Genomic DNA, 70,696 nt, shown 5'->3' on the forward strand with positions numbered 1-70,696 from the left:
AGTATTTTGATTCAGATGTCATGAATAGGAACATGGAGCAAAGATTTAGAGCTGCTTTATTAAAATATAGTTCGTCCACAAAATAGTGTTATATTTTATGCACCACTTGTCTGGTGCCTGTAGGGGCATGAAGAGGATATTGGATCTCCTAATTTTTAGTAAATGTTTCTAAAGTGAAAGTAGAAAACTTCTTCTATTTCAGCACAGGTTTGGAATTTGTGCTATGGTACTCAGCTCCTGCTTCTCATCAGATCACAACATATTCATCACATTTCATAAACCACATCTCCATTAAATCCTGCTACAGGCATTTTATCTTGATCATATCTACCTGAGGTGAGTAATTACTTGAATTACAGAAGTAATCCATGTCACTAATCCCTTTGCAATCAAACTCAAAGCCCAGCAGCAACACTGATAGCTGCTTTCCATTTACTGCCAAAACTCGCTGAAACTAAAGGATCCACAGAACCCAGTATAAACAGTACTGTCCACATAAATCCCCAAGGAACAGTAACAAGACTGCCTTCTCTCTTATATGTGGCTAGCTCTAATCTGCAGACCCTGTGGGTCTGAGTCAAACAGGAGCAAATCTGAAAGTCCTATCAGTTTCCACACATCCTGGATCGATTTTCTTATAAACCCTTAACCCCAAGGCATGATTGTTATCTAATGAGGCATAATGATTCTAAACCCCAGTATGGGGATGAGGTAACTATCATTTATTGACACATACAGAATTTATAGCTTGTTACTCATGGGGCAAAAGAGTTCATTAACCTTCATGAACCAGAGAGAAAAGAAGAGAAAGAAAGAATGAAAAAAGGAAAAAGGAGAAAATTTAGGCACACAGGAAAAAAAAAAACTCATTCACTCTGGATTAAGCAGAAAAAGAAGCTCCAATAACCTTTATTTCCTGTCCTCACTATATAAACTGTCTCTAAAAAATTACCTCATATAGCTATAAGGCAGAACCATTACAGCAGACTAATTCTTTATATGATTTGCTAAATACTTTTACATGGCAATAAGTTCATAAAGTTTAAGTTAATAATTCATGTCATAAATGGCTTAAGAAATAACAGCAGAATTGTTTACACGTCTTTACACTAAGACTAGTATCTCACTAACATTCATTATCTGTTACTAGCCCCTCCATAAGTTCATTATAAGTTTAAAGCAATAATTTTTATGTCACAAGTTAGCATGTTTTTGAGAGACAACTTGTTTGCCTTGTGTCTTATTAGTTTTGAAGTTTTGTATAGATAAACAAGTCAATGTTTTATTTTTTGTCCTTGTACCTATAGTAAATTCCCAGTTTATGACCTTTAGTTAGCAGATAATGGTCTCATATTTAACCTAGAAAGAAAGTTTTCCTTGATTATAAATTTGTTCCAAGCCTGTTTTCTTTTTCTAGTGTGATTAGGCTGTGATACATGAAGGTTTTCAGAGGTCTTATTTGCAGCTTTTGTACTATAGAGGACTTGAAATTATGTGTATTAGGAATTTATAGAATTAGGAATTCTATAAAATCATTACTAGGAATTATGAGATCATCAATTTGTCTATACAGCATTACTACATGAGAGTACATCTTCATGTAGATCTCAGAAAATCTACACAATAGGGTGGGCTAATACTCAAGAATCATTAGGCAATGTAATAGTGATAAGAAAAGGCATATCAACAGCAAGAAGCAATCCTGAAATGAAGTCTCTTGGGATCTTGCCTTGTAGAGCTCACCCATCACAGGCGGTGCAAAATGGTGGACTAGTTCCAGAAAATTCACTTGCATGTCTTTAGCCTTTCCTAGATGGCTCTGACAGTACCAATTACCAAAAGGAAACTGATATATAGCAGCAATATGTTACCTAGAAAGTAACTTTGGGAACAGGCTCTTCCTTTTTACTTAAAAAGAGTAGCTCTTCTTACTTACTTTCTAAACAATAAGACTCTCATTTTGGCGTTTCCACATACAAATATAATGTATCTTAGTCCTAACTGCCTCTCATGCTACCCTTTTTGCTTCATTGTTTGTTTGTTTGTTTTTTTTTAAACTTGACACCATCAAACATATGAGCTATTTTATTTGCCTTTCTGAGCTGGAATTTTCATGGGTGTTTTGTTTTATTTGTTTTGTTTTACTTGTTTTTATCTCCAGAGACAGGGTTTCTCCGTGTAGCCTTGGCTGTCCTGGATCTCATTTTGTAGATCAGGCAGACCTCAAACTCAGAGATCTGCTTGTGTTTGCTTCCACAATGAAGTGCAAGTGCTGAGATTAAAGAATGAATCACCACCACCTGGCTTGGAATTTTTATGTTTAACCAGATGATTTTCACTTAGTTTCATCCATTTTGGTGTAAATAAGATGATTTTGTGCTTCTGTATGTCTAAATAAAACTCTATCCTCTCTCTCTCTCTCTCTCTCTCTCTCTCTCTCTCTCTCTCTCACACACACACACACACACACACACACACTATTATTATCTACTCATTCACTGACTGGCATCTTGGCTGATTCATGTGAAAAGTGACTTTAAAAACACTGGAACTGTGAGTGAAATAAGATGTAAAGCTCTGCGCTCCCTCCCCAGCACCACGTCTACCTGCACACCACCATGGTTCCTACCGTGATGATAATGGACTGAAACTCTGAAACTGTAAGCCAGCCTCAGTGAAATGTTTTCCTTTATACGAGTTGCTGTGGTCATTGTGTCTCTTCACAGCAATAAAACCCTAAGACAAGACCCCGCACAATTTGCCAAGAATTGTTTTCTCTAACATATCCAATCTATCTAAAATAGTAAAATGTTATTCTTCGATAGTCTTCCATTAAAAAAAATTATTTCATCTTATGCATGTGATTTTGCATTTGTGTCTATGTATCATTTGTCTGATGTATAGATGATTTTATTGTACTGACTTTGATTCTTTTGTATAAATACCCAAGAGGTGTCATCCTAACACAGGGTTTGTCCTTTTACCTTTATAAACTGCTATTTTCCTAAGGGCCACATCTGTCTCCTCTCTACCTAGAGGCAGCCCTTTTGTTCCTTCTCCCTCTCCCTTGTTCCCTTTCTCTTCCCCTTCATCCTTTATTTCCTGTCTTCGTCTCTTATTTTCTGCCATTTGTCTCTCGGAGGCAAATACATGTCCTTTGTGCTATGTTACAGGATATTTTGTGCTATGTTTGTAGGTAGGGTATGGCTCAGCCTTTAGAATATATCTTTAATCCCTCTGGCTGGAATACAGACACACCCTTAGAACTCACCTTTAATACCAAACAACAAAGGTGAAATTAGTTTTTAGAAGGACGCACCCATGTTTGAAAGTGATGTCTAATTGAGTGGCAGAAAAAGTGACGAATCAGAGAAATGCTTGACAGAATAGGATATGCCCAACTCTCAGGAGGAGAGAGAGGAAAAGGAAGCTACTTAAGGGAGAGACAGACAGCACAGGAGGAAGAGAGTACAGTACAGCAGAGTTGGGAGAACAGGACAGAAGAGTAGAGAAGGAGAGTAGAGCAGCACAGAGCAGGAGGAGGCAAGAGAAAACAACGTAGACACAGGTGAAGACAGAATGAGATGAAGAATAAGAAGGAGCCGGAAGTTTAGAAAAGATTGCTGGTTAGTTTGAGGCCAAGCAGAGCAATTCAGAGGCCGAGAGAAATGCCAGACTGAGTCAGTCAGCTGGGAGAGGAGTTTGAGCCAAACAGCTGAGTTGAACCTGCCAGTCTACGTTCAGGAAAAAAACAAAACAAAGTAAACAAACAAACAAACAAACAAAAAACCCAAAACAAAACAAAACAAGAAAGGGTGAGCCTATTCAGAAATAAGTCTCAGAGGCTGAAGACATGCTTGGCCTAGTTTAGATTGTATGGAGGCCAGAAGCTTCCAGGACTAGGTTAGCAGACAGAGGCACTAAGCCTCCCAGACAATTACAACAGGAGAAATATGTTACTTTTGCAGGGCTGAGAACTTGGTCTTGGGGTTTCCTGAAAGATCCTTTTACAAAGGACATGTAGAGTTAGCCCTTTTCTTCCACCCTCCAAGGACTGAACTAAGGTTACTGTGGGAAAACTCTGCCAATTAAGGTTGAAGTCCGTCATGACCCAAAGGCCTCTGAGTTTGGTGCAAAATGGGAGACTCCCCCGTTAGCAGGTTTTCTCCTTTTCTACCTTGTCAGGGGATCCTAAGCCCCCACACTTGCCTGTACCTGAGGAAAGTCACAGAGCATAAAAACTTGGAGTTCTCCATGCTAATGAGGTAGATAGGCCCTATGTGTTTAGCCACTGAGCTTCCTTTCCTGGGCACTTCTTCCTGCTAAAGGTATTTAAACCCTGGTCCACTTTGAATAAGACGTATGCATCTTTTAAAGCAGTTTGAACAAGCAAGGATTGTTGGGTGGATGGAGGTGGGGACTTTGCCATAAAGAGCAGTGCCTAAATCTCCAGGCCTTCTCAGCCCCTCTCTACTCTCAGCACTCACTAGGAACCAAACTGGTTCCACTCTCAGCAGGACACCGGCAGTGCACTGATACACAGGAGACTGGGAAACACAGCAAGTTGACCCAGGCTTCAGAGCTTCCCACCCAGGAAAACATGGACTGAGAACCCCCATCATGGACTGTGTTCTGCCTTCCCTGACTGCTGTGCTATAGGTGCTTCAGGCCCCCAGCGGTGAGGCAGGCAGCCCAGTAGGTTGTCCAGTTTACAGGGCAAGCATCTATATTCACTGAGCCAGCTTGCTAGCCCCATTTCGTGATTTCCTATATTTCAAGTTAGTAAGAGTATGCAGCTAAGGAAACGGGCATGCAATAGGGGGAAAAAGCCGAGGGACAGATACATTTGGGAACAATAGATGTGTCTCAGAAAAACAAACAGGACGAATGACACTGGACACAGAGAAGAGGAAGCTGAAAGAGAATCAAGATTTCCCTAGGACTTAAAGCATATCGCCTTTGAGAGTCGATCTTTCAGAAAGATTCCAGAAAGTTACTGCTTCGGTATGAACAAAGTTAGACAAGGCCTACTGTGTGCTCCTTATTACTGAATCCTCTTTTATTTATTTAATTTTAATACACATTAATGAGTATTAAACATTTGTGTCATGAACCATGGGGAGTCTGCTCTTTGTGTCTGATGGGCTCTGCCACAGGTCATGAGAATATTTTTTAGTCAGTCCACTGGTGATGCTGTTAGGAAATATAATGGGGCAAGGAGGTACCTGTAAGGCCCATGTCAAGGTTTGCACCCAAGTAATCATGCCGTGCAACAGATCTGGGTAAAGGAAGGTTATTTAGGGGGAGGGGGAGGAATGAGGACCTGGAGAAGGGGTAGAGGTAGCAAGTGAGCCTGAGGGCAGAGAAGGGGGAAGGGTCACACTGAGGGACAGAAAAGGGGAGAGAGATCACAAGGAACAGAGAGGGGGATGTGGGAACACACACAGAGAGAAAGTTGGGGTGGCAGGTGGGTTCTTTTATATGCAGTCAAGCCTGACTGCTGTAAGCTGTAAGCTATAAACTGTAAACTGTCAGCTCTAAGCTGTAAGTTCTGAGCAATAGCTAGGTCCCTGGGAGGAGTGCAGGTGAATTGCCTGTAACAACCAGATGCAACTTTGACTTCTTTTGGACAGGGTCATATGTATTTGGGGTTTACCTTAAACTCGCTGAGTAATAGAGAACGACCTTAAACTTTCTGATTCTCCGTTTCCATCTCCTGGGTGCTTGAAATAGTGGGATAGGCATCAGAGCGAGGGCTTTGTGCAAGCTTGGGAAGGAAGCACGGTAGCATAGAGCTGCCAATTATCCTGGTCAGTTTTGAAAAGGGGTTGGTCCTAAATCTCACTCCATATCATGAACTTCAGAAGAAATCCCTCTTCTGAGGTCAACAGGAAAACACCTGTTGCACACCTATTCCGAAAATCAGGTATGCCTTCTGTAATGGCAATGCATTGAAAGTTAGCATGTGTTGTTTGAGCTCCCTGAGAAGCTGTCTCTGGAAGCAGTGTTGCCACCTCCCTCATTTAAGATCCAAAGAGTTTTGTCTCAACGTATCCTCCAAGGTTCCTTGTCTACCGTTGGGATGCACCCCATCCCCTAATTCTGACAGGGAAAGAAAGCAATACAAACAAAAACAAAAGCAAAGCAAAACAAACCTCAGAAACACACACACACACACACACACACACACACACACACACACACACAAAACAAAACAAAAACCCAAGAGAGAAAAAAAAATCATGCCTTTGAGAACAGCTAAGAGATTGCCTTAATAGAGAGGTGCCTGTAGTGGGAAAGAGAAACAGGAAGTTCAGCTGTGGGAACTGACTTTCCCATACTGTCCTGCTGTGTGAACTCTGGTCCCATAGAACTTTGTTTACTCCATTGGGCAGAATGCTTTCACCTGCTAAAGAATGCCCAGAGCAAGATGTCCACACCCGAAGCTGTGCAGCATGGAGGGCTCTAGGACAGTATGCAAATAGACCCCATTCAGCCGAGATCGTCTGTCTCTTGTGCAAGTCTAGTGATAGTGAGAAATGCTCGGAATATTTTGTTGTTGTTTCTCTCCTTCTTTGAACTCTGAGCTATCCAGAATAAAGATTCACTGAATGCGCACAAAAGCACTGTGGAACAGCAGAGCCTAGAGTCCCCTGGTTCTGTTGAGTCTTGAATTTGACCTCACTTCCTCAGCATCCATTACTGGTAGATTTCCATATTCTCATTTGGTTTCTGCCAGCTGTTGTAAATGTTGGGACCTCGGTAAAATATTAAGGCCTAAGTAACAGTTACCTGGTTAGCCTGACATTATAAGGAACTTTCTCATACGTTTCTGCTGTTACTAGGAAACTTTCTAATGCCAAGATTGATTACATATTCTATTATGTTCTATTATGTTGCCCTTGGCAACCAATCATGATAGAAGTCTGTAGAACTGTTTTGTAGTTACCCACAGTAAGCTTGGACCTGAACCAATCACCCAACAGTACTCCCTGCACCTATGCATGAGATTTTATGGCATTTGCATTTACAAGCTGTCCCTGGGATGGACACCAAAATAAGAGAGACACCAGCACCAGTATAAGAAACTATTTGGAATAAGACCTCCATTTTGAGTAGTGGTCGAGTAAAGTTTAAGTTTCCAAGACCTACCTGGGAACTGACATCCTATAGAAAGAGACATATACTTGGATAACTGACATCCTGGTTGGCAAGTTAAGACAAGAATGTTAGACAAGTCCCATCCTGGTAGACAAGTTAGGACATGATAAATGTTAAACAAGGCAAGTCCCTTGCCACAATTGAATAACCCACCCAATGGGAGCAGGATAAGTGTACAACAAAGACATGTTCCTAAGGAAATAAAATCTCCCTATCCCTGAATCCTGATTGGTAAAATAACTTGGCACAGATGTTTGTAGATTTTGGGCTTAAAAACCCTTAGGATATTAACTTGGGCTCATGGTTTAGTTCCTGAATCTGGACCATGGCTCTGGTTGACCAGGCCTGAAGTATATGCTCAATAAACCATCCCTGTCTGTCTGAGTCAGTGTTCAGTGTTTGTGTGGTCTGTGAGGTGATTTCTGGACCCCAACAGTAAGTACCCATTTTGATAACACTCTCTCTGTCTTCTGCTGTTAGTTCTAGTTGGAACCCTCACCCTAGGGGGTCAGTCACTCTCCTCTGCTCACGTATATTAGGAACCCTAGCTGACTGCCTCAACTGTCCCAAGTGCTTTTTTGCTGGATGATTGTAAGCCCCCAGGTTAAGAATGTTACCTTTCTGTTGCTAGAAGCCTCACCTGAGTGGACCCTGTACTCTTCTCAGGACTCTCTATATTGAAAACTCAGGCTGTTTGCTTTAGGGGTGCTCTCTCAGTCAACTTCTAGATATTTGAGTGCACAGTTTAATCATGTTTACTGTCTGTCGGTCTCTCACCATTATTTCTTCTACTTTGACTTGTTATATATGTAATAAACTCGCTCTTTCAAAAACCAAAAGTGTAGCTATGTTGATCATTCCTGGATCATACAGAACATCTCCATGGCTCACAGGCATGGAACGAAAAGCAAACAACCCATGATGCAGGCTAGAGAAGTCACTTACAATGGCATCTCAGCATGTTGAAATTGCCCGTTGAGGCTGTCAATCACTTTCATGTTCTCTGGAGTGAAGTCAAGGTCTGGAAAGACAGACAGAGTTGATATATATGACAGACAGACAGACAAACCGCTGAAATTGCTTCTACCTGGGGATATAAGGAGGAGGGCAGCAAGGGTGGCTTTAAGGGCAGCATTTCTGTCACCACTTCTAGGTGGTTGGGTCTAAGAACTTTTGGCTGAGTATTGCTACCCCTCTTTTCCTGCCCTGACTGACCCATGTCACAAAAGAAAGACTCATCCATCCCACATCTTTCTAAATAAGGTAGGAAAAAAAACTCTCAAATTTATTCTCAAATTTAGATTTGATAAAATCTAGATAATTTAGATAAATTTGAGATAAATTTAGATAAATTTGAGAATAAATTTGATTAAATAGTAGATTTAGATTCATCAAAATCTATTGAACTTTTCTTCCTTCTCCTCACTGGAGCTTGATTCAGCTTTGACTAGAAACCAGTCTTAGTGCATAGACTAACTCTTCTCTGAGAACTGATTGATTTGAAGAAAAATCATCCCTGACAAATGGCCTGTTGTAGTTTCACCAAAAAGGTATTACCTGGGGTAGTATATCCAGGATACTTTACCCGGGATAATTTTTGTTGGTTTTCCTCTGTTTCACCTTTAACAGTTAAGTTTGAGTATTTTAGGAATGATACCTCCTCTTTCCTACGTTAACTTCTTTCTTCTACTTTAATTTATCTGAGTAACTATGTAATATGTGTCTCTTCTCCAACACTCAGCAACATTAGTGTGAATATGTGTAACTCATTACAAACATGATCTAATCTTTCTCTTACTGAATTTCCATGATAACCAAGTATCTTAGTCAAACACTTCCTAGTATCCACTGTAAAAGTGAAGATGGTAAAGGTGGAAATTCCCTGGTGACTGGCACTGTGGCCACTTCTGTCTCATGATGCTGCTGTGCTGGGTCCTTAGCAGCTACTGTCCCTCCCCACACAGCCTCTTTTGGCAGCCTGTAACCTGCTGAACATCTGGTATGCAGACTGACTTGTGAAGCACACTGTGTAGATCCCATTGGCAGTACTTGAGGTCATGTCAGCCATAAAACCAGTGTAAGAACTTCATTGTAGGGATCTATCCAGGGTCCCAAAAACATGCAGTCATCAATCCCACCCAGCGATGGGACATTCAGTGACAGGTTACCTTGCACTAGGGCTGACCTCTTAACACTGTCAAGAGGGAACTAAGTTTTTACACACTCACATTATATTCAGACCATAGCAGTATATGAATAAACTCTCTTGGATGTGAGCCTTAGTAAACTCCATAACTTAGAAATAAATCCCATGAGACCTCCAAGCTACTTCATGTACACATGAGGGGAGTGTGTGTGTGTGTGTGTGGGGGGGTGTTTTACATAGTCTCTTGAAAATTAATGTTTTATTTAAAATACAAAGAGGCCTGTACCATCAGCCCTGGATGGCCAAATGAGTGTTAGTGACTGTTATGGATGCTTTAAAACATAAGAATTTCTCAGAGATCATGGGGCCTCAGGAAGTTCCACAAATCTGCTGTCATGAGTAGTGTGAGTCTGCAGTAAATATTAGCTCACACTGCACAGATAGCCCAGGCAGAGCAAACATGATTGTTTACATTGGACCCAGATTAAATGGCGTGCAATGCAGACAATTGGAGATATCGTCAGCAAACCCCGCTGTGACTGGGAGTGGCTTGAACACAGCTCCAGATAGCAGGGCACCTAAAGCCGCCCAACTTTCCTGTTTGAAAATCATGGAAAACTACTTACTTCCCTCGAGACAGGGGGTTCCCTGAAGAGGTCGGGCAACAGATTCCCGAGAATCACACAAAAACATTTATGGGTGAGGTGCTCTCTCAGAGTTGAGCTCAACTTTCACCTGGACAGAAACCTCTCTGTTATTCCTGGAACTGAGAGTTTCTTTCTTTTCTTTTTTTTTTTAGTTTAGGATCTGACCTTTATTGAGCTTATCCACCAGAGTGGAAATAATGTCTGTACAAAACCAAACGTTTGTTACTATAACTTCTGCATCACAATTAAAATCCAAACAGTTTTTTAAAAACAGTCAACTCAATCAAAACCCACTACTTCAGATTCAATAGCTTCTTTGAAGCCACAGTAACACTTTTTAATATGGTTAAACTCGAATGCAGAAATTTGGTTGGTTGGAAGGCTAATTAAGCCTCAACATCAAATAAATTACAAAAGGCAAAATTGTGTTTTTTCACAGAGATACAGTCCACTGGAATCACCAACACTGGATACCTGTTAAGAGTATTTAGAGTCCTGAGATAATAAGGAATCCAGGCATCCTTAGACAGTCTTCTGTTGTCCTTTATTCCCGATCAGCGATTTGTGGATGTGTGGGATGACACCACCACCAGCAATCGTAGCCTTGATCAGAGAGTCCAACTCTTCATCTCCGCGGATAGCAAGTTGCAAGTGACAAGGGGTAATACGCTTTACCTTCAAGTCTTTTGATGCATTTCCTGACAACTCAAGTACCTCTGCGGTGAGGTACTCCAGGATGGCTGCGCTGTACACAGCTGCGACCGCGCCCACACGTCCGTGGCTTGTTGTCCTAGATTTCAGGTGTCCATGAATACGGCCCACAGGGAACTGCAAGCCCGCTCCCTAGGAGCGGGAAACCGCCTTTGTCTTGGCCTTTCCGGAGTCCTTTCCAGCCTTACCGCCAGCCATCTCAGACTGTGCTGAAGCTCGGACAAGCGAGGAAGAGACGAGGCCAGGGGGACGCTCAGCGAGATCCCGGCGCCCACTCCTCCGGCATACCGCGGTTCAAACTGCCGAGAGTTTCTTACTACAATGGGTGGTCACTGCTGTGGAAGCCCCGAGCTCTTGAAAAGTTTTTCTATCTGATTTGTTTATTTGTTGTTTGTTTTAGATGGTGTTGTTTCGATTTGTTTTGTTTTTTGAGACATGATTTTTCTGTGTAGTCCTGGCTGTCCCAGAACTTGTTCTGTAGAACAGGCTGGCCTCGAACTCACAGAGGTCCACCTGCCTCTTCCTCCCCAGTGCTGGCCTTAAAGGCACTAGCTACCACCACCAGCACTAAATACCATTTATAAATAAATAAATAAATAAGCAAACAAATGCTAAATAGAAGAGGGTAAACTTCAAAGCTAGAATCTGGTTGTTCCATGAAGGGTTCAGGATCCAGATTTTGAGGCATAATTCCAAGGTTTTCTGGAATACATACCAAAGGGTATGAGAATATGGGCTGGGCGTGAATGTCATATCAGTACTTCCAGATGCCCACGACACTGGGAGCAGGATTCCGGGAAGATGAGCAGCACTGGACAGAAGCACTCAGACCACCCCAAGGAACCAGAGCTTAGGTATAAGACCTTGGCTTTTAAAGGTGAGGACGACAGCTTTCAACCAGAAAGGAAGAGCACTGTGCCCTGTGCATTGTTTCTGAAGGTGCTTGGGTCCATTTGTGGTGTCTCACCATGTGCAGGATAAAGATTTCCATGTAGATACTGAGAGAAGGACAGAGGAACAGAAGTCAGTCTCAGTCAATAAGATGTGTGTGTGTGTGTGTGTGTGTGTGTGTACCAAACTAAACTATCCATCTGTCTGTCTGTCTATCTATCTACCTACCTATCTTCTATCATCTATCTATCTATCTATCTATCTATCTATCTATCTATCTATCTATCTATCTATCTATCATCTATCTATCTATCTATCATCTATCTATCAATCTATCATCCATCCATCTATCTACCTATCATCTATCTATCTATCATCTATCTATCTATCATCTACCTATCTATCATCTATCTATCATCCATCTATCTACCTATCATCTATCTATCTATCAATCTATCATCTATCTATCTATCTATCTATCTATCTATCTATCTATCTATCTATCTATCATCTACCTATCTATCTATCATCTATCTATCTATCAATCATCCATCCATCTATCTATCTACCTATCATCTATCTATCTATCATCTATCTATCTATCATCTATCTATCCATCATCTATCTATCTATCATCTATCTATCTACCTATGCATGCACATGAGAAGAAAGGAAGAGTAAAGAAGTAGCTGTGAGAAATCTTTTCTTTTCTTTTTCTTTTTTTCTTTTTCTTTTTTTTTTTTTTTTTTGGAGCTGGGGACTGAACCCAGGGCCTTGCGCTTACTCAAACAAGCGCTCTACCACTGAGCTAAATCCAACCCTGCTGTGAGAAATCTTAAGAAAGGTAAAAGTTGGGCTTGAAGTTGAATGGAGGAACTATTTGGAGAACATGGGATCTTGTCCCTCAGGAACTCGAAGTTTCATACATCAGATGTGTATCTATAAGATACTGAGAGATTGGGGTGGGAGGTGATACTGAACTGAGCAGAAGGCAAATGCTGGCTTCTCCATAAGAGATCTGCCCCCTGCCAATAATCGCTAGGCCTCTTATAAAACACCATGTTCAATAGTTATTTTTAAGTAAAATTTATATTTGTTTAATAAAATTAAATTGTTTTCTCTGCACACAGACACCGAATTTACAGTAATTTAATCAGTATTCATGATTCTGAACACTCTTCGACAATTGCCTTTCTTCTAGTGAGCACTAGGTGGCGATCTTCAATACACTACAGGCTTCCTCAATGGACGAAGACAAGGCAGACGTTTAAAAAACTTTACATTTAAGGAATTTTCCACCACTTAATTAACCTGTGTGTCACAAAAGGATTTTAGATTTTCATCTTTAGGATGGGAGGAAGGAAGTAGAGAAGGAAGGAAGGAGGGGGAAAAGGAGGAGGGGGAAAGGGAGGAAGGGATGGTGTCATCAATGCAGCTCAATGTGTAAAAACCCTTCATAAGCCTGGTAACCTGAGTTCAAATCCCAGAACCCAGGTAAAGGCAGCTTCCACATACCTACTGTGGCATGACCCACCTTCCACATATCCGTATTATAAACACTACACACACACACACACACACACACACACACACACACACACAAAGAGAGAGAGGCAGAGACAGAGGCAGAGAGAGACAGAGAGACAGAGTGAATCAAAAGAAAGAAAAATGAAAGAGCCATAAACCATAGTAAAGCCTGACACAAAATGTGCCATGTGAGAGGAAAATTAGCTTGTTAAAATAAATTTCGGGGAGAGATACCTTACCGCCTGGTCAGGTGGGCACTCCTGAGGCTGCAGAGCAGAAGAGACCACCAACACTGCCCACCCCTGCCCACATCCCTGGCCCAAGAGGAAACTGTATAAGGCCTCTGGGCTCCCGTGGGAGAGGGCCCAGGTGAGGCAGGAGCCTCCTGAGACACCGCCGGAACCTGAAGGAAACAGACCGGATAAACAGTTCTCTGCACCCAAATCCCGTGGGAAGGAGAGCTAAACCTTCAGAGAGGCAGACACGCCTGCGAAACCAGAAGAGACTGTTCTCTACACACATTGCTGATTCCAGAGGAAAACACGGAGGCCATCTGGAACCCTGGTGCCGGAGGCCCCGGAAGAGGCGCGCAGATCTTCCTGGTCGCTGCCACCTTGGAGAGCCCGTGGGCAGAACCCATGCAAGCCGAACTTGAGCCTCAGGACCAAAGGTAAGACTAACTTATCTGCTGCAAGTGACTTGCCGGGTGGAATCGGGACAACAGAGGCAGAATCCCTCTAGGACCAGGCACGTCCTGTGTTTATCGTAAGTGCCACACACGGGATTCGAGGTATGGGCGTGACTTCTGTTCACAGGTGCGCGTGGGAGAGATACCTTACTGCCTGGTCAGGTGGGAACTCCTGAGGCTGCAGAGCAGAAGAGACCACCAACACTGCCCACCCCTGCCCACATCCCTGGCCCAAGAGGAAACTGTATAAGGCCTCTGGGCTCCCGTGGGAGAGGGCCCAGGTGAGGCAGGAGCCCTGCCTGAGACACCGCCGGAACCTGAAGGAAACAGACCGGATAAACAGTTCTCTGCACCCAAATCCCGTGGGAGGGAGAGCTAAACCTTCAGAGAGGCAGACACGCCTGCGAAACCAGAAGAGACTGCTCTCTACACACATTGCTGATCCCAGAGGAAAACACCGGAGGCCATCTGGAACCCTGGTGCACGGAGGCTCCCGGAAGAGGCAGCACAGATCTTCCCGGTTGCTGCCACCTCAGAGAGCCCGTGGGCAGCACCCCGCGAGCGAACTTGAGCCTCGGGACCACAGGTAAGACCAACTTTTCTGCTGCAAGTGACCTGCCTGGTGAACTCAAGACACAGGCCCACAGGAACAGCTGAAGACCTGTAGAGGGACAAAACTACACACACAAAAGCAGAACACTCTGTCCCCATAACTGGCTGAAAGAAAACAGTAAAACAGGTCTACAGCACTCCTGACACACAGGCTTATAGGACAGTCTAGCCACTGTCAGAATTAGCAGAACAAAGTAACACTAGAGATAATCTGATGGCGAGAGGCAAGCGCAGGAACACAAGCAACAGAAACCAAGACTACATGGCATCATCGGAGCCCAATTCTCCCACCAAAACAAACATGGAATATCCAAACACACCAGAAAAGCAAGATCTAGTTTCAAAATCAGATTTGATCATGATGCTGGAGGACTTCAAGAAAGACGTGAAGAACTCCCTTAGAGAACAAATAGAAGCCTACAGAGAGGAATCGCAAAAATCCCTGAAAGAATACCAGGAAAACACAAACAAACAGTTGAAGGAATTAAAAATGGAAATAGAAGCAATCAAGAAAGAACACATGGAAATAACCCTGGATATAGAAAACCAAAAAGAAGAGACAAGGAGCTGTAGATACAAGCTTCACCAACAGAATACAAGAGATGGAAGAGAGAATCTCAGGAGCAGAAGATTCCATAGAAATCATTGACTCAACTGTCAAAGATAATGTAAAGCGGAAAAAGCTACTGGTCCAAAACATACAGGAAATCCAGGACTCAATGAGAAGATCAAACCTAAGGATAATAGGTATAGAAGAGAGTGAAGACTCCCAGCTCAAAGGACCAGTAAATATCTTCAACAAAATCATAGAAGAAAACTTCCCTAACCTAAAAAAGAGATACCCATAGGCATACAAGAAGCCTACAGAACTCCAAATAGATTGGACCAGAAAAAAACACCTCCGTCACATAATAGTCAAAACACTAAACGCTCAAAACAAAGAAAGAATATTAAAAGCAGTAAGGGAAAAAGGTCAAGTAACATATAAAGGCAGACCTATCAGAATCACACCAGACTTCTCGCCAGAAACTATGAAGGCCAGAAAGATCCTGGACTGATGTCATACAGACCCTAAGAGAACACAAATGCCAGCCCAGGCTACTGTATCCTGCAAAACTCTCAATTAACATAGATGGAGAAACCAAGATATTCCATGACAAAACCAAATTTACACAATATCTTTCTACAAATCCAGCACTACAAAAAGGATAATAAATGGTAAAAGCCCAACATAAGGAGGCAAGCTATACCCAAGAAGAGGCAAAAAACTAAACGTCTTGGCAACAAAACAAAAAGAAGAAAAGCACACAAACACAACCTCACATCCAAATATGAATATAACAGGAAGCAATAATCACTATTCCTTAATATCTCTCAACATCAATGGCCTCAACTCCCCAATAAAAAGACATAGATTAACAAACTGGATACGCAACGAGGACCCTGCATTCTGCTGCCTACAGGAAACACACCTCAGAGACAAAGACAGACACTACCTCAGAGTGAAAGGCTGGGAAACAACTTTCCAAGCAAATAGTCTGAAGAAGCAAGCTGGAGTAGCCATTCTAATATCAAATAAAATCAATTTCCAACTAAAAGTCATCAAAAAAGATAAGGAAGGACACTTTTATATTCATCAAAGGAAAAATCCACCAAGATGAACTCTCAATCCTAAATATCTATGCCCCCAAATACAAGGGCACCTACATACGTAAAAAGAAACCTTACTAAAGCTCAAAACACACATTGCACCTCACACAATAATAGTAGGAGATTTCAACACCCCACTCTCATCAATGGACAGATCATGGAAACAGAAATTAAACAGAGGCGTGAGACAGACTAAGAGAAGTCATGAGCCAAATGGACTTAACGGATATTTATAGAAGCGTTCTACCCTAAAGCAAAAGGATATACCTTCTTCTCAGCTCCTCATGGTACTTTCTCCAAAATTGACCATATAATTGGTCAAAAAACAGGCCTCAACAGATACAGAAAGATAGAAATAATCCCATGCATGCTATCGGACCACCACGGCCTAAAGCTGGTCTTCAATAACAATAAGGGAAGAATGCCCACATATACGTGGAAACTGAACAATGCTCTACTCAATGATAACCTGGTCAAGGAAGAAATAAAGAAAAGAAATTAAAAACTTTTTAGAATTTAATGAAAATGAAGGTACAACATACCCAAACTTATGGGACACAATGAAAGCTGTGCTAAGAGGAAAACTCATAGCGCTGAGTGCCTGCAGAAAGAAACAGGAAAGAGCATATGTCAGCAGCTTGACAGCACACCTAAAAGCTCTAGAACAAAAAGAAGCAAATACACCCAGGAGGAGTAGAAGGCAGGAAATAATCAAACTCAGAGCTGAAATCAACCAAGTAGAAACAAAAAGGACCATAGAAAGAATCAACAGAACCAAAAGTTGGTTCTTTGAGAAAATCAACAAGATAGATAAACCCCTAGCCAGACTAACGAGAGGACACAGAGAGTGTGTCCAAAATAACAAAATCAGAAAGGAAAAGGGAGACATAACTACAGATTCAGAGGAAATTCAAAAAATCATCAGATCTTACTATAAAAGCCTATATTCAACAAAACTTGAAAATCTGCAGGAAATGGACAATTTCCTACACAGATACCAGGTACCGAAGTTAAATCAAGAACAGATAAACCAGTTAAACAACCCCATAACTCCTAAGGAAATAGAAGCAGTCATTAAAGGTCTCCCAACCAAAAAGAGCCCAGGTCCAGACGGGTTTAGTGCAGAATTCTATCAGACCTTCATAGAAGACCTCATACCAATATTATCCAAACTATTCCACAAAATTGAAACAGATGGAGCACTACCGAATTCCTTCTATGAAGCCACAATTACTCTTATACCTAAACCACACAAAGACCCAACAAAGAAAGAGAACTTCAGACCAATTTCCCTTATGAACATTGGCCTTAAAAATACTCAACAAAATTCTGGCAAACCGAATCCAAGAGCACATCAAAACAATCATCCACCATGATCAAGTAGGCTTCATCCCAGGCATGCAGGGATGGTTTAATATCTGAGAAAACCATCAACGTGATCCATTATATAAACAAACTGAAAGAACAAAACCACATGATCATTTCATTAGATGCTGAAAGCATTTGACAAAATTCAACACCCCTTCATGATAAAAGTCCTGGAAAGAATAGGAATACAACGCCCATACCTAAACATAGTAAAAGCCATATACAGCAAACCAGTTGCTAACATTAAACTAAATGGAGAGAAACTTGAAGCAATCCCACTAAAATCAGGGACTAGACAAGGCTGCCCACTCTCTCCCTACTTATTCAATATAGTTCTTGAAGTTCTAGCCAGAGCAATCAGACAACAAAAGGAGATCAAGGGGATACAGATCGGAAAAAGAAGAAGTCAAAATATCACTATTTGCAGATGATATGATAGTATATTTAAGTGATCCCAAAAAGTTCCACCAGAGAACTACTAAAGCTGATAAACAACTTCAGCAAAGTGGCTGGGTATAAAATTAACTCAAATAAATCAGTAGCCTTCCTCTACACAAAAGAAACAAGCCGAGAAAGAAATTAGGGAAATGACACCCTTCATAATAGACCCAAATAATATAAAATACCTCGGTGTGACTTTAACCAAGCAAGTAAAAAAGATCTGTACAATAAGAACTTCAAGACACTGAAGAAAGAAATTGAAGAAGACCTCAGAAGGTGGAAAGATCTCCCATGCTCATGGATTGGCAGGATTAATATAGTAAAAATGGCCATTTTACCAAAAGCGATCTACAGATTCAATGCAATCCCCATCAAAATACCAATCCAATTCTTCAAAGAGTTAGACAGAACAATTTGCAAATTCATCTGGAATAACAAAAAACCCAGGATAGCTAAAACTATCCTCAACAATAAAAAGGACTTCAGGGGAATCACTATCCCTGAACTCAAGCAGTATTACAGAGCAATAGTGATAAAAACTGCATGGTATTGGTACAGAGACAGACAGATAGACCAATGGAACAGAATTGAAGACCCAGAAATGAATCCACACCTATGGTCCTTGATTTTTGACAAAGGCCAAATCCATCCAATGGAAAAAAAGATAGCATTTTCAGCAAATGGTGCTGGTTCAACTGGAGGTCAACATGTGAAAGAATGCAGATCGATCCATGCTTATCACCCTGTACAAAGCTTAAGTCCAAGTGGATCAAGGACCTCCACATCAAACCAGACACACTCAAACTAATAGAAGAAAAACTAGGGAAGCATCTGGAACACATGGGCACTGGAAAAATTTCCTGAACAAAACACCAATGGCTTATGCTCTAAGATCAAGAATCGACAAATGGGATCTCATAAAACTGCAAAGCTTCTGTAAGGCAAAGGACACTGTGGTTAGGACAAAAGCGGCAACCAACAGATTGGGAAAAAGATCTTTACCAATCCTACAACAGATAGAGGGCTTATATCCAAAATATACAAAGAACTGAAGAAGTTAGACAGCAAGGAGACAAATAACCCTATTAAAAAATGGGGTTCAGAGCTAAACAGAGAATTCACAGCTGAGGAATGCCGAATGGCTGAGAAACACCTAAAGAAATGTTCAACCTCGTTAGTCATAAGGGAAATGCAAATCAAAACAACCCTGAGATTTCACCTCACACCAGTGAGAATGGCTAAGATCAAAAACTCAGGTGACAGCAAATGCTGGCGAGGATGTGGAGAAAGGGAACACTCCTCCATTGTTGGTGGGGTTGCAGACTGCTACAACCATTCTGGAAATCAGTCTGGAGGTTCCTCAGAAAATTGGACATTGAACTGCCTGAGGATCCAGCTATACCTCTCCTGGGCATATACCCAAAAGATGCCCCAACATATAAAAAAGACACGTGCTCCACTATATTTCATTAGCCTTATTTATAATAGCCAGAAGCTGGAAAGAACCCAGATGCCCTTCAACAGAGGAATGGATACAGAAAATGTGGTACATCTACACAATGGAATATTACTCAGCTATCAAAAACAATGACTTTATGAAATTAAGTAGGCAAATGGTTGGAACTGGAAAATATCATCCTGAGTGAGCTAACCCAATCACAGAAAAGACATACATGGTATGTACTCATTGATAAGTGGCTATTAGCCCAAATGCTTGAGTTACCCTAGATGCCTAGAACAAATGAAACTCAAGACGGATGATCAAAATGTGAGTGCAGATCGCTCATAGAGAGACACAGCCAGAATACAGCAAATACAGAGGCGTATGCCAGCAGGAAACCACTGAACTGAGAACAGGACCCCTGTTGAAGGAATCAGAGAAAAGAACTGGAAGAGCTTGAAGGAGCTCGTGACCCCATATGTACAGCAATGCCAACCAACCAGAGCTTCCAGGGACTAAGCCACTACCCAAAGACTATACATGGACTGACCCTGGACTCTGACCTCGTGGGTTGCAATGAATATCCTAGTAAGAGCACCAGTGGAAGGAAGCCCTGGGTCCTGCTAAGACTGAACCCTAGTGAACTAGACTGTTGGGGAGGGCAGCAATGGGGGGGGGGGTGGGAGGGGAACACCCATAAGGAAGGGGGGGGGGGGGGGGATGTTTGCCCGGAAACCGGGAAAGGGAATAACACTCGAAATGTATATAAGAAATACTCAAGTTAATAATAAAAAAAAAATAAATTTCACTGATTGCAGACTGGTACAACCATTCTGGAAATCAGTCTGGAGGTTCCTCAGAAAATTGGACATTGAATCCAGCTATACCTCTCTTGGGCATATACCCAAAAGATGCCCTAACATAAAAAAAGACACGTGCTCCACTATGTTCATATAGCCTTATTTATAATAGCCAGAAGCTGGAAAAGAACCCAGATGCCCTTCAACAGAGGAATGGATACAGAAAATGTGGTACATCTACACAATGGAATATTACTCAGCTATCAAAACAATGACTTTATGAAATTCATAGGCAAATGGAGGGAACTGGAAAATATCATCCTGAGTGAGGTAACCCAGTCACAGAAAAATACACATGGTATGCACTCATTGATCAGTGGATATTAGTCCAAATGCTTGAATTATCCTAGATGCACAGAACACATGAAACTCAAGAAAGATGGCCAAAATGTGAATGCTTCACTCCTTCTAAAAAAGGGGAACAAGAATATCCTTGGCAGGGAATAGGGAGGCAAAGTTTAGAACTGAGGCAGAAGGAACACCTATTCAGAGCCTGCCCCATATGTGGCCCATACATATACAGCCACCAAACTAGATAAGATGGATGAAGCAAAGAAGTGCAGGCTGACAGGAACCAGATGTAGATCTCTCCTGAGAGACACAGCCAGAATACAGCAAATACAGAGGCGAATGCCAGCAGCAAACCACTGAACTGAGAATGGGACCCCCGTTGAAGGAATCAGAGAAAGGAATGAAAGAGCTTGAAGGGGCTCGAGACCCCATATGAACAACAGTGCCAACGAACCAGAGCTTCCAGGGACTAAGCCACTACCCAAAGACTGTACATGGACTGACCCTGGGCTCCAACCTCATAGGTAGCAATGAATATCCTAGTAAGAGCACCAGTGGAAGGGGAAGCCCTTGGTCCTGCCAAGACTGAACCACCAGTGAATGTGATTGTGAATGGGAGAGCGGTAATGGGGGGAGGATGGGGAGGGGAACAGCCATATAGAAAGGGAGGGGGAGGGGTTAAGGGTATGTTGGCCCGGAAACTGGGAAAGGAAATAACAATTGAAATGTAAATAAGAAATACCCAAGTTAATAAAGATGGAGGAAAAAAAAATAAATTCCACTGACAGTGAATTTCATCATACTTGGGGCTCTGAAGTCTTTGTGTTCAAAAAGTCTTTCTCCTGGTCTGTCATTGTCTTCTTGATTCTCTTATAATTCCACTGGTTAATCAATAGAAAATACATTTTGGGTGGTCCCTGGTCTGCATGTCACTGGTCTTTTCCTGCTTCTGCTGAAGCTGTCTATTCAGACCCCAGCCAGGCCTGGCCTCTAAAAGTGCCTGCAGGTCAATAGCTGGTCTGCCAGAGGCTGATGATTAGAACCACAGGAGAAGGGGAACGGTAGTCCTTGCTTCACCTGGGTACCAGACCTTGTTTCTCAGGCAAGCTTTATCCATATGAAGTGATGGGGATTGTCTAACGTGAGGCCTTCCGTTGTATCTCAGGCACTTCTAAGAAAAAAAAAAGGCACTTAATACTTATATGTAAAATACCCTAGTACTTACTACCTATGTAAAATAGCACACAAGCCTCTGATTTCTTCTTTACCTCATATTCTCTTTAAATTTTAAAGTTTCTTTTATGTTTTTAAAGATTTACTTTTATTTTAAAAATTTTTTCCTGTGCATATATGCGTGCGAGCATGTGTGTGCATGTGTGCAATTGTGTGTGTATGTGTGCACGTGTGTGTATGTATGTAAAAGATCCTGTTCTATTCATTGTCATCTTCCAGGGGAGCATAGTATCTAAGATGAAGATGTGAACCCTTTTGGATATGACTCTGAGCTACAAAACCACAAGTGGTTCTTTAATTTTACATGTGAAACAATTAGCTACAAGGGAGTGGAGTCTAGGGTCTAAAAATTTTAGAAAGTATCCTGAGAGATTGTGATGTGGCCCAACTTCAATTCATTATACTTTGATAAGCACTGACTTTGGTGCAAATATTGTCTAAGAAGCATTAGTGTTCCTTTATGTTACAGTCAGCAGTACACGCAGCAGTTACTTCCTGTGTGGCCCCACTACACAACAATCATCACAATCAGATCACAAAAGCCATATTTGATCTTTATCAGACCAGGATGGATACCTCTCACATTCATAAACTAGGAAACTGAGGCACCGAAATGCTAAGTGACATAATCCACCACTTGCAGCTAGTAACAGGGCAGGAAGCAGGTGTTAGCCAGGGCCATGGAATCTTGTGAAACCCCAGTCATTCAGGACGAGCCTCAGTTGGTTTCTGTATCTACAGTGATTTTGTTTCTAGAAACATGGTTACTTTTTCCTGTAGATTCTTGACCACCCTGCCCTGCGTACCCCTAGTAATGGCCAGGCAGGTCTAGATCACCTGATGCTCTTAAACTGAGTCCTTAATGGTTGCTCCTAGTAATGACCAACTGTGGGTCTCAAAGGGAAATTTTTCAATTCAACGCTTAAACCTCCCCAGCTAGCAAGCAGTCAAGAGGATCGACTCTTACAAAGACAAGCCCCCTCTTTGGTTTCCCCCAGCATCTGTGCTTTTGTCTTAAGTTTTCTTTTTTGCTTTTCCCTTCCCACCTACCCACAAGTTTGAGACCAGTCACATCCTTTCTTTGCTGCACCCTTCCATCGAGGGCGAAAGGAACAGAGGACTCTGTTATTGCATGAAACACACAGGAAATACTTTATTAATGTCCAGATGGAGAAAATGGTAGAGTAAAAATATTTCAATAGAAATCCATGATTCTCCTCAGAGAGCCCACCCTGGCATTCATGGCGCCCCAGTCGTGGTAGCGCCTGTACTCCCCAGGCCTCAGCAGGTACTGCCGCCCCCGGTAGTTGGGCATCTCATAGAGGACCCAGTAGCCCTCCATCACGTGGAAGGAGTGGAAGTCACTGAAGTGGAAGCGGTCCTGCAGGTGGGGGCAGTCGTCTGTGATCTCCACCATCTGGCCTCTGTAGTCCTCTCGCTCGTAGATCCTGATTCTGTGAGAGCTGGACTGTGCGTCGGGAGAACGGCAGACAAGAGGATGTCAGAAAACCTGACCTGAACTTGGAAACCCAGCACATGCTGCCCCCCCCCCGGGGGAGGGGTGCACTTCCTATCTTTTCTATGCGGAAGGTGATTAAATTGAAAACACCAGGAACACTGGGCATGATTTAGGAGGTTGTTCACAGTGAAACGCGAGATCATCACCACTCACCGTTCCTTTGACATAGACCGCGCTCTGTGGAGTTTTCTGGAATTACCTACCACCTGCATACTGGCCCTCCTCAGCAGCATTTTAAAAAACTAGTTTTCTGTTTATTCGTTTAGTCTCCCCTAATCAACCCCCTAGATTCTTGGTGATCTGAGGTTCTCTTTAGAAGGTATAAAATTAATTTGGTATTACAGGGAAAATCTAAATGTATCTTTAGCAAGAAAGTAGAGGGAGAGAAGTCAAATTGTCTCTTCCACAGGAAGAGGATGGGCCAAATCAGGAAAAACGCTCAACCCAGATATCCCTCCATCTTTCTTTGCTGCCTCCGGTCCTTTACAACCTCAAACATTGTAAAGCAAGGATATAGCTCAAAGATTGAGGTTCAGCTCTCAGCTCTAATGCATGCTCTGATAAATCAGGTCTGGGCAATTCCAAAATTGAATGTTTGAGATCCTGAGGAGACCTGTGTGGATCAGGCCTGCAAACCTTTGAGAGCAGTGGGGTCTCAACCTTCCTAATGCTGCGATCCTTTAATACAGCTCCTCATGGTCTGGTGACCCCCAACCATGAAATTATTTCCTTGCTATTTCATAACTGTAATTTTGCTACTGTGGTGAACTGTAATGTAAATATTGGATATGCAGGATATCTGATATACGACTCTAAAGGGGTCGCGGCCCACAGGTTGAGAATCCTTGCTGTAGCGCAATGAAAGGTCAGGCAGCTTGTCCTAGGTTAACCTTCTCTTCTGCTTTTACTGTCCCTGCTCCTTCCCAGCAAGAGCTCTTGGCTCAGGGTCTTTCTTCTATCCTCGAAACCTACTGGAGGAAGGGGTCTCCCAGCAACTGTCTACAGGCACAACCTGCCGCTCAGGAGGCAGCCTCTGAAGGGTCAGTGTCCTGCTCTTTGAAAAGGACTCACATGTGTGCAGACAAATTTGATCCTCAGGACAGCTTGTCACACAGAGCCCTTATGACAAGATGTTCTTTTAAGAGAAAAGGAAAGGCCAATGCTTTGAGTCTGTAGAAAGGAGAAGGACTTGGAAGGGGGTGGGGTGGCTAGGTAGAAGAGGAAGAAGAGGAGGAGGAGGAGGGATGGGACAGAGAGGGAAGAGAGGAGGAGGAGGCAGCAGCTAATTTCTGAAGTGGGTTATTAGACAATTAATGGGATCCAGGCTGCTGGGGCTTCCTTTGGGTTACAGTTGATGTTCTAGAAGCTTTAGAATCCCACTTCTCCACCCCTTAGCAGGTATAACCATAACTCAGCTACACCTATCGGCTCAACCTCGGGTGACAAGGTCTGACGTAAATAAAGTCAAGGAACATGGATGAACAACCTCAAACCATCAGGCAGCCTCTTGGTGTTCAAACCGTGGCCCAGAGGCTCTGAACTAAACCATGTTTTGGTTATTTGATTTTAGCCAAGTAAATGAAAAGGACCAGTGGAGAATTTTACTTTCAGACATGTTTTTGAGGGAACCTTGGCGAACTTAGTAAGCATAGAGGACACAGAACCAGCGGAAGGTGGCTGCCACTCCAGGCTTGAGCCGGCCACAGATGTTTCTAGCTGGTCAGGATCGCATAACTGAAAGTGGGCAGGGGCCCTAGGAAAAGACTCACGTGGGGGATGAGGCGGCAGGAGCGGACAGAGTCGCTGAAACCCATCCACTGCTGGTAGTCAGGGTAGTCCCCGCGACGAAGGAAATACTGGCAGCCTGTGAAGTTGGGCTGCTCATAGAGCATCCAGCAGCCACTGTCCACGCGCACAGAGTTGCAGCGGCTGAAGTAGGGCTGCAGGTTGGAGTGGTCTGTGCTGCACTCATAGTGGCGGCCCTGGAAGCCGCGGTCCTCATAGAAGGTGATCTGTAAGGCAAGGCAGGGGGTCAGAGGCCTGATGTGGTCTGGACCCCAGGGCAGGTCCCTTCCCTGACTGAGGATGCTCTGAGCTCACCTTTCCCATGGCTGTTGTTTGCAGGTCGGATGGGATGGTGCTGTTGGTTGTGTAGGACTGGGAGCAGGGTCTATATATATAGCAGGAGGCCTGCTGCGTTGGCAGGAACAGCACAAAAGGGGCCCGCGGGGGGACAGGGCACGTTTTTTCTCTCTCTTTCTATATAATGACTGTGGGGGAGGTGTGGGTTATTGTATGTTTTCTCTTAGACTCTCCAGAGCTTTCGAATGGATGACGAATCACTGACCTGGCTAAAAGGGTCACTTGATGCCGCTTCAGCCTTTAAATGAAGCTGATTTGGGAAAAACTGAAATAGGGCAAAGATGTTTAACTCGTTAACATCTGTAATGAAATGTTTTAGCCGCCCTTTGACGGTTTCAAAACAATGTGTATATGACTAACAACGCCATCCAGTTAACAGTCCTGAAAAGGTGGTGGTTGGGGCACGGGAGTGAATGTACTTTCTCCACAGGATGATGGAAGTCCAATAGGGTTCTCCTTTGTCCTGTACTCTGGAGACAGAGGCTGGCGGGGGTGGGGGATTAGAGGGCAGAGAAGGGCAGGGGAAGATCTGTGTGAGTTCAAGGCCAGGACAATCTGGTCTGTAAAAATGAGTTCCAGGAAAGGCAGGGTTGTTACACGGAGAAATCCTGTCTTGAAAAAAAAAATCAACCGAAAAAGAGAGCTTTCTTATAAGCTCCGTGCTGATCGGCTAAGAACCAGAGAACTAACGGGACTGAGGGAACGCTAAATTTAGACACCTCAGTTCTGTTTCCCAGAGTGTGAGTGAGACCACGCCCATCTGCTTGGGCCTCCTTCCCCATGCCTCAATCAGCGCAGGCTTAAGTCTTGGCGTTCACAGGGTGACTCACCATTTTACACGGGTAAGTTTCTATTTGCTTTGACTTTGCAGCAAAACATCGGTTTGTTCGAGCTGCTAATAAAAGCAAGGTAACAACCTGTAAGGAGGACATTTGAAATCAAACAACCTTGTAAAGACGCTGCCTTCATCACCGGGAGCAAACCCTGATCGATTTGTCCCGTAATCAGTGCACTGGCTACAGGGGCTGGACCCTCTCCTCCTGCTCTCAAGACTCCCAACAGCAGCAGGTACCTCACTCTCTTTAAAGCAAGGTCTCTCGACCTCAAGCTCCGCACAAGGCTGACATTCTGGCTGAAACATCCTGGTGTATGGGACTGTCCAGAGAAAGGCAATGTGCTTCTTAAGTCCTGTCTCCACCAGCAGGTGTCGGCTGACCCACTCAGCTAATCGGGATAGCTAAGATTACACCCCCAGCTGCCACTGGAAAACAACGTCTCCTTCCCCTTGGCCTTGAGAACTGCTTCTGGGGAAGCTGCACTCATTCCTAAGCAGGGACTCTTACCTCCTGAGTGACATACTCAAAATTGTTTTCCCTGAGCAAATTTAACTTGATTGAGTCACAAGCCTCACATCTTGGACTTTTAAAAATTATTAATTTGGGATTTATAAATAAGTAGGAGAAACAGAGCAAGGCACCACTGATGTATATTTTTATTATTTATTTACTTACTTATTTCTCTAGAATTAAAAAATATTTTATGTGTAGGAGCATTTTGCCTGCATGTATGTACGTGCACCACATACACCCACGATGCTTGCCATAGTCAGAAAATGGAGGCTGTATCCCCTGAAACTGGAGCCCCGAATAGTTCTGAGTCACTGTGCTTGTTCTGCGAATTGAGTCCTCAGGAAGAACAGCCAGGGTTCTTAACTGCTGGATATTTCTCCAGCCCCCGCTGATGTATTTCCTTTGTTGGTTTTTTTTTTTTTTTTTTTTTTGAGACAGGGTTTCTCTGTGTAGCCCTGACTGACCTGGAATTCATGATGTAGACCAGGCTGGCCTCGAACCCAGAGATTCACCTGCCTTGCTCTGCCTCCCAAATGCTGGGATTAAAACTGTGCCACCACCACCTGCTGGCTGTTGATGTTCATTTTTTTAAAGTTCAATCCTTACTCCTTTGATTTAATATGTGCATCTCTAAAATCTCTCTGAGGGAACTAGTTTAAGGTACATACAAAGAAGTGGTAGCTTATCTAAAAATTAGGTGTAAAAGAAATGCCCAAAATAGTCTGTTAATTAAGTAAATTGTGAAACATCTGTTTGATGAGTTCCTCTGTGACCATCAAAATCATCTGTAGAATTTCTGAGAATTTGTTTAAAGATATAGAAAATGTTCACCATATGTTAAGGGGGAGAAAGTAAGTATATTGCACATAAAACCGCAAAACCACTTCCGAAGATAAAAATAAAGACACTGTAAACTTGTAGAAGGAAATCTTGTGCTTGTGGATCAGAATATTTATTGTCATTAAGACGTCACGACTATCTAAAGTAATCTACGGAGCCAAGGCAACTCTGACACAATCCCAGCAATATTTTATTCAGAAACATAAAGATGTTCCCTGAGATTCAGTTGACTTCTCAAAGGACCCAAACAGCCAAAGCAAACTTGGAAAAGAACAAACTAGGCGGGCTCATATTTCCTGATTAAAATTCATTACAAAGTCATGGAAATAAATAACAGTGTGGTCCTAGACATGTGACCAATGGAATAAAGTCAGGAATCCTGAAGAAAAGGGAGGGGGTCATATGTGTTTCAAAATGGCTTTAACAAGAATATTAAGGTCGCTCAGCAGAGAAAATACATTAAACTAAACTGAAGAAGTCAGAAAAGAAAAACAGGTCTGCTATGATTCCATTTATTTGACAGGAAGTAGAATAAACGATGCTCGTCAGGCGCTGGGGTGTGGGGAATGGGGAGATGCTGTTTAATGAGGGGAGAATTGCAGTCTGGAATGATGGGTATTTCCACCAGCACACAGTGGCAGTGTCAAACACTGTGAATAGGTCAGATATACTTCAAGTCACATGAGCCAAAATGTCACCCGTGCTTACACAACAGCTCCTCCTGTAGGAAACAGAACTGAGAGTAGCTTATTGTTCATTTTTAAAGTTTTCTTTATGTATCAACGTTTTGGGTGATGGAAAGGTTTTACTTCAAAATCAAAACATAGTGGCAGGTGCTTCATTTGAAAACTGCTGTTACTCGGGGCTGGAGAGATGGCTCCGTGGGCAAGAACGCTTTTTGTTCTACTATGAGGATCTTCGTTTAGTGCCTGTGAAATGAGCTGGGCATGGCCTCATGAGTAACTGGAAACCCAATGCTGTGTAAAGGAGGAGACAGGAGGATTGCTGGAGTTGGCTGGCAGCATGGCTGAAAACAAAAGTGGCCCCAGGTTCAAGGAGGGAGCCTGCCTCAAAGGCAGGGAGTGATGGAGGAGGATATCAATGCCCTCCTCTGGCCTCTACATGTACCCTCTCACACACGTGCAATCAACTATATTAAAATTTCGTTGTATTTCACACCCATGTTTATGATGAACTATTGTAGCCCAGGTATGGAATCAGCCTAGTGCCCATTACGGGGCCAATGGCTAAAGAAATGAGGTTTCATTCAGCCATAAAGAAGAATGACGGTATGTCATAGGCGAGGAAACAGATAGAATTTGAAATCCTCGTGGTAAGTAAAATCAGTCAGTACGATAACAAAAAAGGCCGCTGCATTTCATCAAAAATATATAAAATGTTGAGGTAACAACTGTATCATAAATATAATCTTGAGCTTTTAAATGTTAGTTACAACTATATCAAACATCTTCCAGATTACGACTTATTTCCTAAGTATTCTCTGAAAGATGCTCACATTTTGTTATAAAAGTGCCATAGTTGACTATTCCTACAGTTTACTATGTCTACAGAAGACCGGCCAGCTCTAATTCTTTATTACTGTGGCTCCTCAAATAAACAGATTGCATGTAACATTTTCTATTTTTAGAACCCATTTCATAAGAATCCTTGGCGGAAGACTCATTGGGTCTAAAGTTAGTTCACATCTTTTTTTTTTCTCCTGCTGTATTTTTGTTGTTGTTTTGTTTTGTTTTGTTTCATTTTGTTTTGTTTTGTTTGAGACACTCCCTTGTTATATCACCTGGCTGTCCTAGAAGACGCTTTCCTTTTTTTTTCTAGTCTCAGCCTCCTTCAAGCTGGGGCTGCAGGCTGGTACCTGTGCCTGACTTCTCTGCTGCTCTTAGACATTCTTCTTTTCTAAATTATTCATTTTATGTGTATGTGTGTCTGAATATATGTATATGCAGCATGTGTGTTCAGTGACAGGGGAGGTCAGAAGAGAGCATGGGATCTCCTGGAACTGGAGTTACAAAGAGTTGTGAACAGGTGGGTGCTGGGCTCTGAACCCAGGTTCTCTGGAAGAGCAGTAAGTGTCGTGAATGCTGAGCTGTCCCCAGTGGCTTGCTCATAACATTCTTTATGAGCACAACTACGAAACTGTGTAATGTCAACTGTCGATTCCATCTCAGGTGTCCTTCTCTAGTAGTTTGTGAATTTGAAGGATTTTAAGAGAACTAAAAAGCATTAAGACTTAAATTTCTTCTATGTGTTTAATAGTAGATAAAATAGTAACATTAATCTTTGTGGCCCTTTCTTCCCCTCAAAGGTTGTTGGCTACCAGCCAGAGAGAACAATGGGAGCAGAGGTGGGGAGCAGGGTTCTACACAGCCACAGCCGTGTGTGTGTGTGTGTGTGTGTGTGTGTGTGTGTGTGAGTGTGTGTGTGTGTGTGTGTAAAGGATTTCTTGAGACTGCTGTGTTGAGACAAGTCTACTTTCTTGCTTCAGGGATAGGGTATATAAGGGCCTTTTTTTAGGGGGTATGTTGGAAAGGGCTAACTGGTCATAGCATCAATCAAGCAGGAAGGAGAGGGTGATTGGTCAAAATATAGCACCTATTTATCATGTGGGTGGGAAACCAGAGCGGGGAATGTGTGCTGAGGTATGCAGCCTTGCAGAGAGCTCTGCACAAGGGCACTTTTCAGACAAGACCAGCCATCTGCATTCAGGGACACTCTCCAGACAGAGGCAGACACAGACAGAGATGCCCAGCTGAAAAGGGGAGTCCTCCATTTTGCTGAGCTCAGGAAGCCGTCTGGTCATGGTAGCCTTCAACCTCAATGGCGGGGTTCTCCAACAATATTGTAATTTTTCTTTCTGGGCAGCATCTTTCTCCTCACTTCATCGTCCATCTTCATTTAGGTGATTCCTTCTGATGTCTTTATACCACTCTCAAAACTCTGAAAATATTTTAATGTCCTCTTTAAGCCTGGGCATGTGTGCTGTAGGTACAGTTAAAGGTTGCTGTTAGTGTTTTCCCTCAGTCATGTTTTCTTGTCTCTTAACTCAGATGCATCTTACAACTACCATCTGGTTATCAAGGACACCAGCTTCAGGACAATGCTGGTGCTGGTTAGTGCATAACATCTGAGGCCTTGTTACTGTCAGCCTGGTGGGTCCGAGATCTCGGGACTTCTAGTCACAGAAGTGATAGGCTTCCACCTTACTTGTCTATTTAACGTGGAGTTGCTATCCTTGAGTCTACCGCAGCCCTACCAACTCTGACCTCATTCTGGCTGTGGGATTAGGGTGTTTTGAACGGGTTTGAAGGTCTAGGTGGAGAACCAGCAGCTCAGCAGGCCAGAGAGGAAGAGTGATCCAGGTGAAGGGAAGGAGGTGAGGAAGGACAAAGAGCTATGGAATCTTTTTTTGTATGTGGAGGACTCGTGGAAGTGAGAGCAAAGGGTGACTGACTGCAGCTAGGTTGGGGCTAGTTTCTCAGAGAAATTAGGGTTTTCTTTATGGGTAGTGGAGAAATATTAAAAGTCATTTGTGGATTTTTTTTTAAGTCTTTAAAGGTCTTTTTAAAAAAACTAAAAATATGTATTTCCCTTTTTGTCTTTTTAATTGTCATATATTAATTATACATAGTAATTGTTTTATTATTTTTGTAGATGTATATAATGCATCTTTTCCCCAGCTAGTAGCCCCTCTTCTTACCCCCCCAAATCCATGAACCAATGAGTCATCAAGGCTTTGTTCAGGTTGGATGAAAGTCTCTTTAAAGGAACATACGTTCCTTACCAGGGGCTATACCACTGAAGAAATTCCTCTCTCCCTCACAACCATTGGCTGCTTTCCTGGACCCCTCTCAACCCCCAGACAGGATGTTGATTTTATGCAGGTCTTGTGTAGGTAATGCTGTGAGTTCAAAAGTGTCTTGAGTGGTGATTTGAGTGAGAATGGGCCCCACAGGCTTACATATTTGAATGATTGATCCCCAGTTGGTGGAACTGTTTGGGAAGGATTAGGAGATTTGCCCTTCTTGGAGGAAGTGTGCCACTGGGTGTGGACTTTGAGGTTTCAAGAGTCCTGTGATGCCCAGTGTGGTGCTCTGGTTCTCTCTCTCTCTCTCTCTCTCTCTCTCTCTCTCTCTCTCTCTCCCTCCTCCTCCCTCCTCCCCTCCCTCCCTCCCTCCCTCCCTCTCTCTCTCTCTCTCTCTCTGTATCTCTCTCTCTTTCTCTCTCTCTCCCTCCCTCCCCGGCTCATGTTTGAGGATCACGAGGACTAGAGGAGAGCACTCAGCTGTTCCCTTAGTGTGCCATCACAGACTCTGACCCTCTGAAACCAGAAGCCAAATTAAACACTTGCTTTTACCGTTGCCTGTTCATGGTGTTCTTTCATAGTGGTAGAAATTTAACTAAGACTAAGGCTATGTTGGAAAGATAGCGTTTCCCACATTTCACCCCTTCCTCTGGCTTTTTCAATTTTTCTGCTCTCTTTTCCACAATGTTTCCTGAGCCTTGGGCTGTGCAATATAGAGTTCCCATTGATGGCTGAGCATTCAATAGTCACCTACTGTCAGGGCTTTGACCAGTCATGAGTCTCTCTGCAGCTATCGCTGCCCACTGCAGAAGGAAGCTCCTCTGACCACAGAGGGTACTAGCATTAACGCATGGGGCTAAAGATAATCAATCACTGAGAGGGCAATATGACAGGTACATCATATCTATTTCACAAAAACAACAGGAGCTTTCCAACTAGGGCCTATGACCTTCTCAGGCCCTGGCTTTTGACCACGTTCATGATACTGGACTGGAGTTCCGTCCTGTGGAGGAGAGAGATGATACAATCAGATCCATACTTAAGCACTTACAAGGACGTTCTTTTCTTAAGAAAAAAAAAATCGAGCAATGGCAACAGCAGTACAACAGAGGAGAAGTTAGGAAATACAAGAGGCAAAGAGAGAACCAACCTAAACGAATCCAGGTCCTGTGCACAGCGTGCTAGTACATGTTTGTATGCTGTGTATATTGTGTATGTACAAGATAGTATAAACATATATAACTTTGCAAATATTACAATGTAATGTTGTAATACTTGTGCATGTATATACAAGGGGATGAAGTTATAAATTTAATTCTTTTCTTCTTCTTTTTTTGGGGGTGGGGTTTGTTTGTTCTTTGACAAATTGCTGTTTGTCTCTTGGCACTAATGCCATGGTAAGAATCTGAAGTGTGTGCTGTCATAACTTTAGCATAAATCTCCCTGAGTACATATTGAAACCAGTAGTTTCTCAAAAATCTTGTTCTTATTCTATCTCGGCTACACATGTACTTGAACTAAAGACAATGGGACACCCACTTGTGGGGTTTATTATGCACACACAGGTTTATTGATCCCAGTACTAGAAGTCTCAAGGTTGTTGGTGTTGACTTGGAGTTTTGAGGATTTCAAGGTCAGCATCTCTGAAAATTTCATGTCCTTTCCTTCGTAATTGTCACCTTCTTGACGTAAGATGATAAAGTAATGGGGACATGCTGCTAGGAGAATCTCCTCTTTCAGTTGGGAAAGTGGAAGTTTTCCCATCTACTAAGTATGTTCCTCTTACATTTCAGTGGCCACACTGGTGTCAGGTGACCACCTCAGCAGGAAGGGAGCCTGGCAGAGATTTGCAAACTCGTCCTTTTCGTCCTTTTCGTACAATGTTTGGAGAACCGGGAGTTCTCGGAAAGGCCTGGAGAGATGGCTCGGTGGTTAAGAGCACTGACTGCTCTTCCCAAGAGAGGATCTAGTTCAGTTCCTATGTGGCTGCTCACAACTGTCACTCAAGTTCCAGGGGCCACAGCCTCTGTGGGCGCCAGCCATGCAAGAGGCACACAGACATTCATTCAGGCAAAACACTCGGCCACATAAAAAAGAAAACAAGGGGAAAATGCTCTGGAGCTCTTTATGGTCTCCAGTCTCAGAAACCTGATTTGAAGTAGGGAAGATCATGCTTGAACTTGACTTCCAGGTCATCACCCATCAGAGAAACTGAAAATAGGACAGATTCCTAATCATTTGGAAGCAGCATGTTTTTTAAAGTCTGGAAACTCAAATGAAAGAGTGGTATGAAGGTTATTTTACTTTTTTAAACGCTTTATTTTGCAGAGTGTTCTGCCTGCATGTGTGTACACACAACGTACGTCTGCCTGCTCCAGAAGAGGGTGTTGCGTCCTCTGGCCCTGGAGTTACAAACAGCTGCGAGTCACCAAATCAGTGACTTCACCTGGATCCTCTGCAAAAGTGCTCTTGACCTCCGAGGCAGCTCCCCAGCCCACCACGATGTTTATACATGTAAAGTTCTTTTTGTATGACGGTGTGTTTCTATTGTGAGAATTTTCTTTTTTACTCATGAATCATAACACAGTTTGAGGTTTGCATTGTGTTTGCATAAAATAAAAATATTTTACATTTAAGTAAAATAACGAGGGGCAGGGTGGTGCACATCTGTAACTGAGGCAGTGGAAGGTTGGAAGCATCTTAAGTTTGAGCTAAAGGGATGGCTCAGTCCATACATTGCTGTGCAATCATGAGGATTGAGTCTGATGCTCAGAGCCCATGTGAAAATCCCGGCACGATGGCTGCTGTCTGTAATTCAGGCATCAGGGTCTCAGAGAGAGGAGTCTTTCTAGGCCTCTCTGTCCAGTCATTCTGACCTATGCATTGATGACAAGTCCAGCAAGAGGCCTGTTTCAAAGGGAACCAAGATAAATGGCTCCAAAGTAACAACCAGCTTAGGCTCCAGCCTCTGTATGTATGGGCTGTATACATGTTAACACATTACACACATGTGCACACACATGCACACTCATCACACAAACATTTTCATGTGCACATAAGCACTCATGCCACACACATGTACACACATGCCCACATATCACACACATGCACATGCATACATATGCACACATTGCACATACATGCACATGCACACACATTGCACACAAATGCACATACATCTTATCTGTGCACATACATTACAGCACATGTACACACATCATACATATGGATACTCATCACATACATTACACACATCATATGCACACACATTGCACACATGCACACATATCATATACATGCATATACATCACATATTCATATGCACACACGTGCATATATATCACAAACATGCACACACATGCACATGCATACACATGCACATTCACACACATGGACACGCATGGACATATATCACATACACATGGACACACATCATACACACATAGACACACATCACACACGTGGACACACATGCACACATACATGCACACACTTCACACACACATTTACGTGCACACATGCACATACGCACACAAGAAGCACAAGTTTGAGGCTAGCATGGGCTAAATAGAGACCCTGTTTTGAACCAATAAACATGAGCAAACAGGAGCTAAGACAAAAGAAAAAACACAGAAGCAAATCAGTGCCGGGAACACACAGAAAATACTTTATTAGCTTCCAGATGGAGAAAGGGTAGAGTAAAAAACCAATTTAATAGAAATCCATGACTCTCCTCAGAGAGCCCACCCTGGCATTCATGGCACCCCAGTCGTGGTAGCGCCTATACTCCCCGGGCCTCAGCAGGTACTGTCGCCCCCTGTAGTTGGTCATCTCGTAGAGGACCCAGCAGCCCTCCAGCACATTGAGGGAGTAGATCTCATTGAAGTGGAATCGGTCCTGGAGAGAGGGGCAGTCCTCAGTGAACTCTACCATCTGGCCTCTGTAATCTTCCCTCTCGTACAGTCTGATCCTGTGAGAGCCGGCCTGGCAAGTCCAGAAAAAGAGAAAAGCAACGATGAAGCAGTTCTAATGCCTTAGGATGGCCTCAGCTGCATCAAGCCATTTGACATAGATATCGAACACATTAATTAACTCGGACTACTTATAAACTCATCACTATGCGGGCAGACTCCGGAATTTTCTAAGATCAGGGAGTAGGAGGAATGAATTGGAGAAGGAACTGTGAATGTGTTCAGGAACTACAGGGCTCAAACTACTCCCTATGCAGCACACTGTGAAGCAAGTACCGGAGAAAAATCATGACCCTCAGCAGCTTCTCACTACTCGGTTTGCTGTTTGGGAAAAATGTCTTTATATTAAGATATATCAAAATATTCAGTATCTTAAGCATCCGACAACAATGACTGCTCAGTTAATAATTTATAACTATAATGAGGGGAAGATGGAGAGATAAAATCAGTAAGCCCGAGGGCCAGTGTTTTCAGCTGTAAAACATCTGTGTTGCTCTGTGTTGAGGGAAAAGACTGGATTAGATGGAGGAGCCCCCAGATATGCTCGTAGGGGACAAAAAGAGCAAGGAGACTTTCAGCATATTACACCCCGTGTTCAGTAGTCACCGTATAGCTTATTCAGTCATTCTATCTTTCCATCCTAAATGATTGCAAGACAGGACTCAGACTTCATACATCCCCCCTGCAGCTAATGCGTTCTTACTCCACAAATTCTTACGGACCAATTTGTAACTGGGTAACACTCTGCTTTTTGGATGTTATGGAACTATTGACCTAATCAAGTCTAGTTATGGATTTCTTTTTACACATGCTCAGCTCTACTTCCAACATTTAACCTTATACTGGCAACTGCAGTCAGGGTCCTCAGTGCCTCGGTCTTGACAAGAATCTAGACTCACGTGGGGGATGAGGCGGCAGGAGCGGACAGAGTCGCTGAAACCCATCCACTGCTGGTAGTCAGGGTAGTCCCCGCGACGAAGGAAATACTGGCAGCCTGTGAAGTTGGGCTGCTCATAGAGCATCCAGCAGCCACTGTCCACGCGCACAGAGTTGCAGCGGCTGAAGTAGGGCTGCAGGTTGGAGTGGTCTGTGCTGCACTCATAGTGGCGGCCCTGGAAGCCGCGGTCCTCATAGAAGGTGATCTGTAAGGCAAGGCAGGGGTCAGAGGCCTGATGTGGCCTGGACCCAAGAGTAAGTCCCTCCCCACGTTCTGGGTGCCCTGGGCTCACCTTCCCCATGGCTGTTGTTTGCGGGTCGGATGGGAGGGTTCAGTTGAGTGTGTAGGGCTGGGCGCGGCGGGGTCTATATATATAGCAGGAGGTCTGCTGCGTTGGCAGGAACAGCACAAAAGGGGCCCGCGGGGGGCAGGGCACGTTCATGTTCTCCTCTTTTCTCTTTGCTGTCATAGACCACGGGATTCATTGTGGGTTTTGGTTCTATTCACTGTGGAGTATTCGGGTTGCAATCACCAGCTGATGCTATTGAGATTGTTTGAAACAAAGTAATTTGGCACATTGTTTATTTAATAATAGGAGCAGGGCTTCAGCCATTTCACAGACAGACCACACTCTTCTTTGTATAGGTGGACAAAACATAAATGTTTAAGTGGGGAGAGATAACGTCTTAATGTAAATGTAAGTTGTCTGTAAGATCTGCTATGCTACTCGTGGGTGCCCCAACTCTGAACATGGATTAATAAGAAAGAAATAGACTCAACTGAATGGTGAAAATTTCAAGCCCTTTGGAGATCAAGTCCTCTTTAGACTTAAAGTCGTAAGAAATTGGGATTATTTTACAAAGGGAGTTCATAGAATTTCATACTTTCTCTGTGACAAACCAAACCAAACCAAACTGAAATTCCCACTGAGTCAAAACAGTCTTCAGTATTGCTTGAGACTTTGTTGGAAGCAGGAGGCAAATAGACCATCTCTTTTTGGCAATGTGTGGTTCTGCATCCAAAAGGGAAAATAGCTTTAAGGTGCTTAATAGCAGAACCAAAAGAGAAAGTCTGAGGAAGTGAGAAAACCTGATCCACCAAAGACATACAAAAAAACCTCATCACACCTTAGATTATAAAAGAAAACCAATTCCCAAGGTGCAGGGTCCAGGAGGGATCAGGGAGACGCTTTCATCCTGTGGAAGACAGGCATAAACAGAGCCTTTCACTCCGAGGAAACGGACTAGAGGAGTCATGGCTGCGGTGAGGAAGGGATGACTGCCCAGAAGCCGGCCATCTAGGAAGACTTTACGGAGGATTTATTGGCTTGGAAAAGTTTGATGAGCTGGAAAGAGCACCAGAGTGGAAGATGTCTGTCAAGTCTAGCTTCTTTCATGTTCAAAGAATTATTCACAGTCCTGTTACCCCATGGAAGGACCTTGCTGTGCCTTTCGCTCATCCATCTCTCTAGGTGGGGACTTAACGAACTTGAAACCACAACTATGTGCAGTATGATGATTGAATTATTATCTTCTGGTTGCTGGCTTTCTGACAGGATGGCTCAGGAAGAAGATACCACAAGGGGACATGTGTGTATATAGGGGGAATCCACTGCCTCTGTTGATATGAATTGTATTTGAACATATCTGACCAAAGAAGAGGATTTTCTTGATCATTGTGATGGCTTTATATCAGCCTGAACAAACCAGGGCAATGCCCCGGACTTCCTATAGAGCAGAAAAACTAATGGTTGGGACAAAATGTGGCTCTGTTTAAATGTTGGCAGAAAGTGCCACTGGTGACAAGGTCATGTTAGGCTCGATGCCTACATGTTGAACATAGCGTGTGAGGTGAACGTGTGCCTGGTGTGAGAGCCTTAAACCACAGAACGACTTCCAAGTTGTTGCTGACAGAGGAACTGGGGCTTGCCTTGATTGGTGTCTCATCCAGGAGGGGACCTGTGAGCAGCCCCTGTTATTTAAGTAATTTTTAAAAAGTGATGCCAGAAGAGGCTATCTCAAGCTAGGGTTTTGCTGTGTGCACTGTCAATATGTAGTCCGTGTAAATATGAAGTAATGCAGAATGAAGTATGTGAAAACCGTTTTCCTGGTTTCTGGGAGCTCAACATATTTAATGAATCGGAGTCCTGTTCCAGTGGAACGGAGAGAAAATGTGCTGTCCGTCCTTTGTTGGGGTTTTCTTCTCTCATTTTCCCAAGCTCCACGATGCTAAGGTGTTCTCTTGAGGAGAGAGGGGACACAGAAGGGATTGCTGTGGAGTCTGCGGACTGGGGGTCTCCCCAGTTTCCATATTAGCCCGGAAGTAAGGACTGGTACTGTGAGGACGGTGGAAGCAGATGTGCTTGGGTGTGGCCTTAGATGGGTACTGCGATGTCCTGGATTAGTCCATACTTTTAATAATTTTATATATTTGTAATTTTTTTTACTCATTCAATATTTTATAGTTTTCTATATATCTACAATCATTCCCTACTTCTTAAAATACAACACTTTTTTTCTTATATATTTATGTCATGTGCGTGGTCCCTGAAGTCACCAACTTTAAATTCCTGCTGGGTGTAGGGGTGCGTGTCTTTGGTTCCAGTATCTAGGAGACAGAGGCAGGCAGATTTCTGTGAGTTTGAGTTCTAGGCCAGCCAGGGCTTCATAGATCTCTCTCAGCCTGTCTCAAACATGGCTGCTTTGACCAGTTGAGAAAGTATAGAGGGGCTGGAGAGATGGCTCGGTGGTCAAGAGCACTGACTGCTCTTCCAGAGGTCTTGAGTTCAATTCCCAGCAACCACATGGTGGCTCACAACCCTCTGTAATGGGATCTGATGCCCTTTTTCTGGTGTGTCTGAGGACAGTGACTGTGTACTCACATATATAAAATAAGTAAGGAGGGAGAGAGAGAGAGAGAGAGAGAGAGAGAGAGAGAGAGAGAGAGAGAGAGAGAGAATAAGAATAGAAAGTTAAGAAAGTATCCTGTCAAGTCCAGTTGCTAAGTGTGGGACCTTGGCCAGCAGCATACTTTATTATGGACTTTTATAGTTGGGATGGTTAAAATGTTCTTTTGTAAATGTGTCTCAAAACAGTGTAAGAATAGAGAGTGATTGGTTTTACTTTTGTTTTTGTTTTAAATGCGTTTGCTTATCCAAAAACAAGTAAAACAAAATGGCACTATTATGTTTGTTCCAATGGAAGAAATTTAGTTCCATAAACCCAAAATGATGAGAGCTGCTTAGTTTCAGGAATGTAAAACAATAGATGAGCATTGGCTTCATCTGCCTGTCGTAACGTTAGCAAATCCAACCATAGAATCACTTTAGAAATGCATTCCTCCATGTTAGGAGTAACACAGAGTTGAGCCTTTGATCCATATCCTGACTAGCTGTAAGAGCCTGGTGTGTTATTTAATTTAGCAAGAATAGTGTTTTATTTTCACCTAGAGACTTAATTTGTCTCGGATAGAGGCTTCTTATAGGATCCAATTTCTTTTTAAAAAACCTTCAAAATAATGGTCTTCCTCAAGCCTAAAATCCCAGTACTTGGAAAGCTGAGGCAATGGGGTTTGCTCTAAGTTTAAGGTCATCCTGGGTTAAAGTCACTTGTGTGCATGAGTGCGTGCTTACAAGCCACTCCCGTCCCTGCCCCCTTGTATGAACAGTGGATTTGGTTGCTTTGCACACCATTTCACTTTAAATGAGGCGGTCTTGCTCCAACACTTCCTCGCTGTGTTCCACAGTCACCTGCAAGTCTGTTAAACCATTGTTAGCCCCAGATCTTCTGCTGAGCTGTATAATTCACCAGGAAAGGCGTCAGACTGGCAATGAAAGTGATGGGAATCGGGCTCCTCACTGTTACTCTCTTGGAATTTGAAAGAAGTGGCTCATTTTTAAGTTGGTATGAGAGAAAGACAGAAAATATGGCATTTAAAAAAATAGTTGGATCATTAAATAGAGGATGGGGACTTCAGATCCTGGCTGACCACATCCTGGCCATTGTGCTGCAGGGCAGGTCTGTATCCTCTCTAGGAATGATGTAAAAGGCTTGTTAAGGTTGTGACAAATCAGACAGAACAAATGTAGCAGGTAAACAGTTTGGTTTTACTTACAAAGAAATAATCACTTCATTTATTATATAAATGTAAATTTGAAAAACATTTTATATAGAGTTTTAAATTAGAGTAATTAAAAAATTATAGATATATTAGAACAAAACCCCCTCACAATACTGTAAAGAAAGATACACACATGCACACAAAATGACTCCCTTGGGCTGGAGAGCTGGCTCAGAGGTTAAGAGGCTGCTCTTCCAGAGGTCATAACCATCTATAACTAGATCTGGCGCCCTCTGCAGTCATATGTGCAGGCAGAATGCTGTAGACAGAAGTAAATAAATCTTAAAAAACAAAAACTAAACTCATGACTCCCATCCCCTGCAATACCTCTCCCGAGGCAATTCTTTGTATCCATCCAACATCCCTTAAAATACGTTTACAAATAAATATAAATCATATTTTTAAAAAACGAGTCTGGCAGTGGTGGCACACATGTTTAATCCCAGTACCTGAGAGACAGAGGCAAGAGGATCTCCAAATTCGAGGCTAGCCTGGTCTACAGAGTGAGTTTCAGGAGATTCAAAGACTAAGAAATCCTGTCTTTAAAAAAAACCAAAACAACAACAAAAAACAAAAAATAAACCAACCAGACAAACTTGGATCGATTCTGAAGTTTACTTCTTGAAAGAATGATTCGTGAATCTTAAATACCATTACACAGGGGCCAGACTGGACTGCGCCATTGATAAAATTCATTTCTAAACACTCAGCGAGTACCGCACAATTCTGTATGTCTGCACCCCAGTGGTTTGGAGATGGGAGCAGAGGGAGGGACAGTGAAAGGAATGGGGGGGGGTGAGGAGCAGGAGGGAAGAAGGACACAGAAAGGGAGACTGGGTCTGTCTTCTTGTCCCCTGTCCTCCAGCCCGAGGTTGAAGGCAGGATGTGTGGTCTATTGTACACTCTCCTAGTTTCTGTCTGATCCCTGCAGCAAAGACAGGGTGTTCCACGCTCTTTGGAAACTATCCTCATTTGGGATGTTGCTGCAGACCGGAGTGCCAAAGAAACAAGGAAGTTTTTGTTTTTGTTTTTTGTTTTTTGCCGGAAAGAAAGGGCCAAAGAAGTGTTCCAAATGAGGATTTTTGTTATGTAAACACTTTTCATCCCCCAAATGTTCAAGAACATAAACACATAGCAGAAGAACTATGAAGAGACAGAGAGACAGACAGACAAAAACCCCTCGTGACTCTTTCCTCTAGAAGTCTGTCATGGGATGATTCTGATGTAGGATGTTGTCATTATGTAGCAAGGCGGGTCCAGGATAAGGTAAAGCCTATCATGGGATGAGAAAGAAGGGTAGGCTAGGGGGCTGGGGATTTAGCTCAGTGGTAGGCGCTTACCTAGGAAGCGCAAGGCCCTGGGTTCGGTCCCCAGCTCGGAAAAAAAAAAAAAAAAGAAAAAAAAAAAAAAAAAAAAAAAAAAAAAAGAAGGGTAGGCTAGGAAAAGTCTAGGAGGGAGAAAGGGAGACAGAGACAGGTGGACGACGATTCCAATCCAGGTGGTCTAGGTCAATATTACACTGTCTAGGTGGGTGGTTTCTATCTTTATTAATAAGCAGTGAATTTATTCTGTGGATGTATCGTAGATTGAGAATTAACAGGTAAATCTGATTGTTGTGTTACAATTTGTTGAGTCTTGATTTTACCGGGTGAGTGGCTGGAACCAGAGAGTTCCCGGCTGGTCAGGGCTGGTCAGGGCTGGTCAGGGCTGGCCAGGTTGATTAGCAATGGGAGCAGAGAGACTGCTGGGGCTAGAAGATAGCTAGGCTAACATGGCATGGTGCCACACTGGAACCAGCCACCGCTGAGATAAATTAAAGTTAGTTCTATATCACCCTATGGTGACAGAATTAACACCAGGTAGCAACCGCCCAAGTCTGAGAGTACCAGGAGAGTACGTGGAGTGGGAACTCGTGGGAACCAGTTCCACCACTTTATTTAATTTTTACCACAACATTCTGAAAATACATTGAAATTAAAACTACTGAAGTGAAAATGATCCGTTTCTGTTACCTAGTAGTTGATATTTATTTATCTGTTCATTTGTTTATTGTCTATAAAGCCCAGACTTGCCAGGAACTTACAATGCAGCCCAGGCTGACTTCACACTTGCTGTGACCCTGCAGCCACAGATTGCAGAGTTGTGGGAGTCTACCCAGAGTTGTGCTACCGTACCCAGATCTCCCCGAGTTGGTATGTAACTGTATTTCTAGATTCGGCTCAGTGGTAGTAGGGAGACTTTTGGGTGCTGTTTCATACTCAAGGATAGCAATCCCATGACAGATGCTCAGTAAACTGTAAAGACTCTATCTTAGTAGCCAACCACTGGGCAACCATAGAAATAAAATTTAAAAACAAGTAAACAGGGGTTGGGGATTTAGCTCAGTGGTAGAGCGCTTGCCTAGCAAGCGCAAGGCCCTGGGTTCGGTCCTCAGCTCCAAAACAAACAAACAAACAAACAAAAAAACAAACAAAAAAACAAAAAACAAAAAACCAATAACAACAACAAGCAAACAACTTTCACTATGAACAGTCAGCCTTCCGTCTGGATCTCTACTCTCCTGAAACTATGGCACGTCCACATGAGAGAGCCTGTGTATAGTGATTTGCTTGTACCTTTGTGTCTAAGAGCCCAGTAACCAATGAGGAAAAGATGTGATGATTTAGGGAACAATGCACACCACTAAGCTGTGAACCAGAACAAGACATTGACTTAAATATAACTCCGTATACATTACATTTTTTAGCACAGCATACAGCCCTACATAGTGACACCCACTTATGATCCCATCACTCACAAAGCCAAGATAGAAAGATTGAAGCTGGCATGAGCAGCGTAGATCCTGTCTCGTAACAAACAAACATTGCAAATTAATATGTATTTCCGTTTCAGCTCTGTGAATAGGGAAGCCTCCCAGGAGGTGCCCACCAAATATAAATGAGCATTGTCTGGTACTAGAAGGACTTTTTACTTTTCTATTGATAGAATTTGTGAAGTGGTAAGGTTATGAATGGCTGTGGTGGGTAGCCTTAATTGTTGTAGTTTGTATAAGAAGTCTCCTTAGTCTCACAAATGTGAACACTTGGTCCCTAGGCGGTGGAAGAGCTTGGAGAAGGTCTTTTTGGGAGGTATGGCCTCAGGAAAGGAAGTTTGTCACTGGGGTGAGCTGAGAGCTTACAGCCTTTGCCCACTTCCAGTTTGCCCCTAGTGCATGCATTCGCTGTCATGCCTCCCCAGCCATTATGGACTCCCTTCTGGAACTATAAGCTTAAATACATGCTTTCTTTTATAAGTTCCTTTTGATGACAATGGAAATAGAAATGTAATAATACAATCAGCAACTTGACACAACCCAAAATGACTTGAAAAGAAAGTCCCACCTGCCCACCCCAACCCCCCAAACAGGGTTTCTCTCTGTACAAACTCTGGCTGTCCTGAAACTCACTCTGTAGACCAGACTGGCCTCTTCGAACTCAGATGTCCCCCTGCCTCTGCCTCCCGAGTGCTGGAATTAAAGGCCTGTACCATTACTGCCCAACAGGAAGAGTCTTAATGGAGGGCTGTTTAGATTGGATGGCTAAGACTCTTTCTCATTGGGAATGGTTTCAGAAGGAAGTGGGTTTTAACTTTGTGAGGTTGGTGTCACCTCTAGTCTTGTTTAGGTGATATTGTGTTCTATAGTAAATGAAATTAGTTCTCTTATGAGTCTTGATAGGCTGTTTGTCAACATTGGACTCCAATCACTTCCAGGATTAGAAGACAACTTTGACTGTGTTGTTCTTCAAGGTTGTCAGATAACTACTTCCTCCCCGGTAGTTTGTCTTGTTGCTGTGTCTTCAGCTTGACCTGGCTATCATTGTCCAGCAGCTATACCCTCCCTACCATGGTATACCCTCCCCAACACAGTATACCCTCCCCCACATGGTCTACCCTCCCCCACATGGTACACCCTCCCCCACATGGTGTGCCCTCCCCAACACAGTATACCCTCCCCCACATGGTGTACCCTCCCCCACATGGTGTACCCTCCCCAACACAGTACACCCTCCCCCACATGGTGTACCCTCCCTACCACACCAGGTACAGTCTCCCTCCACCTGAACTTTTTTCTTTTCTTTCTGGTAGTGTTAGGGATCGAGCCCAGGACCTTGTGCACACTGAATAAAAGCTCTATCACTGAGACACATACACTGATCCCCAGCCATCTAAGACTTGTTCAAAGTTAACACCATTAAAAAGTTCTTGAACACCCCAACCTCTCCATTCTCAGCTCCACCTTCTGTAGGGAGAGTTTACAGGTGGATGGATTTGCACACAATGAAAGAATAACAGAAGTCAAGGTTTGCCAACAATACAGACTAAATACTTTATTAGGTTCCAAAATGAGAAAATGGTAGCGTTAACCTATTTTAGTATAAATCTACCACCCTCCGCAAAGAGCCTGCCTTAGCATCTACAGCGCCCCAGTCGTGGTAGCGCCGGTACTCTTGAGGCCTCAGCAGATACTGCCGGCCTCGGTAGTTAGGCATCTCATAGAGGACCCAGCAGCCCTCCAGCACGTGCAGCGAGCGCACCTCACTGAGGTGGAAGCGGTCCTGGATGCAGGAGCAATCCTCACTCAGCTCCATCATGACGCCTTTGTGATCTTCTTTCTCATACAGACGCATCCTGTGGGAGCCTGTCTGCTTGGGTCACACAAAGAAAGATGAGAAAAGAGCAATTGAGTCTCTTCCAGAACTCACCCAAGCTAAACAACGGGTGAGGCAGGGGGCTGTTGGAGTAAGATCTGAGCCTGCGAGATTTTGGAGAGCTATTCATGGATGGGTCTCCTGCTCGCATTAGAGACGCCCAGGTTTCTTTTCACTTAGAGCAGTGGTTCTCAATCTATAGGTCCAATGACCTGTTTACGGTGATGGCTTAAGACCATCGGAAAACACAGGTATCTATATATTATACACGACAGTAGAAAATTACAGTTAGGAAGTAGCAACAAAAGGAATTTTATGACTAGGGGTCATAGGAACTTTTTTAAACGGTTGTGGCATTAGGAGAGTTGAGAACCCACTGATCTAGGAGGTGGGACTTATAAGATGTTACAAGTGAATTTGAGCATATCAAAAATTAAAATATCTTAATTCACAATTTCTTATATTCGTTCTAAGCTGTATGTTGGAGGGTATACAAATACATATTTTAACTAGTATTTTTTTAGTTATATATATTTTTATACATAAAAATATAATTTTTATATATAAAATAGGATTTTTTACTTATATATATTTTTGTTTTTTGAGAATTTCATATCATTTCCATCTGTCCCATTCTGTTTATTTTATAACCTAGATTACCATCAAACTTAAAATACTTTTGTCTCAGCTTCCTGGACCCTAGGAATCCAGGCTATCACTATGCCTGGCTAAAGTGGAGTTCTGAAAAATCACACACTTCTGTGGAAAGTTAATTTAAATAACTGCTTATAATGAGAACTGAGCCAATCTTCAAAACTAAGGAAAATTATCATTTGAGTTCTGCCCATACAGTTTCTGATCACCGTACTTTTCAATGTTTTCTACTCCACAATAAAGTTTAATTAACTCCCTTACCAGGAATCCCTTTATTAAATACATAAAAATCAATCCGATGAGTGTAATTACCCTCTCATTCCCAACTAGTTTTGTTTTATATCCCTGCATAAGATTATATTCGTTGGGACAACTTTTGATTAATCTAATGGTAGCAAAGAAAATTAAAACAAAACAAAACAAAACAAAACATCTGGACCTTCTGAAAGTGGATTCTTCCTTATAATTCTGTTTTCCTGCCTGTATTCTCTTGGACTTAGGCAGGCATTTGAGGACCACTTAACACTTAGATACTCAGAAAAAAACAAACAAACAAACAAAACAAACAAACAGACAGACAAACAAACCCTATTCTCTGGATCCCATATCAGTAAAACAGTGAGGACCCCTCGGCAGCAAGAAATGAAATCAAACCGGACTCACATGGGGGATGAGGCGGCAGGAGCGAATGGAGTCACTGAAACCCATCCACTGCTGGTAGTCAGGGTAGTCTCCACGTCTCAGGAAGTACTGGTGGCCCTGATAGTTGGGGCGCTCATAGAGCATCCAGCAGCCACTGTCCACGCGGACGGAGTTGCAGCGGCTGAAGTAGGTCTGCAGGTTGGGGCAGTCGCTGCTGCACTCATAGCAGCGGCCCTGGAAGCCTCGGTCCTCGTAGAAGGTGATCTGTAAAGGAAGAGCAATTCTGAATGAGATCATTTGCTCCTTGGGTCAAGGCGGTTCAGTCTGACTTTTCGTTTAGTTTGCGTTCTGCTCACCTTCCCCATGGCTGGCTGACCCGTGGTGAGTTCAGTGTCCAGGCAGAGCGGGGCCGGTCTATATAGCAGGAGGGTTGTTGCTGTGTTAGCGGAACTGCACAAAAGGGGCCCTCCGGGCTGAGGGAATTTCATGGATGGCTTTTACGGGCTGCATTCAGTGGCGGTGACTGTAGATTCGCCTGGTTCTCTAGTGTGTTCCAACGCTGCCCTGGATGAGCTAGCTGGTCAGAGTTGCTTTATTCTGATTCTTACCGTTTTTTAAATTTATCAGCACATCAGCCTGAACTTTTGACCTGAAGTCCACGTCCCTACATTTTGATTCCATTATAGTTGGTAAATCTGGGAGGAATCTGCGCATTCGTAGAAGTATCCCCAGAATTGAGAATGCTGGAATTCTTCGAATACTGCAGCGACTAGTGCAACAGAGACCAGGCGATCTTATTCCTCTTCCCCTGCTTTTCTTTACAGGGTTTGCTTGTTCAGTACAGGACACAAACCTAGATTTGGATCTTGGCTTTTCCAGGTTATGTTGAGCTGATACTCTAGGACCTAAGCTAGCTTCCACCTTGGTGGTTTCACAGTACGTGAGTCAAAATCCATCCCTGGTAACCAGCTTGAGTTAAGAACAAAGGAAAAAATTCCTATGGTTGTGAGGCCCAAGACCGACAAAGATGTACGAATTACTTGCTTCCAAGGCCAAGGAAGACTTATATCTCCTGTGTCAGAGTCACCTGATCCAGCGCCTCTGCCTAGGACCTGCTATTCAGCTGTTAGATATAAACAGTCTTAATAAGTCCCCTCAGACAAGGTTATTCAGAGTGATTTTGTTTGAACAAAGACAAACCTACAGCCACCCAGAGGCTGCTGAGCACTGTCCTTCTGGGCCCAAATGACTAACTGTCACTTTAAAATACTTTTTAGCTATTTGTTTATCAAATACAATGTCTCATAGATGCCAGCAGAGCCTTGCTAATAAACACAGACTCACACACACACAGACTCACACACACACTCTCACACATATCACATACACACAACACACACACTCACACATATCACATACACACAACATACACACTCACACACATCACATACTCACACACAACACCCACACACACACACACACACTCACACACACATCACACACACACCACACACACATCACACACACTCACACACCACACACACTCACACATATCACATACACACAACACACACACTCACACACATCACATACTCACACATACACACTCACACATATCACATACACACCACACACACACACATACACACATCACACACACACACACACACACACCACACACATCACACACACACCACACACACCACACACATATCACACACACACACACCACACACACACATCACACACACACACACACACACACACACACACACCACACACACACACACCACACACACCACACACTCGCACATACACACTCACACATATCACATACACACCACACACACTCACACACCACACACACACACTCACACATACACACTCACACATATATCACATCCATACATCCACACACACCACACATATATGTAGACACCATGAACACACATACACACACACCACACACACATACATCACACCCACACACACACACACCACACACATACACACACACACACACACCACACACACACACACACACACACATATCACACCACCCTCCAAGCCCAGCACCAAACTGTTACTTCTTTATTTACAGTTTTGTCCCCCACCCCCACCCCCTGCTCCCTAGGGTCTCATTAAGCAAGCCCTGAATATACTGTAGTCCTCCTGCCTCAGCCACTTCGGTTCTGTGATTACAGGTGTGCATAGCCAACTCTGGCAAATTTCTGAGCTTTTTTTTTTTTCTTGTTTTCTTTCTTCCCTCTCTCCCTCCTTTCCTCTCCCTTTCACCTCTACTCCTGTCTCTCTCTCTTCCTGTGTATGGCAGTGGTAGGGATTGAACCCAAGACCTTATTCATACATGGGCTTCTCTACCCAGACCTCCACTGTTTCAGACTTCCCTCAAACCACACTAGCAAAGTATACATCCGAGACACAGCTCTTCTAAAGTCAGCTATTAGAAAACATCTCCATTTCCTCAGGATATGTGCTCTCCCTGGAAGCAGCAAGTCTTCAACTTAATTTGCTTACAGGTAGGCAGTTCCTAGAGATATTTAGCTAATAGACATTCGCGTTCCTTAACCAGACTACATGTATACCATTTTTGGCACACTACTTGGTGCAGATGAACACTGGTAATATTAATGACATTGACAGTAGCATTAGAGTGACATTATTAAGGATGATGTCAGCCTGCTTCCTGACCAAAGGTTAAGTGTTCTCAAAAGGTTCCTGAAACCTTCACTTCTATAGAGCTCTTTTGTGGTTTAAAAAAAAAAAGATAAGATTTAGAATAGACATTAGGAATCTTGTCAGGGGGGCTGGAAGTGGCAGTGCATGCCTTTAATCCCCTAAACTTGGCATAGGTAGATGGATCTCTGTGCATTAAAGGCCAGCTTGGACTACATGGTGAATTCCAGGATAGCCAGAGCTATGTAGAGAGACCTGTCTCAAAGAAGAAAAAAAGCCAAAAAGAAGAAGAAAAAGGAGAAAGAGAAGGAGGAGAAGGAGAAGGAGGAAAAGAAGGAGGAGGAGGAAAAGAAGAAGAAGGAGGAGGAGGAGAAGGAGGAGAAGGAGAAGGAGAAGGAGGAGAAGGAGGAGAAGAAGAAGAAGAAGAAGAAGAAGAAGAAGAAGAAGAAGAAGAAGAAGAAGAAGAAGAAGAAGAAGAAGAAGAAGAAGAAGAAGAAGCAATAATCTTGTCAGTTTATAAACTACTGTGTATAATAATTAGTGTTTGTAAAAATACATATTTCTGGGCCCTAAGAAGATTCTACCTCATTAAATGAAGACAAGAGTCTTAGCATCTGCATGTTTTAACCAGGACTAGATAGTTCTTGGACTAATCTTTGAAGAGCCTGTCGGTGAGAAACACCTGCTCACCTGTGTGTCTCTCAGCACTGTTCACAGTAGCCAAAGTATGGAAGCAGCTTGAGCACCCCTTAGGAGATGAATGAATGAAGAAACATGGCATGCCTACTTAAGGAAGGAAGAGTGAAATGATGTTGCTTGCAAAGAAATGGATGGAACCAGAGATCTTTGTATTAAATAAAATTTACAGACTCAAAAAGATAAATATCATACACTACTCTCGTATAGGGAAACTTTATTTCTAAAATAATCTGACATGGTAACAAAAGGGGATCAGTGGGGGTGGGTAGGACGGATATAGGTAAAGTCAGGGATAAATATGATATAAGTACAATGGTGCAATGATAAACTGGTGTGAAAATGTCACAATAAAATCCATTCTGTGATATGCTAACTAAAATTATTAACAAATAAATCCTTCAGTTTCTTGTAAGTCTTCAGTTTCGATTTAAAAATTGTTTTAGGATAGTGATGGCGCACACCTTTAATCCCAGACTTGGGAGGCATAGGCAGGCAGATCTCTGTGAGTTTGAGACTAGCCTGGTCTACAGTACAAAATCCAGGACACCTAGGGATACACGGAGATACCCTATCTCAACCCCCTCCCCCCAAGAAAAACTTTCTAAAATTTGCTTTAATACAAAGTCTTTCTTTTTTTTATTGGTTATTTCTTTATTTACATTTCAAATGTTATTCCCTTTTCCAGTTTCCTGGACATAACCCCCCTATTCCATCCCTCCCTTCTTCTATAAGGGTGTTCCCCTCCCCATCCAACCCTCCCTTCCCATTCCCCACCCCCGACATTCCCCTACACTGGGGGGTCCAACCTTGATAAGACCAAGGGCTTCTCCTTCCATTGGTGCCCAACAAGCAGCTGGAGCCATGGGTCAGTCCATGTGTAGTCTTTGGATGGTGGTTTAGTCCCTGGGAGCTCTGGTTGGTTGGCATTGTTGTCCTTACGGGGTTGCAAACCCCATCAGCTCCTTCAATCCTTTCTCTAACTTCTCCAATGGAGGTCCCATTCTCAGTTTAATGGTTTGCTGCTAGCATTCACCTCTGTATATGACACGCTATGCAAAGTCTTTCTGTATAGCCAAGGTCAGATTTAAATTTGATATGTGGTATGGACTGGCCTCGAACTCATGATCTTCCTATCTCATCTTCCCAAGTGCTGGAATTATGGGCTGTACCAACTTACCTGGCCCATTCCTTTATTTTTCTTTAAAAACTTCACAGATAAGGTCTTGCTCACAACTTATTAAGATTCTCTTTATTATTTTAACTAGTATTGCTAATTCTTTCAGAGAGATTTCACTATAACTCTTTCACATGTGTACATATTCTATTTTGATCATACTCACCGCCTTACCCTCTTATCTCCCTCACACTCTTACTACTCCCTTTCTTAATTAGCCTCCCCAACTGTGGTGGTTTGAATAGGAAAACCCTCGCAGAGGCACGTGGCTATAGGGAATGGCACTATTAGGAGCCGTGGCCTTATTGAAGGAGGTGTGTCACTGTGGGGGGCTTTGAGGTCTTATATACTCAAGTTATGCCCAGTGTGGCCCGCAGTCTTTTTCTGCTGCCTTCAGATCAAGATGTAGAACTCTCAGCTCTGTCTCCAGCACCACGTCTGCCTGCACACTGCCATGCTTCCCACCAAGACAGTAATGGACTGAACCTCTGAACTGTAAGCCAGCTCCAATGAAATGTTTTCCTTTATAAGAGGTGCCATGGTCATGGTGTCTCTTTGTGGCAATAAAACTCTGAGACACCAATGCTTTCTTCTGTCTGTGTGTGTTGTTCACTATGACTCCATGAGTTGCATTTGGGTGTTTACAGAAGCACGGGTGAGGGGTCGTTTGCAGGAGCATGTGTACTTATCAGTACCTATCCCACTGATGAAAACGCCTCTCCTTCCAACAGTGTCCATCACCCAGGTATAAGTTCTTGGGGGTAGAACCTGTGACTTCCTCCCAGCTCCATCATAGGAAGCCAGCTCCATACAGGTGGCCATAGCTGCTGTGAGTTCAGGGGTGCAGTGGCCATGCCATTCCCAGCAGTCGATGTTCCACACAGTTCTCTACCTTCTTCTGTGCTGTTTCCTGAGCCTTGGGTGAATGGGGTGATAAACATGTTCAGTTTTTGGCTAAACATTAGACTATCATTTAATCTGTCACATTGACCACGTGTGAATCTCGGCCATCTTCACAGCCTACTGAAAAGCAGAAAACAAAAACAAACTGTCAAGGAATTTTAATCCAATAACATGGCTGCTCTGGCAAGGGATCACGTCCAAAGACCTTCTAGGTCTGTGTGATCTGGCTGGAACGACACGCCTTTAATCCCTCTGGCTGGAATGCAGACATGACTTTATGAGTCAAGCCAGTCTGATCTACAGAGTTCTGGCACAGCCAAGACTATATAGAGAAACCCTATCTCAAAAAAAAAAAAAAAAAAAAAAAAAAAAAAAAAAACAAAGGAGGAGGAGGAGGGGGAGGAGAAGAAGGAAGAGGACAGGGGAGAACGGACGGGAGGAATTGGAGTAGTAGTAGTAGTTGTTGTTGTTGTTGTTGTTGGTTTGGGTATAGTACCTTCCCTAAGTCGTTCTCCATTGGTGACTTTTTCTTTTTGTTGTGTGAGAACACCTATCTCTTTTTCTGTATTTCACAGATGAGAGCAGAGAATTTTCACAAACAATGACTCCAAGAGAAAGATGCAGGGAAGATGATCATAACAGTCCACACCTTCGATCCCAGCACTTGGAAGCAAAGGCAGGCAGATCTCTGAGTTTGAGGCCAGCCTGGTCTACACAGTGAGTTCCAGGACAGCCAGGACTGTGTCGAGTGACACAATCTCAAAAATACCACCACTTTCCAAAAAGAAAAAGGCTAAGGGAGGTTTCGTTTTGTTTGTTTGTTTTTGTTTTGTTGTTTCGTTGCATTTCCACTTGAGGTGTTTACTAATAATTTCGTTGGCTCAGGTGCGATCTTTCTGCCTCCCAAGCAAATAGTGGGAAAATCAACAGGCAAGCCTCTTCTGCCATTCTCTCTCATGCTTGGTGTGTTAGTGGTGGTGAACAGAGACTTGAATATATCCCAGAGTGGATTCTAACAGATAAACTGATGTTGGGAGTTAAAGGTTAAAGAACCAGGGTTAAGTAATATTTATATGCAACATTTTATAAGGTATCTACTGACTAAATATGTATTCACATAAAATTTATAATCGTATGTCCCAGTTTTTTCAGGACAGTTCTTTGACCAGAATTATAGAAGATTATTAATAGGAAGTTCCTTAACTCTCAAAAGTGAACAAATTTTATGTGCCGATTATATGCTTACTATATTTGTACAGTGCTTAGGTATTGAACATGAAGTTTCCAAAGACATGAAATGACAGGAGTCCCAAAAGAAATAAGCAGCCTTGTGTACGTAGATAAATACCAAGATGAGGGGAACAAGGAAGGAAAGGAGGCAGGCCTGCTAATACCTACAGACCGCAGGCCATCGAACGAGTACTTTTTGCTTTTTCTAATATTCGGGGTTGAATTTATGGCCTTACTCATGTTAAATAAATGCTCTCTGTTGAGCCACACCCTCAAAAGCAGGGGTCATCTAGCGTTAAATTTCTATAATTGCCCTGCTTTATTATAAGCTTACACTCATGCCCCGGAACCTCTATAACAAAAACAGTTGTGTGCATTGAAGCCACATGTGAGAGCTGGGTCAGGGGTCATTGGAGAACGAGTTCTCCATCTGGGTCAGGGTGGCCCATGGGAAAATCAGCACTCGTGGGAGAGTGTGAGTGCCCATCCAGTGTTGAGGCAGGAGACTCTAGGGCTAGGGCGAGGCATGGGCCACACAATCCTTCTCCTGGTCATGTCTGTGTAGGAAAGGGTGGTGTATAAAGTTCCCACCCCAGGCAAGATGACATTTGAGCCAACTTATTAACCTCTCAAAGGATGGGGTAATCTGATGCATTTTGACCTAAACTCGTCAGACTTATTTTATGAGCCTTTCAAGAAACAGCCCTATAACTTCATTTACTAAATGTAGGTCATTTTTGTCACCTTTTACTCAGTTACCTCTTTTCCAGGACCCGTAAGAAAAACCATGTTTTAGTACTGGTCATGGTTTGGCTTATCCTTAATTTTTTTCCATTGCATTTTTATTTATTTGTGGGAGGATTGGGGGGGAGGCGGTCAATCAAAAAACCAATCTTGGGAGAATTGACACTCTCCTTCTGTGAGGGTCTTGGGGATCAAACATGGGACACTCAGACTTGGGACAGGCATCTTTACCTGCTAAATCCTGTCACCAGGCCAGCTGTGACCTTTCTTGATAACTTAAACTTAAGGTTTTTAACCTTACATATGTAGTCATTAGAGAATGTGGTTATATCCAGAATGCTATTTCCCCGTATAGGAAGTTCCTTCCCATCTCTGCTTAAGAGATTAAAAGAAAGGCAGGACTCTTGTGGTGCCAGAATCATAAGCTACATATTTTATTAGTTTCTAGAGGAGATAAGTAGAGTCTCAAAATGCCTCAGTAAAAATCCATGACTCTTCTAAAAGAGCCAACTTTGGCGTTCGCAGCCCCCCAGTCAAGATATCTCCTGTACTCTCCCGGCCTCAGCAGGTACTGGCGCCCTCTGTAGCTAGGCATCTCATAGAGGACCCAGCAGCCCTCCATTACATTGAGGGAGTGAATCTCGCTGAGGTGGAAGCGATCCTGAAGAGAGAGACAGTCGTCTGTGATCTCTGACATTTGTCCTCTGAAGTCATCTCTCTCGTAGATCCTCATTCTGTAAGTGCCCGAGTGCTGGGGTGGGGGAGCGAGGGTGGGGGCAGACAGAAGAAGAAAAGCAAATGAGCACAAAGCTGTTTCCTGTCCCGACACCTCCAGCCTCAAAATCCCAAGTCCAAGTTTGCGTTACAGAGTACGGAAGTCTCTATTCCTAAAGCTTAGGGTGTCTCTTGAAGACTCTAGGGTGTCAATGGCCAATTGAGAAACAGCCCTCAGGCCTCTCCATGCCTACCTACCCGTCCATAAGTCCCTGGCAATTAAAAGTTGCTTAAAATAAAGATCATCACACTTAATCTAAAAATAATTAAAAAATAAAACCCATACCATCTCAGTGCTGAGACAGCCCTTTGCAGGGGAGGAAATCTAAAAGTTACCAGGAAGGTAGCATTTTGATTTATCTCCCTTGTTGACAAGGTATCAACCTTCAGCGATTTTTTTCTGCAAAACAAGTGTATTGGTTCATGTATCTACGGTGCAGAAGGCTGAGCCCCTGTGATAAATTAGATGCTGTGTTTCCTTGTTTCTCTTTCCAAGCCTCAGTTTCGGTCCAAATCGGCTTTTCCCTGGCTTCCTGCCTGTAGGCTGACCCTTCCTGTCAGGGGCAACTCTCCATGGTGAAGCTACATTCCTGTGATTTCCATGGCACTGTGTCTCATGTCTCCCACGCTCCACCTGCCTAGGATGCTACCTATGGCTATCTCCAGAAAGCATGAGTCTGGGACTTTAGCTTTAGATCTGGCCTTTGCGCTGGGGTATTCCTCCAAGCGAGCCCATGGGCACTGTCCACTACAAATGAATGAAAAGCAGAAGGTGGGAAAAACAATCAAGCAGAAAGAAACGCAAGGCCAAGCAAGGTAACACGTTTTTAGATGAGATCAGGGTGGTCTGAACTATACAAAGTGGGTAGCTCAGGCTGGCCTTGAACTCTTGCTGCTATCTCTTCAGCATATCCTACCCAACCAACGCATTTTAAAACACCGACATAGTAGTACATTATATTTTTAGATTAAGAAACATTGAATTTCTGACTAGAAGTGGTTTGGAATGAACTAAGGACTATATATATGCAGGGAATTTATATGTTAAGCAAATGATAAATGCACTGTCTTCGATATCCTATGTTTTTCAAATTACTCTCTGGTGTTTGAATTCTTGATGGCCTATAAATATAAAAAGGTGGATGTGAGTTTTCTAAGAAACTCAACACCACGTTCCTGAGAAATGATATCCCACTGAACACACATACTAGTTGTCAGACCCACTCTCTGCTCTAATTGAAACAACTTGGTTTAAGATGATTTTTTTTTTAAAGATAATTTGTGTTTCCAGAGACCAATAATGAGGACAGAGCCAAACTCACTTGGGGGATGAGACGGCAGGAGCGAATGGAGTCGCTGAAACCCATCCACTGCTGGTAGTCAGGGTAGTCTCCACGTCTCAGGAAGTACTGGTGGCCCTGGTAGTTGGGGCGCTCATAGAGCATCCAGCAGCCGCTGTCCACGCGGACGGAATTGCAGCGGCTGAAGTAGGTCTGCAGGTTGGGGCAGTCGCTGCTGCACTCATAGCAGCGGCCCTGGAAGCCTCGGTCCTCGAAGAAGGTGATCTGTAAGGGCAGAGGGGGACCAGACAAATAATTGATTTCTGCCCGCAAGGATGCTGCTTGAGGGCAAAGGTCAGGGTTCCGGGACTTACCTTTCCCATCTCGCTGAGAGTAAGAGATGCCCTGGGAGCTGTGAGGCTCTAGGGGAGCGCCTCTGGTATATATAGCTGTCATGACTGCTGCCTCCACAGGAAATCACACAAAAGGGCCCATTCCAGTGAGTAAGGGGATTTGCAAGCTCGGAGAGCTCTCTCCCTCCCTCTGCTCATTGGAGTTGGCTGAATGGTTTACTCTCATTCTTTCTGGTAGGTTCGGGTTGCTCTAATTCACTAAAGCTGTTGTGTTGTTGCTACCAATGAGAAAAGTCTTTGCTCTTGTTTTGCAAAAGAACGAGCGAAGCTCTAATTCTATGCGTTTACTTTATAGCTTACTCGGCTTAACGGACTTCTCAAAGCGAATCTGATTTAGCAATTGCACGTGCTTCGGATTTTGATTGTATGCTTTAAACTTTTTTTTAAAGCGAAAACCTAAACAGTAAGGAATCTTGAGTAAGAGAGATCAGGGAGATTTAATCTGAGGAAATATTCTGAAAAACATGAAGTTTAGTTCAAATTCAAGATTCTATGATTATTAATGTTTGCTGGGGGATGGTCTGAAACAGAATTGTTAGCTGCAGTTTGTGATGTCTCTTCTCCACCTTTGCACCTAGAACATAGTTCCGATGCACATGAAGACCTTGTTATGGCCCTGACTGGGGGAAAAGAACAGCTATTCATATGCTTCCTCCATTTCTAATCTCCTTGAAGAACCCAAATCTTCCTTCTGCTGATGCCTGTCCAGGATCCGTCCCTCTTTCGAATGTCCAAAGGTGTGGGTTTTTTTTTTTCTTTTTCTTTTTTGTTTGTTTCTTTGTTTGTTTTGTTTTTGTCAGGAGCTCTCATCAAAATAGTAATAAGGATCCAGACAGAAACTTTCCTAGCACCCACCACTAACTTTCTCAGACTTCGGATAATGGGTACCATCCGGCAAGATTTGGGCATGGGAGGTGGAGCGTGGAGGGTGGGTGGAGTGGGGGGTGGGAGGAGTGTGGAGGGTTCCTTGACAGTGTGCCTTATACATGTATTGTGGGAACCCTGGCGTCCCCTGGTTGACATCAAAGTGACAGTTTTCAGGACAGTGCTGAGTTTATTTGCTATTTTAAGAAAATATGATTCTTTCACAAATGAGTACTGACATTTTCACACATTAAGGATTTGCAGAAGTGCAAAACAATGCATCTTTTCGTTGTCTTTTGGGGAATATGGTGATTACTCACAAGCATATACTATTTATTTAGCATATAAGTTTACTGTCTACCCTTCAGGGCAACAAATACCTGTGAGATGTATGCGGATGCCAGCAAGAGTGAATGGAAAGGACCTAGGTAGTCAAGTTACCACCAAGAGGCTGGTGGACTTCCTCAAAAGCAGAGAACACACTAAGGCGCGTGGCTCTTCTGCCTTTCAGGTGGACAGGACGTTGCATAATGGTAATGGCTGAATTAATGTTGTTTGGGAGCGGTTAGGCACAGCCTTCCCCTGAGCTGCCACGGACGTGACATTTTTGAGTACGTTGCTCCAATCGGTCTGTCACTTGCTTGGATGGTTTAGCATTTTCTCGTTGTGGAAGCACTGTGAGAGGCAGCAGTGTGTGGCAGGGTCATACCGTGTAGCTATGTCTGTAGCTCCATGCATGTACCTCTACCCCAGACCTTCTTCTCCGGATCTTTCCCTTTCTTGGCCCCGAATCAACTAGCCAAGTGACTCACCACACTCAGTGACTCCTTTTAAGCCCTGGACTCACACACAAAGTGGGTGGATGACCAGCTAGTTTTGTTTTGTTTTAAGAAAAAAATAAATAAATAAAATATTTTAAAGTTATTTACTTTGTCAGTTTTTGGGTTTAGGGTTTTTGTTGTTTTCAAGAAAAAAAAACCAAGTATTTTAAATAGTTATTCATTTTATTATTTTATGAGTGTTTGCCCGCAGATACGTACGCATACCATATGCATAACCTTGTGCCTACAGGGATCAGAAGAGGGCTTTGGATCCTCTGGGACTGCAGTTACAGATGGCCATGAGCTGCCATGTGGGTGCCGAGAATCAAACCCAAGTCATCTGCAAGAACAGCAAGTGCTTCTAACCACTGAGCCACCTCTCCAGCACAACGCTCACTTCTTTAAGGTTACCTCCTGGGAGGACTACCTGCACTGCAGTTTTGGGGGCCACCTGAGTGAGGTGGTATCCTAGTTAACGTTTCCACTGCTGTGAAGAGACTGCAGTTAATTGGTGCTGGCTTACAGGTTCAGAGGTTCAGTCCATTATCATCATGTCAGGAAGATGACAATGTCCAGGAAAACCTGGGGCTGGAGGAGCAAAAGTTTTATATCTTGATCCAAAGGCAGACAGGAGAAGACTGGCTGTGGTGGTCGAAATACGCTTGGCCCAGGGAGTGGCACTATTTGGAAGTGTGGTCTCATTGGAGGAAGTGTGTCACTGTGACTGTGGGCGTTGAGAGCTTCCTCTTAGCTGCCTGAGGAAGCCAGGTTTCTTCTGGCAGCCTTCAGATGAAGACGTAGAACTGTCAGCTCCTCCTGCACCATGCCTGCCTGGATGCTGCCATGCTCCCACCTTGATGATAGTGGACTGAAACTCTGAACCTGTAAGCCAGTACCGATTAAATGTTGTCTTTACAAGAATTGCTTTGGCCATGGTGTCTGTTCACAGCAGTAAAACCCTAACTAAGACACTGGCATCCATGCAACTAGGAGGAGGGTCTCAAACCTCCACAGTGACACACTTCCTCCCATAAGGCCATACTTACTCCAATAAGGCCAAACCTCCTAATAGTGCCACTCCCTAGGCCAAGCATATTCAAACTACCACAGGTCTCATCATGCAATGACACTGCTTTTGGCTTGAACCCATATATCAAGCCAAGTCATTAGTAAACTGAGCTTGTCCATCTCTTTTCCACAGGGTCTCCTGCATGCCATTAGAATTGTGAGAAAATAAAATGGCGGTGTGAGAAAATAAAATGGCGGTGACTTCCTACAGGGAACTCTAGAGCAATCATGAACTGAACAAGGGGCCCCTTTAAATTTTTTTTTTTTTTTTGGTTCTTTTTTTCGGAGCTGGGGACCGAACCCAGGGCCTTGCGCTTCCTAGGTAAGCGCTCTACCACTGAGCTAAGTCCCCAGCCCCAAGGGGCCCCTTTAATGCTCAGTAAATCGATGTGGGTTGCCACCATGGAGAGAGACAATGTAGGATAAGGTAGGCTCAGCAGCTTCCTTTGGCTGAAGGAAGTTCTGGAGCTCATTGCACTGAGCTTTGAGCTGTCAGCTATGGGAAGGGGCACCTTGGTCCTGAGTGATGGTGTGGACAGTGGACCACAGGGCTCACGCTGAGAAGAAGCACTTGTCCTGGTCCCACCAGATAAGGTAATGCAGTGGTGTCTGGCTTCCAGGCATCAAGGCATATAAAGCCCACTCCCTATTGTTACAGTGTGCAGCACACACACCATCCATCCTGAGCCCTCTTAAATAAAGTGAACAGTAACACCAGCTAAGGTGATCCTATTAGCCTTTTAATAAACAGTTACTATTTCAGTGGAGAAAAAGTAATGATCAAGCCAACTCTTAACCATATCTTTTTATTTTTATTGGATTCTTTTTTAAATTTCATTTCAAATGTTATTCCCTTTCCCAGTTTCCTGGACATAAGCCCCCTATCCCATCCCCCTCCCCTTCTAAAAGGGTGTTCCCCTCCCCATCCACCCCCTCTCCCCCACATTCCCTTACACTGGGGGGTCCAACCTTGGCAGGACCAATATCTTGATTGAAGCTTATCCAGTACTCAAGTTCACCCGGCAGGACTCACTGAAAAACACTGTCATTTTTATGTGCTAAGATTTCTAACCCTTAAAAGGAGGAAAGTCACAACTTTATTTTATTTTAATATTTATTTATTATTTTTTAATGTATGTGAGTACACTGTTTTCAGACACACCAGAAGGGGGCATCAGATCCCATTACAGATGGTTGTGAGCCACCATGTGGTTGCTAGGAATTGAACTCAGGACCTCAGGAAGTGTTCTTAACTGCTGAGTCGTCTCTCCAGGCCCCACAACTTTATTTTATATATAACTCAATATATTCAATGTCACTCAGTGTGGGATGGGAACAAAACCTTAGTGAATGAGCATTAATGTGACTTAAATCACTCGTGTTTTCATTGACAGTCCGATGTTTAAGTGAGGCATATACTAGTCAGGCGGTGTATTGTACCACAACAATGTGACACAAAGGAGGGGAGAAAGACTCATTTTTAGTCCTTGGTCTTGGGATTCCACAGTCCTTGGCTCTATTGTTTTTGGCCTGTGGTAAGTCAGAACATCCGTGGGTGTGTGGAGAGGAGGAGGTTCTTCACACCAGGGCAGACAGGAGCAGGAGAAAGGGGTCAAGCCAAGCATAACCTTCAAAGACACTCCTAACTCCCTGACTTGACCCCTCTCCTCCCCCGCCCCCAGTCTAGACTTTATCTCTCATGGTTTCCAATCCCTCTTCAAGCAGGGCCATCAGCTGAGGGCCAAGATTCAATTCATGAGACCGGAGAAAGGGAGAACATTTCATATTCCATATATGACAATTTAAGATTCTGCTGACTCCTTTCTTCCAAACTGGGTCCCCCTCCTACATTCAGGATTTGTGTTGTGTGTGTGTGTGTGTGTGTGTGTGTGTGTGTGTGTGTGTGTGTGTGTGCGTGTGTGTGTGTGTGTGTGGTATGTACAGGTGTATGCTTCTTGTGAAGGTAGCTATGTAGCTATGTGCCCATGATTCCAATGGCTATGCCAAATACAGAAAACAGCATTGCATAGCACTCCTCTCAGACCTTAAACATTGCAATCTTTCTGCCTCTTCTTATGCAAGGTTTTGCAGGGAGTATTACCAATGTCTCACTTAAGGCAGGGTATTTAAATATTCATTTATTTTTAATGCTCTTACCAGTCATTAGTCTCTGTATTAACCATCACCCTCTTTGGAGAGAGAGAGAGAGAGAGAGAGAGAGAGAGAGAGAGAGAGAGAGAGAGAGAGAAACAGACAGAGACAGAGAGACAGAGACAGAGAGACAGAGATTCTCTAACTACACCTGAAAGCCACACTAATGTATGGCTAGAATCATAAACATTTAGAAGGCAGTTTGACTACACATCCATTTAATAAAACAACAGTAGCACTACTTTCTTCACCAGGGCCTGTGATGTCTCCAGCCATAGACTTTTGGCCAGAGTTAAAATAGCAGGAATATATATTTCCTCCCATGAAGATGGTTTAAAATACAACCAGGAAGCAGTTGGGTATGCCCACAGTAGCCATATCTTGTCTGGCACGTTGGTATTGTAGCATTCAGAGCCCGTGGCTGGAAAAGAACATTGATAACTTTTCCCCTGCATAACCTTTGACACACTGAACACTAGCTAGCAGAGAAAAGGCCTCTAGCTCAGTTCCAACTTGGTCTCTCTAGGTCCTGTGTTCAAAGTGTTTAGTGTCTGCAGCAATGCAGTTTCATCATCTAGTTTTGGCAGACGACCAAAAGCAGTGGGAAAAGTCTCTAACAGTCTGGATCTCCCTGGTGAAGCTCATAGGAAAGTATCCCACATCCGGCACTGGGATTTTCATTTAAAACCTATTGCTTCTGGGAGGAGCATTATTCAGCCACTTAGAGCTCTCCTTTATATTGGGCGGGGGGCAGGGGGATTGGAGAAATGGCTTGGTAATTAAAAGCACATACTGTTCTTACAGAAGACCCAGTGTCTGTGTCCAGAGGCTTTCAGCTACTGTTGGCGCCAGCTTTGAGGGGTCCCATACCCTCCTCTGACTCTTACGCACACCACACTTCCCCCATATAATTAAAATAAAACAGATCTTTAAAATTGTTTTTTAAAGTTAGTTTATAAAGCAGTAGGTTTCTGTATATTTTTATACACCCTTGTTTTTTATTAAGCCTCACCCGAACCTCTGTGTTTCTCCCATACACACCCTACACGCTTTGAGACAGGACTTACTATGTAACCAAGGCTGGCCTCAAATCTGTGTTTCTCAAGCTTCGGCCGCCTGGTACTGGGACTACAGATCTGCACCACCATGCCTGACAAAGTGATCTGGTTCTGATGCACAGAGAGGTCAATGATCTTAGGACAGAACAATAAATCAGGGTCCAGCAAGACAGATCAGTGGGCGAAGGCTTTTCTTGTTATCCGGCCTGAAAATTTGATAGATTCCTGGGTCCCGTGTGGTGGGAGGAGAGGACTAATTCCCTAAAGTCCTTCTCTGACCTACCCATGAGTATAAATACTTACACAGAAATAATGAGTAAATGTGGTATGAAATTCCAAAAAGAAAAATAAATCAAGACAAAGGAACAGGAGTTTAGAAAGTGATCAGGTCCAATAGGACCCGAGCCTCTCAGTGTCAGCTGTAACTCCTTGTGGATTTGCCGTTTCCCCTCTTCTAATAATGGATGCTTGTTTCCTTTAGAGCATCAGGATGTGCTCTCTCCTTTGCAGAAGGGCATCTCAGAGCAGGTCCAGGGCTTCTGTGGTCTGGGGGAGGAAGACGGTGTCCCTGAGAGGACAGGATCCTGAATGAAGAAGCAGTCTTCAGGGAGCTCCGAAGTGGATGAAGTTAGACAGTACAGTTTCGTCCACTGGAGCTGTCCAGCTGTGATGAAGATTAGAAAGAGAGCAGCACGCTCCCTTGGTTCTGTTTCTGTGGCATTAGAGGATCTCTTACAATCTGTTTGGTGCTTAGAGCACACAAATCAAAGAGTCCATCTTGCAATAGCCACATGGATGCCCGTTATAATGAAAGGATTTCCCGTGGTAACCATGATCTCTAAGAAGTGGCTGTTGGCTCTCCATGTCACATGTGATCAAAGGTTTATTTTCCTGGCAGGAGCGAGGGAATCTAATATCCTGTGGGCACCAAGGATTCAGGCTGCTCCAAAGTGCCCAGGGGACAGAGTGTCTCGAGATAACCCCTGTCACAGTTGGCATTCTTGGTCCAACCAGCTTTCGTGGTAACCTATGCCACCCTAATAAAAAGGGGTGGTGATAGTAGATCTTAATAAGCAAGAGTTTATATCCTGGTCTTGTTATCACTCTTTGTGGGGTCATGGACATATTGATTGTGTTATATTCTCCACAACCCCATGTTTTGAGGACTTTGTCCTCATATGGTGTTTTGTATATTAGGCTGTGGAACCTTTAGCAAATGGGACCTAATTTAAAAAATATGTCAGTCAGAGAGTGTTGTATTATCTCTTCTCTTTCCAGCCCAATTTTTCTGTCTCCCTGTGGGCTACCATATGCAATCGGCAGCCATGGCTTGCTCTCTCTGGCCATTATCCTTCCTCACCATGTCAGGTGATAATCCTCTGAAATTGTGAGCCAAATGAATCTTTGCTTCCCTGAGGTGTTTCTATCAGGTAGTTTGTTACAGATAAAAAAGTATGAGGTAGTTATATTTGTGCATCCTGCCTACTCCTTAGCTTGCACCATATGATGCTGTAGAATTTGCTCCAACATCTTGACCAAACAATGGCAGTCCCAAAGCATTCATGAAGCAAACAACTGTATTATGACATGTTTTTTTTTTTTTGTTGTTCTTTTTTTCGGAGCTGGGGACCGAACCCAGGGCCTTGCGCTTCCTAGGCAAGCTCTCTACCACTGAGCTAAAATCCCCAACCCGTATTATGACATGTTGACGATTAAATAAGATACCTAGAAATAAAATGCTGATTCAGTGGTGAGAGTTAGCCTCTTCAGATAAGTGAAGAATTATGACAATGTCTGGGCCTGTAATCAATGGTTTCTGCTCATAATTTCTAAAGTGGGAGTATCAGAGACCTGGGCACAAATGATGCTCTCAGGGCTTGATGACCACTGACTTAGAAGATCCAGTGTTTGCAAACAACACTGGAATGACTTTCCTCCTGTGTAAGTCTTTATTTTCACATTGCTTACTTTAAAACTTTTTTTTTTAACACAGAGGAACTTCTGAATAGTCACGATTCATGGAGAATATGTATAGGGGAGCCATGCGTACATACATCCACACATATTTAGCATTTTTTGGTAATGCTTCTTTAATCCCTGGAGAATCATTTAACCTCTCAATCCTCAGTTTCCTCATTTATAAGGTAAGAGTAATTCATGAAAACCAAACGACATAATGAGTTTTAAAGTACACGCCAAAAACAATACCAGTGGAAAAGAATTATATCAGTTTAAAAGAAAAAATTATTATGGAAGAAAAATTAGTCATCATGCTTGCTAATGGTGGCAAGACTATTTAGAAGAGGCTATGAAAGCGGGTAGAGGAATAACTCTGTGTGGGTTTTGTGTTGAGCAAGGTAGTTAGACTTGAACTCCAATACAAAAATGTACAAGTGAGGTTGGTGATCAATAAGCAGGACACTGGACAGAGAATTACTAAGAGGAAACGGCAAGGATAAGGAGGCTCCAGCTAAACTGATTGGCAAGATAAACGAGGAAGGCGGGCCAGGGTGGTCATGGCTGGAAGAGAGTCAGTAACTGAGAGAGCTGGTTTGTGGCTCAATCTCACTGTGCACGAGCATAGAGGGAAGTCCAAGGTCAGAGCCAAGCTGAGCAACCAGAAAAACCCAGCTCAAGTTTTGATCAGAGGGGCAGTCTGCCAACATTTTGATACTTGTCGGAGGTAATATCATTAACATCTTTGATATGTCAACTGATAGTATAATTCCGGGTTAGGGTATCCTAGTGTCTCCATGTTTGCTTACGTTATAGAGAGGCATGCACTGTAGTGAAGAGAGAAAATGGAGATTAAACTCATCTATTTGCCCCAAGACTTAATGCTTTAAAACTAATGGCCTTTCCACATGCTAGTGGCTTGTCCTCTTTAGATGTCACCTTCTCAGGAGTGCAGATCTTAATAGTTTATACATTAAACTATACACTTCCCATAGTAGGTCCAAGATCTTTCTTCGAAAATGAATCCACAAGCCCTATCACCCACATAGTCTACTCAGGCTCTGCCAGCCTTGGTGTCTTTGACCATAACTGGAGTGCTAGTGTGTTCAGACGGGATCAGATCAATTGATATCGTCTTTGTTTGGTAATAAGACCAATCAGAAGGGTGGTTCATTAGTTTGGGTACAGACATGTGATACAGCAGTAAGAGGTGAAGCTCAACAGCAGAGCACTGTAGGTAAGGTAGGACATGCCCATAGTTCCAGCTACCTGAGAAGCTGAGGCAGGAAGATTGTGGTTTTTGAGGTGAAGTGGCAAAATAAAATAGACTCTTCACATTCACTTGAATTAGAGAAACTCTCTGGGAAACAGCTCATCCCTCTGCTCCTGTTCTCCTGTGACTTCCCTGGAGACAGTGCACACATGAGCATAAGGTCTGAGCGTAATGAGGGCAAACCAAAGGAGTGATGGTGCTCATCTATTGAGCCTCTACGATCTGCTCGCGTGGACAGGCGGAGTGCCATTTAATCTTCCTGAGAGCATGAAAGTGCAGAATCGAAACTAGGGAGAACACAGACCTCGCTCAAGCTCACACAGCCACAAGGTGGACAGACCGAAACCAAGTTTATGGGATCCAGACCGAGCACTGAACCACAGATGCATCTCACCTAGAAACCCTACAGGGCCTTATCACATCTGCGCTTGAAGGACGCAACCTTATCCACACCCCTTATTTTGGAAAATGAAAACAGGGAATGCATTAGGTCTTATGAACTGAAATGCAGTTTTCTGTACTGTTCAGTTCTTCTAGACTAAAAGGAGATGAGATTTCAAGTTAGCACAGATGTTTTCCATGAGACCTGACCCAGGCCTTTACCTTTTTTGTTAAAAAGGAAATTCGAATGCACCAGCTGCAAGTCATTAGTCACCTAACACAGTGGGATAGCGAAGTGAATTAGCCAAGCTCCCAGCAAGCCAAAGGTTTTTCTGCATAGTTGATACTGGTTGGAGTCCCAGTGTTTTGAGCTTTATAATTTCATTTTACCCCACATGTTCTTTCAGTAAGAAAGAATACCTTCAATTAAGAAGCTTTCTGAATCAGATGGGGAGTGTTTTGAGACAGCTTTGGCCATACCGTTCCATGTTCACAGTTCAGTGTTTTTAGTGTGTGTACAGATATGTTAATCGCCTCAACAAAAAGCTGTACTCCAGAGCTCACAACCTTAGCTAACCATCCCCTCAGCCCTAAGCAGCCACTAATGCTCTTTCTAGTTTTGGGCACTTCATATAACTGGATTCACTCGTGTGTGATCTGTGTCATCTGTGGTCTGTGTGAGTCTTCTTTGTACACTATCATGGCGTACATCAGCACCTCATTCCTCCTGATGGCCAGCTATCACCTCTCACTGTGTTTGTCTGGCAATCTATCGACATCAGGACACTGGGCTGCGTCCCCGTTTTAGCTGCCATACCGTAATGAAAAGTATTACTATGCAAATTCATGTATAGATTTCCGTTTGAACCCTTATTTTCAGTTCCTTTGATTGTTCACCCATGAGTGGAATTGCCAGGCCCTAAGGCAACTGATTTAGAGGGATAACAAAGTTTCTACAGAAGGAGCATCATTTTACATTCCCGTCGAAAATTTAAAAGGGTTCCAACTTTTCTACATCCTCACCAACACTTTTTTTTTGTTTTCTCTTTGGTGGGATTTAATTAAAATTAAATGTTAATTTAATTTAAGAATATTATCAACAGGTGATGGTGGCTCACACCTTTAATCCCAGCGTGGAGGGGGGGGGCGGGGGCGGGGGCGGGGCGGGGGGGCGGAGGCGGAGGCGGAGGCGGAGGCGGAGGCGGAGGCGGAGGCGGAGGCGGAGGCGGAGGCGGAGGCGGAGGCGGAGGCAGGGGGATCTCTGAATTTGAGGCCAACCTGGTCTACATAGTGAGTTCCTGGACAACCAAGGCTATACAGAGAAACCGTGCCTCAATCGAAAACAAAAACACCTACCCTCTCATGCTCCCACCACCTGGGGCAGCTGGAAGAGATGGCCCTGGGGTCATAAGAGTGGGAGAACTGTCGCTGCCCCTCACCAGCTTTAGCACTCAGGAAATGAGCCCTGTACCTTGCCTGGAGAGCACAGCAGCGTTGACCCTGGTAGTAGGGTGTAGAACCAGCCCTGAGGGTGTGAGATCAGGAGGGCTGGCCGTGCCAGGAGGTGGCATAGGTGCGGGGTGATGCCCCGGTTCCTCCTCACCCCTCACCATCTGTGGCAATGGGGAGAGCCGGCTCTGGGATCATGAGAATAAGAGAGCTATCCTTGTCCCTTCATTGTCTGTAACACTCAGGAGAGCGGGCCATGTACCTTGAGTGGGCAACACAGTGGAGCTGACCTTAATGGCAAAGGCAGGATTGAGTCAGTCCAGAGGGTGAGAGCAGGAGAGCTAGTCCTGGCTCCTGCCAATGGCAGCATTGGGTAGCCTAGCTGAAGCAGTGCTAGAGAGCTTGTCCTGTCCTGTGGTACAAATAAGGGAAAGCCGGCAGGCTGACCAACTCAGCTGCCGACCAGGCCCAGGTCCAGGGCTGAGAGTTGACCCCAAAATGTATATCATCTGCAAATGGCTGGGATGTGTGAAAGAAACAGTCCTGCTGATCCAAAGCTGCAGGATCTCCATGACATAGGACAACAACAAGATAACCAGGAGGAGTTCTGGTGAGGATCTGATAATGATGGTGTCACAGAAGCCAGAGGCCATGAACCAGACAATGACTCATTGCAATGAACATTTGCAAGTGAAGATGTGAGGACAGAGGGTGGACATTTGAAACCTCTTTCAGGATTAAGTTTACTAGGACACCACTAAATAGGATTTAGATATTGAAGATAAGCGACAGCCACTTAGTGCCAGGAACACAAGTTGTATATTTATTGCATGTGTGTGTTGTAACAAGCAAAATGGGGCTTAGTACAAATCCATGACCCGTCTCAGAGAGCCGACTTTGGCATCCATTGCGCCCCAGTCGTGGTAGCGCCTGTAGTCTCCAGGCCTGAGCAGGTACTGGCGGCCTCGGTAGTTGGGCATCTCATAGAGGACCCAGCTGCCTTCTAGCACATGCATGGAGTAGATCTCGTTGAGGCGGAAGCAGTCGTGGATGCAGGAACAGTCTTCCGTGAGCTCAGACACAAGGCCCCGGTAGTCATCTCTCTCGTACAGCCTTATCCTGTGAGAGCTGGTCTGTTGTAAGGAAGACAGAAGAGGAGAAACAGCGATGTATGCGCTCAGAGTTGCAGCCTGCGTGCACAGTCACAAAACACGGCTGTCGGGCGAATCTGTCAAGTGTGCGTCTCCCCTAAGCCTACTCCTTGTGCTGCTGTTGTAACAGATTAGGAAATGCACTAACATAAAGCTGACCTGACCAGTGAACTCTTGTGAAGGAAACTAATACCGAAAGGCAGGGAGTGAAAGCATTTACTGCCCGTGGAACCAAATCCTACCAAGCTTACTTCGAAGCTGCCTTTTGTATGCATGATGTGCAATGATTTGGATTTACTTCGAGTCCACATAAATTTCTTTGTCTTTTCCTTTTCTTTTTGCTTTTCTTTCTTTCTCTCTTCCTTCCTTCCTTTCAGACAGGTGATGTAGACATTATCTCATGAAATTCTAGTCACGTGTTTCATAACAGACTAGTCAGTAATGACTTATTGAAAAAAACCAAAACCACACGAGTTGACACACATTGTTCTAGGCTCTAGGTGAGTGTGAGTGTATAGTGAAATAAAAAAACTCATCAATAAAATCTGACTAGCTCTAACCATTGATTTTGTCCTGAGAATACATAGATTCCCTCTTTCAGCATTTTTTATTGTGTGTTTAAGATGTATTTCTTTTTATTTTATGTCTGTAAGTATTTACCTGTGTGTTTGTAAGTTTACTACTTGAGTTGTGCTTTTGGAGTTCATGGGATTCCTGAGGACTGGAGTCCTCAGTTGTGAGCCACTTGTGGGCGCTGGGAACTGAACCCAGGTCCTCTAGAAGGGTAGCCAGTGCTCCTAACCACTGAGCCATCTTCCAGCCTTACCTTTCAGTATTTTTAATAACTAATACATAACATGAACTGTCATCACCATGCTACACAACGGATTTCTAGAACACAGTTCTCTCTAGCTGTAATTTTTCTTTTTCTGACTGTCATTCCAAACCTCTGGTCCCTGGCTTTGCCACTCTAGCCTCTAGTAACTCTCTCTCTCTCTCTCTCTCTCTCTCTCTCTCTCTCTCTCTCTCTCTCTCTCTCATTTTTACGCTGAGAACAGAACTCAGGGCTGCATGCCTGCTACACAGGCACACTACCGCTGAGGTAAATCCCCAACCCCGATCTTCATCCCTCCATGAACCTGCTGCTGTAGATCCCACATACAAATGAGAACTTGTGGCCTTTATCATTACGTACCTTGCTCCTTCCTTTTAGCACAGTGACCTCCAGGTTCATCCATGTCACCACAAATGACAGGATTTCCTTCTTTTATGGCTGAAGGGTATGTGCTTATTCAGCCAAGTTTAGTTTTAAAGGTCCTGTTGTGGTTTCTTATGTCTTAAAACACTAATGCCCTTAAGTAAGAAACAATATACTGCTTATACTGCTGTTAGGGTGTGTATACATGTTCGTTCTATTTAGCTGTAAGAGTCGGGCCTTGATTTTAGTGTGAGCATTTGTCAAGCATTCCTATCCTTGCTGAGAACATTAGAACAGAAATGGGAACAAACTGGCCAAAAGGAAGACCAGTGTTCTCACATCAACACGGCTGCAGCACTACTCACATAGGGAATGGAACGGCAGGAGCGAATGGAGTCGCTGAAACCCATCCACTGCTGGTAGTCGGGGTAGTCCCCGCGTCGCAGGAAGTACTGGTAGCCCTGGTAGTTGGGGCGCTCATAGAGCATCCAGCAGCCACTGTCCACGCGGATGGAGTTGCAGCGGCTGAAGTAGGTCTGAAGGTTGGGGCAGTCGCTGCTGCACTCATAGCAGCGGCCCTGGAAGCCGCGGTCCTCGTAGAAGGTGATCTGTAAAGGAGAAGGGGTAACAACACATGGTTAACCGGAAGGCGCATCCCCCACACAGAGGGGGCACTCAACAGACCTGGAGGGTTCGCCCTTGGCTCACCTTTCCCATCGTTGTTGACAGCAAATGGTCAGTGTTGAGTGTGATGGGGACAGGAGTGGCAGCTGATATATATACAGCAGGATGGCTGCTGTGTTGGCAAGAACAACACAAAAGGGGCCTGGGGGGTAATGTGTAAGGGGATTTCTGTGTTCTCTCGCTTTTTCATTTGGGATCATGGGGTAGGGGGCTCTCATTCTCTCTGGCATTTTCGAGTTGTCCTTACTAGCTCAGTGAAAGGAATTCAAGTCAGCAGAGCCATTATGACCTTGGAGACAAAGGGCGCGCTTCTCACCCTATGCAGCGCTCTAGAAATGCATTATGTACGCAGCGTTTCGCAGTGTTTGCCTATAGAAACT

The 70,696-nt window shown here is 43.6% G+C and overlaps 5 protein-coding genes and 1 pseudogene across 10 annotated transcripts in view; all 6 read right to left on the reverse strand.

The window, feature by feature from the left end:
* Positions 1–10,412: 10,412 nt before the first annotated feature.
* On the reverse strand, positions 10,413–10,962 carry LOC116898205 (annotated as a pseudogene).
* An 11,834-nt stretch (positions 10,963–22,796) lies between these two features.
* LOC116898206 (gamma-crystallin E) lies at positions 22,797–25,331 on the reverse strand. Of its 2 annotated transcripts, none has more exons than XM_032899564.1 (3): positions 25,287–25,331; positions 24,956–25,198; positions 22,797–23,135 (listed from the first exon to the last, which is right to left on the reverse strand). In XM_032899564.1, the coding sequence occupies exons 1-3, from the start codon at positions 25,293–25,295 to the stop codon at positions 22,863–22,865; spliced, it is 525 nt and encodes a 174-aa protein (XP_032755455.1). In that variant the 5' UTR covers positions 25,296–25,331; the 3' UTR covers positions 22,797–22,862. The 2 variants fall into 2 exon arrangements, with proteins under 2 accessions (XP_032755455.1, XP_032755456.1); XM_032899565.1 differs by having other exon boundaries at positions 23,029–23,121; positions 25,287–25,295.
* A 9,650-nt stretch (positions 25,332–34,981) lies between these two features.
* On the reverse strand, positions 34,982–36,591 carry LOC116898207 (gamma-crystallin D). 2 transcript variants are annotated; one of them, XM_032899567.1, is made up of 3 exons: positions 36,541–36,591; positions 36,211–36,453; positions 34,982–35,324 (listed from the first exon to the last, which is right to left on the reverse strand). In XM_032899567.1, the coding sequence occupies exons 1-3, from the start codon at positions 36,547–36,549 to the stop codon at positions 35,052–35,054; spliced, it is 525 nt and encodes a 174-aa protein (XP_032755458.1). In that variant the 5' UTR covers positions 36,550–36,591; the 3' UTR covers positions 34,982–35,051. The 2 variants fall into 2 exon arrangements, with proteins under 2 accessions (XP_032755458.1, XP_032755457.1); XM_032899566.1 differs by having other exon boundaries at positions 36,211–36,572.
* Positions 36,592–44,708: 8,117 nt separating this feature from the next.
* Crygc (crystallin gamma C) lies at positions 44,709–46,737 on the reverse strand. 3 transcript variants are annotated; one of them, XM_032901241.1, is made up of 3 exons: positions 46,708–46,717; positions 46,373–46,615; positions 44,709–45,052 (listed from the first exon to the last, which is right to left on the reverse strand). In XM_032901241.1, the coding sequence occupies exons 1-3, from the start codon at positions 46,714–46,716 to the stop codon at positions 44,777–44,779; spliced, it is 528 nt and encodes a 175-aa protein (XP_032757132.1). In that variant the 5' UTR covers position 46,717; the 3' UTR covers positions 44,709–44,776. The 3 variants fall into 3 exon arrangements, with proteins under 3 accessions (XP_032757132.1, XP_032757133.1, XP_032757134.1); XM_032901242.1 differs by having other exon boundaries at positions 44,711–45,049; positions 46,708–46,737; XM_032901243.1 differs by having other exon boundaries at positions 44,777–45,045; positions 46,369–46,615; positions 46,708–46,716.
* A 7,468-nt stretch (positions 46,738–54,205) lies between these two features.
* LOC116899457 (gamma-crystallin B) lies at positions 54,206–56,335 on the reverse strand. Of its 2 annotated transcripts, XM_032901240.1 has the most exons (4): positions 56,224–56,335; positions 55,888–56,134; positions 55,220–55,229; positions 54,271–54,529 (listed from the first exon to the last, which is right to left on the reverse strand). In XM_032901240.1, exons 1-4 carry the CDS (start codon positions 56,230–56,232, stop codon positions 54,271–54,273), a joined length of 525 nt encoding a protein of 174 aa, XP_032757131.1. In that variant the 5' UTR covers positions 56,233–56,335. The 2 variants fall into 2 exon arrangements, with proteins under 2 accessions (XP_032757130.1, XP_032757131.1); XM_032901239.1 differs by lacking the exon at positions 55,220–55,229 and having other exon boundaries at positions 54,206–54,546; positions 55,892–56,134.
* An 11,748-nt stretch (positions 56,336–68,083) lies between these two features.
* The window catches only part of LOC116899459 (gamma-crystallin A), a 2,899-nt gene continuing 286 nt past the window's right edge, over positions 68,084–70,696 (reverse strand). The window contains exons 1-2 of the mRNA XM_032901244.1: positions 69,998–70,696; positions 68,084–68,416 (exon numbers count right to left, since the gene is read on the reverse strand). The exon at positions 69,998–70,696 is cut by the window's right edge and continues 286 nt beyond it. Of these exons, the coding sequence (XP_032757135.1) occupies positions 68,144–68,416; positions 69,998–70,120 (396 nt within the window). The 5' untranslated portion in view covers positions 70,121–70,696 and the 3' untranslated portion in view covers positions 68,084–68,143. The remainder of the gene's footprint in view (positions 68,417–69,997) is intronic.

The sequence above is a fragment of the Rattus rattus genome, chromosome 4, assembly GCF_011064425.1.
Source record: "Rattus rattus isolate New Zealand chromosome 4, Rrattus_CSIRO_v1, whole genome shotgun sequence".
Lineage (NCBI taxonomy): Eukaryota > Metazoa > Chordata > Mammalia > Rodentia > Muridae > Rattus > Rattus rattus.

Excerpts from the sequence above, each read along its gene's own strand:
- LOC116899457 (XM_032901239.1), bottom strand. Across the intron at positions 54,547-55,891 it reads CCTGCCGTCTCATCCCCCAA|CACTCGGGCACTTACAGAAT; the intron begins GTGAGTTTGGCT and ends CCCCCACCCCAG.
- Crygc (XM_032901241.1), bottom strand. Across the intron at positions 45,053-46,372 it reads CCTGCCGCCTCATCCCCCAT|CAGACAGGCTCCCACAGGAT; the intron begins GTGAGTCCGGTT and ends GTGTGACCCAAG.
- LOC116898207 (XM_032899566.1), bottom strand. The coding sequence starts at position 36,549 with ATGGGGAAGGTGAGCCCAGGGCACCCAGAACGTGGGGAGGGACTTACT. Across the intron at positions 35,325-36,210 it reads CCTGCCGCCTCATCCCCCAC|GCCGGCTCTCACAGGATCAG; the intron begins GTGAGTCTAGAT and ends TGGACTTGCCAG.
- LOC116898206 (XM_032899564.1), bottom strand. Across the intron at positions 23,136-24,955 it reads CCTGCCGCCTCATCCCCCAC|TCCAGCTCTCACAGAATCAG; the intron begins GTGAGTCTTTTC and ends CCCGACGCACAG.